Consider the following 71,163-nt stretch of genomic DNA (forward strand, 5'->3'; position numbering starts at 1 on the left):
GCCTTACTCCTGCCAAAACGCTCCTGAATGATGTTTTCTTTTTCGCAACTTTGCTCTACTATTGACTCATATTTAGTTGGTGATCCACAGCAAGCCCCAGATCCCTTTCTTATTCTCTGCTTTTCTCCTTTAGCTGATCATCTGGTGCTAAATGTAGTGTGTGGCCTGACTCTGACTAGACTGAGCCTGGAATGGAGGCACATGGGGGGGTACTTACCTGTCAGATAAAGTGATTATCTCCCCATAATGGCACTGCGACCAGAGGGAGAGCAGCCGGGTGACATGACAAGAGGCCATCCTCACAGAGATTGCTGCCTGGTGTAGCCAGACTCCTCTCTGGGCTCACTTGCTGGTGCGTGGGTGTGTGAACTGTCTGCTCACCTCTCTCCCTCAGCAACTCAACACAGTACTTGTTGCCACCAGCACTGTTTGGTTCCCCAGTTTGCCAAGCGCTATAGTTATACGTGGAGCAATCTGCCCACAGCCAGGTTCTGTCCTGCATAGACAGGAGAGAGCAGTCATGAGGTCCCAGGGAGAAGAGACCTTGGTAATAAGGCACCACAAAAACATCTAAGCCCATTACAGCTGTGCCCTACTCAGGCCACAGGAGAGTTGGGGAAGGACCGTGGGACTGTGAGTGTGGACAGGTCAGCTCAGGGGGACAGGCCCTGGAGAGGCTGATGTAATTGTAACACTTAGCATATGAACTTGCCCGTCTGCCTTCCAAGCCCTTTGTCAGAATTAACAAAACACCGTATGATGGAGCAATCACTCTGCAGAGTGGTCCAGTTTCTAAACCTCAGTGCAACAGCTGATGGGAGACACTGTTTATAATGTGGTGGTGTCATCCTGTTTAAGAAGTATAATGATGGAGACACCAGAAGGATCAGGGGGTGGGACATGGGGCTTTTCCCTCTCTCATAGGCTCAGTGCCAGTCTAGCCCCAATTTAGCAGCACCGACTAGCTCAGTAAGGTCAGAGCAGGGGACAAGGGACCTCTCATGTCGAGGAGTGCTGGCTCTGACCTGGCCTGAGCTCATGGGGGGACTGCTGGCTTTGGGGGTCAGAGAACTAACTCTCATCCTTCACCAAGTGAAGGAGCTGGATGGCCAAGCAGATAGAGGCTGCCGCACAAAGCCTGTCACCATGCCCACTCTGTGTCCAGCCCAACCTCCAGCCCAGGTCGGGAGATCCAAGGTCCGAGTCGTTAGTTACCCGGAGTAATTCAAGCTCTTCTAGCAGCTCTATATTGTATTTCTGCTCCTTTGTCTTCTCCTCAGCTTCATCGTGTTTTATCTCCAGGCCTCCTTAATGGGCTTCTCTGATGGGGTGCCTGCCCCACAGTGAACTCAGCAGGGACAACAGGGCCCTAGGGATGCTCTGCAGGAGGCAGCCAATCAGAGGAGAGGTGAAAGGAGCACCTAATCAGAGCCAGGCAGCCCCAGAATAAGAAGCGTTGCATGTTCAGTAGCTGCCTGGCGCTCAAGGAGGGAAGATCAGACTTCAAGCAGGAGCAAGGAGGGGCAGTAACCTGGACAGAGCAGTGCTGCCAGCAGGGGCTGGGGAAGCTACAGAGAGCTCTTGGCTGGCTCCCAAGACAGGCAGGCCGGATCCCTGACACAAGGGCCAAGAATGTGCTGAGGACAGCGAGGAGTTGGCCCAGGGAAATGAACTGGTGAGTCAGAGGGGAAGCAGCAAGCGGTGCCGTCTACAGGGGCCCTGGACCTCGTCCCATCAAACCTGGCAAATGAAAGCAATTCAAAGCAATTTTTCCTCACCACGTGCCTTTGCTGTCTTTACTGGCTCACTGGTTCAGTCAGGGTCCCTCGTCCTGTTCAGCGCCTTTCAGTTGTTGATGCCACAAGAAGAGAAAGGGGGGAGGAGATGAGGGTTATTCTCTGCTCATATTTCTTATAATTATTTTACTCTTGGACAACCATCTCCAGCTTAGTGGTCAGGAGAGAGAAAATATATGTTCTTGGGAACTTCCATGAACGGTCTCCCCAGTAGTGTTGCCAGCAAGTCAGAGAAGCGCGAATTGGATGAACAGACTATAAGGTGGAGAGAAGGCTGGTTAGATTGCCTGGCTCAACAGGTATTTATCAATGACACGATGTCTAGCTGGCAGCTGGTATCAAGAGGAGTGCCCCAGGGGTTGGTCCTGGGCCTGGTTTTGTTCAATATCTTCATTCATGATTTGAATGACGACATGTTTTACATCCTCAGCAAGCTGGCTGATGATGCTAAGACCTGGGGAGAGGTGGATAGGCTGGAGGGTCGGTATAGGGTCCAGATAGACCTAAATAAATTGGAGGGTTGAGCCGAAAATCTGATGCGGTTCAGAAAGGACAAGTTCAGAGTCCTGAATGTAGGATGAAAGAATCTCAGACTAAAAAAATAATTTATTATGTGGTGAGCTTTCGTGGGATAGACCCACTTCGTCAGACTGTGTGTCACTCACAGAAGGGTGGGGGGCTCCTGCTGAGGGTAACTGAGGCGACCAGGTGACACCTCTGGGCTGCAGACAAAGGGGGAGGTGGAGCCTGAGGGGTTTGAATTGGAACTGGGAGTTGGGAAGCAGTTAGTTTAGGCAGGGAGAGAGAGAGACAAAGGAGGGGGCAAGGCCCCGGCTCTGGGGGCCCCTCGGGTACTCCTCTCCCCAACATGGATTGGACTGACAGTCTTTGATTGCTGGACTGACACCTCTGTACAAGGCTGTGTCCTTGTAGGTTAAAAAACCCACTGTTCTCCCGCTGAGAGTCACTCCTGCCTGCAGATGGGGTGCAGAGCTTGGGGACACCTGAACCCCATTACAAAGGCTCATGACATATTGGGGTGCATTAGTAGCAGCACTGCAAGCAGATTGAGGGAAGTGATTGTGAGCCGATGCCCAGGTGCCAGCTAAGGGTCTGGTGGGGCAAAGCGGGTGATGCCACACCAGCAGCTACCCTAAGCAGCCAGGGCAGGCTGGGTTCTTTGGTTTGTGTTTAGTTCGGGTACAGCAGCAAGAGGAAAATTACACTTAGAGAGGCTTTAACAGTTACTTTTTGTTTATACAAAGATAGAAACAATTTAACTAAGACAAATGATTAAAGTACAAGTTAGTACTCGCAGTTTTTAAAGGGGAAACAACACAATTTAACTTAAGAAAAGTTTTAGACAAACTAGCTGGCTTAAACTAATACAAGTAATGTGTACACAAGAAAGGCAAGTTGCAGGTGTGATTTTCACCCCTGCCTCTTAGACCTGGTGGAATCAGAGTCTTTCCCTCAATTCCTATAGGAAAGAAGTGTAATACAGGTGTAATTCTTACCCCTGCCTCCTAGATCCAGTGTGACCCAGATTCTCTCAATCCCTTGGGAAGAAGTAGATACGAACCAGGTGTCCCCAGTCTCACGAGTTAATTCCAGACCTGGCCAGCAGGTGTAGGTGATTGAAACTCAAAGGGGGGGGGTGGTCTGCCAAGCCCCTTTATGCCCCTTTTGTCACGTATGCTTCTTCCTGGTTTTAAGTGGCCAATTGGGAGGAATGTTTTGAACCCCAGGTTTCCCAGGGAAGGTGCAAGGCTCAATTCGCACCTGTGAATTGTGGACAATTGGGCACCTTTGGAGGTGGTGGGCAGGGTTCCCCAATCTTCCTGGGAAGTGATCAAGGCTGGGGAAGTGATCAAGGCGTGTCAATTACTGAGATCAGCCAGAAGGGCGGCCATTAGCTAGCCCATCCACTGTCTGGTTTTTGTGTATAGTAGAGAGGCTGGGCGAGACGCACACCTGCGTTCCCAGGACATCAAAGGCCGCCTGTCTCCCCTGCTTATTTCTCTCTCTGTCTCTCCCAGTGGTGGGGAGAGGAAGACAAGGCCAAATGGGGGGTTCATGTCTGGCTACAGTGATTCTTCCCCACTGTTTGGCACTGGTGAGGCCACATCTGGAGGACTGTGTCCAGTATGGAGCTCTACTCTAGAGAAAGGAAGTAGAGAAATTTGAGCGAGTCCAGCGGAAAACAACAAAAATGATTAGCAAACTGGGGCACATGACGCGTGAGGAGAAGTTGAGGGAACCAGGTTTATTCAGTCTGCCAAAGAGAAGAGTGAGGAGGGCTTTGATAGTAGAGTTAGAATCACAGACTCATAGAACGCTAGGACTGGAAGGGACCTTGAGAGGCCATCAAGTCCAGCCCCCTGCCCCAATGGCAGGACCAAGTACTGTCTAGACCATCCCTGGTAGACATCTATCTAACCTGTTCTTAAATGTCTCCAACGATGGAGATTCCACAACCTCCCTAGGCAATTTATTTATCCCAGTGTTTGACCACCCTGACAGTCAGGACTTTTTCCTAATGTCCAACCTAAACCTCCCTTGCTGCAGTTTAAGCCCATTGCCTCTTGTTCTATCCTCAGAGGCCAAGAAGAACAAGTTTTCTCCCTCCTCCTTATGACGCCCTTTTAGACACCTGAAACCCGCTATCATGTTCCCCATCAATCTTCTTTCTTCCATTGGTTCACCTGGCTGCTGGCCAACACAGGACCTACTAGCTCTGGGTTTAACCCTTTACAGACCCCAGAGGTGCGCTTTGGTCAGAGCTCCCTCAGATCACTAGAGCCTCTTCAGGTAGGATCCGGGCATAGCTCCACAGGGGTCAACAGGGTCACACCAGCTGGGGCCTGGCCCCCCTCAGATCAGGGTAAAAGGTGTGGCTGCCCTACTGTGAGTGTGTGGCTGGTGAGGAGCTAGCAGTACTTACCAACAAAGGGCCTTGAATGCGGGCCAATCCACATCTAAAGAGCTTTGCTGTCTGCGTCCACGCCAGCAAAGAAGCAATGGCTGGCTGCTGAAAAAGGACTGGGACAGGAAATTCGCTCTTGTGACGTCCTCCACCTTGGGACTTACTTTTACCTAAAGAGCAGGATGGAATTCCCTCCACAGGGGAAGGGTATAAAGAGGGCCCCGGCGTTCCTCCCTCTTTGTCTTCAGCCTGCCTTGGAAATTGCCCGACACACCCTAAGGGGCAACAAAAGAGCTTCACAAGGAACTGGAGACCCAGGCTAGAAGAGGATCTGTTCTGACTTGAAGCTTTTACCTGATATGAGAACAGCTATTTTGGATAAGAACTCGCGTGTAACTAGATTCTTAGCTGGGGCTGGGCCACGGCAGGGCAGAAACTACGAGAGTGACAATAACAGCGATATGTATTATTAAGCAATTCTGCACTGTCATCCAGTGCAAACACTAGGCACCAACAACACGTTGTCACTGTTGTGATTATTAAAAAGCTTCAAAACGGGGTTTTTAAATCACAATTCCGGGGAAGAGAAGAAATTATTTGGATTCTTTTATAAAAACTAACTCCAGTGAGCAGTGACTGTGGTGCGCAGAGGGTGGCTTCGCTCCATTCGCTAAAGGAAGGAAGTCTCGGTGCCAAGCCACCTTCTCACAGCTGCATTCTGCCAGCAGGAATTGGATTTTCTTTCCCAGCCTCAACAGGGATCAGCCACCGAAGCCTAAACTTCTGGTGCTACTCAGGGTAACAAAGTGCCCCTCTGTGATCTGGAAGCCATGAGTAGTTGAGCTGAACTGCCACCCACATCCAGCAGGGCAAGGGCCAGTACTAGCAGGAAGGGATGTTCCTTCTAGCCCCCGCAGGCCAGCTGGAGCTGGGAGAAGCTGAGGATCACTCTCCTCTCCTGTTTCCTGCTAGGGCTGCAGAGTGGCCAAAGCTGGGGAAAGTCACCGCTCTCCCAGACTGCCATCTGCAGCCCAGCTGGGGCTGGGAGTTTCAGGATGTCCCAAACGTGGCTTCCCCTGGCCACCACCTCCTCTCCTAGTGCGATGACCCTATTTCCCAGTGATAAGTACAGGACACCTGGTAAAACTGCTCAAATTCAAGTGTGTTCAATGCCAATCCATCAGGGCTAAGTGGTACCCTCCCCTAACCCGGGACAATGGGGGGCAGTGTGGGGGGGCAAAGTGCCATTTGACCTTCACTTGAAGCTCAAAGAGGGTCTCAGATTTAGACACTTGTTAATTTTTTTGGCATTTGATAGACTGGAAAAGCATTTGTTGAACAAAAAATAAAATATATTCCAAGTCTGCCTCACATATTTTTGTTATGTATCTTCTCTATTTTTAATTAATATTAAGATGAGGGCCCTCAAAAGCTGGGAATGACCCAGGCCTCTCTGGTCCTGTGAGAGGCCCTGCTGCCAACATGCTTTAAAAGCTCCAGGGCCCATTGGTTGGAGGCGAACATGAGGGTCTGGGCTGAGGGGGGCTCAGGTACAGGTGACTTCTGGTCTGGGGCAGTGCCCAGTCGGCTCAAGCCAGCTCCATATGGCAGGAGCAGGGAGGCAGCACCACCTCCACCCCATTCATGCAGCAGCCCCGAGAGAGAATACAGGCGGGGAAAAAGCAGGGCTGCTCTGAGCTGGCAATCAGGCAGGGTGGGAGCAGGCAGGGAGGAGGCTGCCCTCAATGAATTGGGGCCAGCTGGTCCCACGTAAGGCTGCCTTTAAAATCCCTTCCCCCAGCAGGGTGGGAGGAAGTCTGAGAGGTGACTGAGGAGTGCGTAGGAGGCGAGTGGAGAGAGGCAAGGAGAGTTCGGGACCAGCAGAGGGGAGGAGGTGCTTCAGCAGGTAGGGGATCAGCTAGAAGACGAGGTCTGGCAAAGCCCTGCTTGGGTGATCCAGTTGGGGTTAGAAATTTGAAATACGGAGACATACCTGTCTCCTAGAGCTGGGAGGGACCTTAGGGGGCCATTGAGTCCAGTCCCCTGCACTCCCAGCAGGACCTGTCACCATCCCTGAGGGGTTTTTTTTAAAATATGTTTGTTGCAGGGTCCCCTCAAGGGCTGAGCTCACAGCCCTGGGTTTAGCAGGCTAATGCTAAAGCCGCCGAGCGACCCCCTCCCACCCCCAGGCTGGCCCTGCTTTGAGCAGGTGGCTGGACTAGAGGACCTCCTGAGGTCTGTTCCAACCTGACTCTTCTGTGATTCCAGATGTTCTTTTGTGAAGATACAAATTTCTCTTTCACAGGCCTCTTCCTGCCAAGGAGGAGGTGACGGCTCATCTGATTTTGATTTCACCTGGCTGAGGTATTGGATAGCCTTTCATCTCCCAGGCACTGCTCTGAGACTGTCGGAGGGTGTGAGCCGATGCCCAGGTGCCAGCTAAAGGTCTGGTGAGGCAAAGGGGGTGATGCCCCACCAGCAGCTACGCTAAGCAGCCAGGGCAGGCTGGGTTCTTTGGTTTGTGTTTAGTTCGGGCACAGCAGCAAGAGGAAAATTACACTTAGAGAGGCTTTAACAGTTACTTTTTATTTATACACAGATGGAAACAACGTAACTAAGACAAGTGATCAAAGTACCACAATTGTGAATTTTTGTTTATAACTTCGCTAACAGTTAATAGGAAACCGCTAGCAGCGATTTTACAACAGAAGCGGCTGCCACGTGTAAAAGCGGTTTTAAACTGACCGCTCAATTTATGAATGAAACCAAGATGGCCCCCGAGTGAGTGACGGGATAATGATTTTTCTCGTGGTTACTACTGTTTATGGAAGGTAATTGCTGACTGCAGCTCGCCAGGTGAGGTAAGGTGAGGTAAGGGCCCCCTGGGGTTTGATAGGCAAGATTATGATTTTCTCCAGTTCTATGTAAAAGACAGTGGAGGATCGCAGTGTTCTAATAGATCAAAGGGGTAAACGCGTTTTAAAGATAAGGTGAGGGGCTTTCCGCGGTTTGAGTGACAGGCTAATGGTTTTAGCAGTTAGTACCCGTGGTTTTTAAAGGGGAAACAACACAATTTAACTTTAGAAAAGTTCTAGACAAACTAGCTGGCTTAAACTAATACAAGTAATGTGTACACAAGAAAGGCAAGTTGCAGGTGTGATTTTCACCCCTGCCTCTTAGACCTGGTGGAATCAGAGTCTTTCCCTCAATTCCTATAGGAAAGAAGTGTAATACAGGTGTAATTCTTACGCCTGCCTCCTAGGTCCGGTGTGACCCAGAATCTTTCTCTCAATCCCTCGGGGGGGGAAGAAGATACGAAACAGGCGTCCTCAGTCGCAGGAGTTAATTCCAGACCTGGCCAGCAGGTGTAGGTGATTGAAACTCAAAAGGGGGGGGGCTGCCAAACCCCTCTTATACCCCTTTTGTCACGTAGGCTTCTTCCTGGTCTCAAGTGGCCAATCGGGAGGAATGTGTTTGAACCCCAGGTTTCCCAGGGAAGGTGCAAGGCTCAATTTGCACCTGTGAATTGTGGACAATCGGGCACCTTTGGAGGTGATGGGCGGAGATTCCCCGTTCTTCCTGGGGAAGTGATCAAGCATGTCAATCACCAAGATCAGCCAGAAGGGCAGCCATTAGCTAGCCCATTTACTGTCTGGTTTTTGTGTATAGTAGAGAGGCTGGGCGAGACAGCGCACCTGCGTTCCCAGGACATCAAAGGCTGCCTGTCTCCTTGCTTGTTTCTCTCTTTGTCTGTCCCAGTGGTGGGGGGGAGAAGAAGAAAAGGCCAAATGGGGGGCTCATGTCTGGCTACAGAGGGGTAGCCGCGTTAGTCTGGATCTGTAACAGCAAGGAAGGGTCCTGTGGCACCTTATAGACTAACAGAAAAGTGCTGCGCATGAGCTTTCGTGAGCACAGACTCACTTCATCAGATGCTGGTCTTGGAAATCTGCAGGGCCAGGTATAAATAAGCCAGAGCAAGGGTGGGAATAACAAGGTTAGCTCAGTCAGCAAGGGTGAGGCTTACTACCAGCAGTTGATCTGGAGGTGTGAACACCAAGGGAGGGGAAGCTGCTTCTGTATTTAGCCAGCCATTCGCAGTCTTTGTTTAAGCCTGAGCTGAGGGTGTCGAATTTTCAGATGAATTGTAGCTCAAATTTCTCTTTGGAGTCTGGTCCTGGAATTTCTTTGCTGTAGGATAGCTAGTTTTAAATCTGCTACTGTGTGGCCTGGGAGATTGAAGTGCTCTCCTACGGGTTTTTGTATATTGCCGTTTCTGATATCTGATTTGTGTGTGTTTATTCTTTTACGTGGACTGTCCAGTTTGTCCGATGTATATAGCAGAGGGGCATTGCTGGCACATGATGGCATAAATTATATTGGTAGATGTGCAGCTGAATGAGCCCATGTGTCCCAGACCTGCAATGTGTCTTATACAGTAGAGTTGATAACTTCACATACAGAGCTGTTGCACATGTAAGCAGTGTGCCAGCAGGAGCTGACAGAGTTGGGGAGTATGTTCTGCAGAGATCACTTGCGTGAAAATAGAAAGGTGTGGGCATGTCATGTTTTGTAAACAAAGCCTCATAGCGGCAGGCAAAACAATGAGGTTTTGTCTGTTGTAAACAAAGTGCTGTTGTAAAGTCACAATTCATACTATCACCCAGTGTAAGAATTGTCCAGTCTCAGCAGCGCTTGAAGCTTTTTGTGGAGGTAGAGGGCAATCATCATTACTGTGTCAGATGTGGATTACAGAGGGCTCCCCTCCCCCCCAAAGCACTGTGTGAGTAGAAAAAAGGGTGGGTATAAGGGCTGAACCAGCTGGCTGGAAGACTTTTGACTATATATCTGTAAGACTGGTTTAACTAGATCGCTCCACACTGTCTGCAGGCAGACCTAAAGATGGGTCTATGGTGATCTTGTGAGAATCCACGCTGGTGGATACTGAGATGCTGTGGCTAGGCCCAGAGCTGAATGCCACTGTGAGCTGGAATCAGGCAGACAGCGTGGCTGGTGGGTGGCTGGTAGGAGAAGCAGTAGCTGGCTGGCAGGCATGACTGGTGGGTGGCTGGCAGGGAGCAAGCAGAACGCTGGACCAGTGCAAAGGGGGCATTGCCTCAAGCTCAGTGAGCGAATGCATCAGGGTGAGGTGCCAGGGCTTGCATGGATGGGACTGAATTGTACGTGGGGGTGCGGAGAAAGTCTGGGTGTGCGGATTGGCTGGTTACAGTATTGCACTGGTGAGCCTGAGAGGCCAAGGACACTGCTCAATCCGTTTGAGCTGGGGCAGTTACGTGAGGGTTGGTTATGAGCTCTGGGTGTGGGGTTTTCCCAGCTTATGCCAAACGACTTTTCTGCCTCTTTCATTATAAGTTTCTTTTCTACATGCAGACTCTGTGCTTGCGAGTGGGGAAGCGTTGCCTCCCTGAGCCACCCGGGGCGTGTGAATTTCCCAGGCGTCTGTGTGAGATGGATGAAAAAGAACCCCTGGAGGTTGAACCTGCCCCTGGCTGCTACCCACTCCTTCTGGCAGAAGGGTTACACATATTCTACCAGTTCAATGATGTTCAGCAGATAAGACTTGAATAGATACCTCCCAAGGCAAACTTTGTACAAAATCAGTGAGCCTTGTAAAAAGGGTGAACACAGGGGTACACACTGCCCCAGCTCAGCACCGCCCCACACAGGTGTGAAGGAAGCGAAACTGATGGAAACAGACCTTCAGATGGAGCTGGGTAAGTTTCTGACGGGGATGGTTTGACAGAGTTGCTGGCATAGCATGGGTTGGACTCAGTGAGACTGGACTTTCTTTCTAGTCCTATATTCATAATGGCTATTTCCCTTTCTTGGGCCTTGTTCCCAGCCTGTGCTTGGTCCCTCTCCTCCTCCCTGCCCTATGGAGCTGGGACTCTCCTAAGGAGAACCAGGTGAGGGTGGGATCCCCAAGCTGAGGAAGAGACTAGCAGCGTTGGTAGCAGTGTGGAGGTCAAGGGGGAGCAGAGGCTGGAGTCTCCAGCAGGGCACTACCGCTAGAGAAGGCGGTGAGGGAGGTGTGGAGAGGGGATGTTGGATGCAGGGGTAGGCCTGGCACACCGCAGGAGCTGGGAGGGGGAAGGGAGAAGGAGCAGCAGTTGGCGAGGCAGTGGTGAGTCACAGGTCGGTTTGGTGGTGGGAGACACGAGGGTCTGGCTGTCTTTCGAGGGGAAAAGCCATAGGGGAGCTGAAAGGAGATGGAGACGGAGAGTGAAGGAGGGCAGGGGTTAAGGTGCAGGGCAGATGGGAGAAAGGTTAAGGAGGGGGACCGGAAATCCTGGCTGTGCCTCTGAATGGCTTGTGAGACATGGAGAGACCCAGGAAAGTGGCCAATGGGAGAAGCAACTGTCAGAGGCAAAGCTGGCTCCAGGCACTCACACGGGAAGGATCATGGAGTCCAACCCAGGCCTGGCCACTGAAATGGGAGAGCGAACTGTATCTGGCCACCATGTCTGCTTCTGCCTGGCTGAGGATGGAGGTGAGCTGGCTCCCCCTGCATCGAGTCTGAGACGCCGCCTGCAGCGGGACCAGCAGTGAGGCCAGTCAATTCCTCCAGGGGGGCACTGACTGGCCCTGGGGTGGGGTCCTGGTGACTCTTCCTGATCATCCAGGCCGGGCACCAGCCACATCACTTCTGCAGGGAGATACACTCGGGCCAGTGATGATGTCACCAAACCTCTTTAGCTCCTATCCAAACAAAAAAGCAGTTCCAGTAGCACTTTAAAGACTAACAAAATAATTTATTAGGTGATGAGCTTTCATGGGAGAGACCCACTTCCTCAGCCCATAGACATCCCAGAACAGACACAATATTTAAGGCACAGAGAACCAAAAATTATCATGGTAGACCAATTAGAAAAAGCATAATTAAGGTGGGCAAATCAGAAGAGCAGAGGGGTGGAGGGGGTGAAGTCAAGAGTCAGATAAAGCAAAGTATGTAAAAAGATTCCTTATGGGCCAGGTAACTGGTGTCTCGGTTCAAACCACATGTTAATATGTCAAATTTGAATATAAGAGTTCCCCACTTTCTCTTTGAAGGTGGTCGTTAAAGTTCCTTTGCAGTAAAACAGACTTTCAGGTCATTAACAGAAGGGCCCTCTCCGTTAAAGTGCTGGCTGACAGGCTTGTGAATTAAGAGTTTCCTGATGTCTGTTTTGTGTCCATTTATTCTTTGTTGAAGAGTTTGTCCTATGTACATAGTATGTGGGCATTGTTGGCACATGATGGCATATATGACATTAGTTGGGGAACATGAGAATGTGCCTGTGATTCTGTGAATAACCTGGTTAGGTCCAGTGATTAGGTCTCCAGACTAGATACATGGAGAACTAGGCAACAAGGCTTGTTGCAAGGAAAAGTTCCAGGACTGGTGTTCCTGAGGTATAGACTGTGGTTGGTGGTGAGAATCCTCATAAGGCTGGGAGGTTGGGAGGTTGTCTGTAGGAGAGAACAGCCCTGTTAGCTGGAATTACAAGTACACGGAGGAACTGCAGAGATTTGTGAGGACAGAGAAGGCAGAGGTACAGGGGAAAGAAATAGTCTCGGGGTCCCAGGGTTTTTCTTTTCACAGGAGGAGATGAGGAGGGTCTGGATTATCCCAAGCACAGAGGAAGTTTATGAAGAGGTGCATTTTGAGCCCGATGAAATCCATCTGTTTCCAGACAGCTGGGACGTTATTGTCACGTTCTGTTCCCTGGTAGTAATGGGACACCTCCAGGTCATCCCCAAGGTGCTGGCGGCGGCAGCAGCAGGAGATGGAGGAGGATTTAGGTGCCAGCCTGGCTTTCACACTCAGCCCAAGCAGGGCTCAGGGCTCTCAGAGCAGAGGCTGCAGGAGCTAAGCTATTGGCTGGGATCTCGACTGATGGGCTGGCTGGGGCAGGGGCTCTGGGCACCCTGCTGTGTTGGCTGCTCCCTCTGGTGGGGCTGTGGGGCCCCAAGTGAAATGAATTCAGTTCCCATCGATGGCAAACAGACCCTGGGCTCTCCTACTCTGAGGGGCCAGGCAGGGACTCACCTTCACCTGAGGGTGTGAAGATCAGGCAGCCGAGGAGGCAGAGGCTGAAGTAGGTGGCTTGCTCCATCTTCTCGCTTCCCCGGAGGAGAAAACACATGTGGGAGAAACAGCAGAGCAGCTTGAGGTGCCCCTTGCAGTGACCCCCACACTGCTCAGTGGGCATTTCACAGGGGAGGTGATTCAGAGCTAGGGCTGTTTGCTAAAGGGGCTGCCTGGCTGGCTGGGAAGGGCCCTCAGAGGGCTCCATTTCTCCATCCCAGGCTGTCCAATTCAGAGCCCATTTCCCTGGTTCAACAGGGCCCTTCTGCCTCCAGCCCACACTGAGCTTTACCCCAGAGACAGAAGCTGACACCTAGCAGGGAGGCAGGACCCAGCTCTGCAGTTTCTCCCCCCCAGCAGCACCAGGGATGCCCCGAACCACAGCTGCAGGTGGAGAGAACTCAGGGGGCACCAGAGAAGCTGGGCTCACTCAAAGGAGGCTGGGTCCCGGGCCATAGGGCCCCCTTGAAGAGCAAAGCAATTCTCTGAAGAGACATTTGCCATCTCCCGCTGCCCTTCCCTCCCCCAGGGCTGGGCCTGGCAGGTCCCACAGAGCCACCTGCATGGAACTTGGAGGAAGGGGACAGGTGGCTGGAGGGAAGAGCTTGGAAGAGGCACCAGCACCCCCAGTGTGGAGGCCAGTCTGTGTGCACATGGCTGGAATGTCAGTGGCAGGTACTGCACCTCCCTAGTAGCTCTCTCCCTCGACGGCAGGTTTGCTGTTAGAAACGTGGAGGCTCTTGTGTTACTACGACCCAGCCCGGGGTACGTGAAACACCCACTGACCCACCCCAGGACCTTTTCCCCAGTAGCAGGCGTGTTCCAGGGAGATCCGCTGTCTGTAATACAAAGGAGTCTTTCGAAGATGGGCTTTACTTTCAAAAGCGCAGTGCCTACACTGGCTTTCTTCTTTCGAAAGAAGCTCTTTTGAAATAAGAATAGGCAAATGACATGCCAAATGTACACCTCATTTGCATTTTGATTCCCCTCATTTGAATGCCTCTTTCAAAAGAGGACTGCAAATGTAGACGCACCCCCTGGCTGTTTCTGCACATGCCACTTTCTCTGAAATATGGGAAAAACAGGCCTCCAGAAGGACTTCCTTCCGGAAGACCCCCTGGGGGCTGTGCTTCTACATGGTGTTTTGGAGTCTGGAAGAGCATCTGCTGGACTCAAGATCATGTGACCTTATGCTAATGAGGCGTGGGGAATTTGCATCTGTGCCTTATTAGTCTATTTTGGGCCGTTTATTAGCATGCCACTTGTGGAGAAAGTGGCATGTGTAGAAATGGCCCATGTGTTTGGGGTGCGGGGGAAGAAAGGTGATAATTACTGCACCCCCTAGTATGGGCCGGGATCCCATTGCACCATGACTGGGAGAAGGGCTCCAACGGGAGAGTCACTATGCAGACGGATGGGCCAGCAGGGACTGGGCACAGGGCTGGAGGCTGGGCCCAGCTCTGGGAGGGGCAGAATGTTCAGCACATCCCTGCAGGGTGTCATGTGCCATGTCCGGTGCAGAGTGTTGTCAGAGTTGCCACCAGCGTGGTGCTCTGCTCTCTCCAATGCTGGTATCACTCGGCTGCGTGCGTGTTCCCTCTGTGTGCTGCCCCAGCTCTGCAGATAGCCGACACAGCAGACCCGAAGAGAAGCCCCAATGACCACAGTCTAGTGAGGTGCGAAGGCGCGTCGGCCAGGTTTATTGCCGTATTGGACACAATAGTAGTTCCCTGTAGACTTCTTAGTCTAAGTCAGGGCATGCTACAAATATGCACCCACGGTCAATGGACTCGGCTCAGTCAGTGGCAGGACTTTCCACTGCCCCCTCGGCCGGACCCAGACCACATCCCAGAAGTACATTCTTATACACAGGTACAAACAATTTACACATCACTCCTGACGTATTGAGGTACAACCGTTCAAGGTGCCGCCTCTCACCTTGTACATGTTGGTTCGAACAAAACAACTCCATCCATCATATTACCCTTCTGCCCGTCATTGGGATGGGTCGGCCTGTTCTTTCTTATCTGTGGGATGTTCCGGGGTAGGGTGTTCTGGTACCATGTACCTACTTCAATATGTTAGGTAGATATGTTTATGCACCAGCAACCCTCTTCTTGCCAACTTCTGTGAGCAATGCATCCCTTTAGCTCACAGCTGCACTTTGCCTTCTGTTAGCAAAGTCTTGACCATTACTTTGGTTCAGGCCTAAGGCCTTATATTGGGCCTGTACTTACTACACAGAGCTGTGCTGGGTGAGGTGGAGATGGGCCCAGGACCAGCAGGGACTTTCACAGGCCCAGCCTGGCCCCCAGCCTTGTAATCAGTCAGCTGCCACCAGCCACCCAGCGCTGGAGGAGGAAGAAGCAGGAGGGAGCCAGGGTCTCACCTGACTGTCTTTGGGTAGCTGCTCTGGTGCAGGGTCCGTTCAAGTGCAGCCTGCATGGGGCACTGGCTGGGCTGGGGACATTTATGGAGCAGTGCATGGAAGGGTGATCAGGAATCAAAACTAAATATGCAAATCTGTCCAGATACAGCCATTTAGTGCCAAGGCAAACAGGGCTAGGAGGAGCCAGACCCAGCTGGTTTGTGGCCAGGAGGAAGCCCTTGTCAGGGCTCAGCTAACAGACACAGTAAGAGCTGGTTTTCCCCCACAGCTGCCAGCGCTAAGATGGGGGTGGCTGGAGGGAGCCCTTGTACCCTGGCCTTGACTGGACCAAATTTTTACATTTGCCTTGTTCCATGAAAAGTCCCTGGTGGCTGCCCGGGATGTGTGGATGAGCTGGAGTCCCACTGCATTCAGTGGGGTCAGGTACAGTCTGGGACAGCGCTATTAGGGTCCTTGGGGGTCAGACCCCAGTGGGTGTGCATTGAGCAGAGCTCCTTAGCGTTACCGGAGCTAGAAACCCACTGGGTGTGAACCAGCCTTAGTGCCACTGGTGTCAATGGGGTCACACTGGCTGGGCCATGGCCTCCCCATTGGTGCAGGGTAAAAGTGCAACTTTTACAATTCTCAGCCTTCCAGTCCAGGGCACCAATCACACTGCTCTGTGATTAGCTTATCAATGCCCTGCATTGAGGGTCGTTGATGTAAGGACTATGCCAGCCCTAAATGCTGGGAGGAGTGCATCTCCCAGAGATCACTTGCATGAGAATGCAAAGGTGTGCATGTGTGATACCTTGTGAACAAGAAAGGGACCTCAGGAGATCATCTCATCTAGTTCTCTACCCTCTTAGGGGGGGCTGAGCACCATCCCTGACATCTATTTGCCCCAATCCCTAAATGATCTTCTCAAGGGTTGAGCTCACAACCTTGGGTTTAGCAGGCCAATGCTCAAACCACTGAGTTATCCCTACCCCTGTAAGTCTGGCTTCACTAGCTCTCCCTGCACCTCCAGGCCCCTCCCTGAGTCCCTTGTTAAGGATCTGAGCAATGCCAGGTAAATCCATATATTTAACTTTCTTCTTGTTTTTTTTCTTCTGTATTTCTAATCAAAGTTTAAAAACTGTTCCCAGTGGGCCCAGGCTTGGATCTAGGTTTAGACCTCCTGGTAAAGAAGACCCTCAGAACAAGAATTTTCATCCTTGCTACCACTGCAAAACCTGGAAACGCACCTGTAAGCAGACACGTGCACATCACTGAAAATGCAATGTGCCATACAATCAGTTATGGCTTGGTTGGCTGCTGCAAGCTCTGCTTGGAGAACTGTGATAATTGTAGAGATACTACATTGCCTTCAATGGCTTTTGGATCAAGCCCATATAAAAATTTGCTCTGAAAGAACAGCCACTCTTGTGGCAAAGTTTCTTCTTCTATTGACTGAAAATTGTGTCTGAGGGAGACTTCCTCCAGAGGAATAAAAGAGCCCCGACTCAATCAGCTGTTGGAGACTTCCCCCGGGGCAGCTGCCAGCCCCCAAAAATTGTGGCCGCTGAGGGAGGCTTCCCCTGGGCGGCTGAAAGACCCCTGAATAGCTGCCAGCCCCCAGTGTCCTAGCTGCCAAGAGAGACTTCCTCTGGCCACCTCCAGGACTCTTACTGAACGCAAGCTGCTTGGCACCTTGAGTGGTACGTCCTTTTATCGGTTTGGGGTCAAGCCATGTGATATTGCTGGGAGCAGGTAAGTTCCAGACTGCGTGGCGCCTCTGAGGGGAGGGAAGAGAGGGGAGCGGGGGGTCAGGCAAAAATGTAAACCGACGAGAAGAAGTTTCCCGTCCTATCATACAACACGACCCCCACTCACAGCCCAGCTGCCACATGGTACGGGGGGGGGGGCAGCAGCGGGCGCCAGGCAGCACAGGAGTAAATGACAGTTAGCAGAGGTAGACGCAGAACCACAAACCCCACAGCCACACTACCAGCAAAGAAAAGATTTTTTTCAGCCTCTTGTGCCAGTATGATCCCACAGGCTTCCAGGTGCTGAACTGAAATGGCCTTCTTGTTGCCTAATTTACCTGCACCTGAGAGCAGTGGAGATGGACGAGGCCAGAGTGGAGAACTGCGGGGCATACACGGGACAAGTATGGAAGCTAATGAACTTGATTTAAAGACACGGTGGTTCCTCCCTACACTTGGTTTGAAATTTTAAATTCAAACTGCACACTAGACCCACCAGGTTACCACGATATGATGATATTGACAGGAAGTCAATTTTAGTGCACCATAAATTGAGCTAATGGAATTAATACTGAAGACAGGCACTTTGTAAAATCGGGCTACATGCCTTAAAATCGATGTTATCTCGTTGTGTAGACATAGCCTTATTGTCTTGGCACAACACAAGAGGTGAACAGTGTATTCAAAAGAAACAGTTGACAGAGAGTGTGACTATGTTGTTTGCTAAGGACATTGGAAACGATGCCCAGAAGGAAGTTCAAAAAGTAAGTTGTTAAGAAAAGTCATTTCTCTGGAACTCATGTGTCTCCCAGCATGGGTATCTGGCAGGCTGCCAAACATGCTGATAAGATTCCAGTGCAGCTTTTTTCTCCACATCAAATTAGCTTTTTCCTTCCCCTTTCTCCTCCAGTCAGGCTGTAGCTCCAGAAACTTTGGCGAGGAATCCTGACTGTTCTGCTCTCTGTCAACCACTTCTGGCACAGAGAGGGCCAGACAGGGCCAGCCTCAGTGGTTATGGCACCTTCAGGGAAGTTTGCATGTTGGCACCCTTTCTTTTTGTGGGGGGCCAGCAGGAGGGGGTTGAGTCCCAGACATTCCCAGTGTGCTGCGCCCTCCTGTGGCAAAAGGGTGTTATCCTACAGTTTGCTCAGCGTTCGGGGAGGGGGTGTTTGGCCAAAGCTGGATCAGAGAAAGGCTGGAAAAAATGGGGTTGTAGGGGGTGGAAACAGGAGGTCCCAGCATCCATCTTATAGAATCATAGAACACTAGAAGTGGAAGGGACCTGGAGAGGTCAAGTCCAGTTCCCTGCCCTCTTGGCAGGACCAAGCATCCCCGATAGGTGTCTATCCAACCTGCTCTTAAAAATCTCCAGTGATGGAGATCCCACAACCTCCCTATGTAATTTATCCCAGTGTTTGACCACCCTGACAGTTGGTTTTTTCCTAACGTCTAATCTAAACCTACTTTGCTGTAGTTTGAGCCCACTGCTCCTTGTCCTATCCTCAGCAGCCAAGGAGAACAATTTTTCCTCCTCCTCCTTGTACCCTCTTTAAGATACAGTAACCCCCCTGCCCCTAGATACATGCAACTAAGTTGTGCTTGTCTCAGGTTAACGCGACTGCCTCCCCGACAGGAGCAGGGAAACCACTCCTGTCAGGGGTGGCAGCTGAGAGTCAGCAGAAGAATGACTTCATGTGTCTTGCTCACAACACTCCTGTTAATGCGTCCCAGAATTGTGTTTGCTTTTTGCAACAGCATCAAACTGACTCATATTTAGCTTGTGGTCCGCTATGACCCCTAAATCACTTTTCACAGTGCTCCTGCCTAGACAGTTGTTTCCCATTTGATGTGTCTGAAGCTGGTTGTTCCTTCCTAAGTGGACCACTTTGCATTTGTCCTTATTAAACTTCATCCTGTTTACCTCAGACCATTTCTCCACTTTATCCAGATCATTTTGAATTCTGACCCTATCCTCCAAAGCAGTTGCAACCCCTCCTAGCTTGGTATAACCTGCAAACTTGATAAGGGTACTTTCTGAGCCAATATCTAAATCGTTGATGAAGATATTGAAATATAAATATTGATATAGAACTGGTCCCAAAACAGATTCCTGGGGAACCCCACTTGTTCTGCCCTTCGGGCGTGACTGCAAACCATCAATAACTACTCTCTGAGAACACTTATCCTGCCAGTTTTGCACCCACCTTGTAATGGCTCCATTTAAGTTGTATTTGGTTAGTTTATTGATAAGAAGATCGTGCAAGACCATGTCAAATGCTTACTGAAGGCTAGGTATATCACATCCACCGCTTCTCCCTTAATCACAAGACTTGTTATCCTGTCAAAAAAAGCTATCAGAATGGTCTGGCATGACTTGTTCCTTACAAATCCATGCTGGCTGTTGCCTATTACCTTATTTTCTTCCAGATGTTTTGCAGATCAATTCCTAAATTATGTGCTCCATTATCTTTCCTGGCACAGAGGTAAACTGACTGGTCTGTAGTTTCCTGGGTTATTCTTTTTTCCCATTTTATGGATGGGCACTACATTTGTCCTTTTCCAGTCCTCTGGAATCTCTCCCGACTGCCAGGACTTTTCAAAGATGAAGAGCTCAAAAACCTCTTCTATCATCTCCTTAAGTATTCTAGAATGCATTTAATCAAGCCCTGGTGACTTGCAGACATCCAATTTTTCTAAGTAATTTTTATCTTGTTCTATTTTAATTTTACCCTCTAAACCTACCGCGTTTCCACTAGCATACAGGCATTTCTGCATTGGCCTTCTTGGTGAAAACCAAAACAAAGAAGTCATTAAGCACCTCTGCCATTTCCAAGTTTTCTGATATTGTTTCTCCCTTCTCACTGAGTAGTGCGCCCACCCTGTCCTTGGTCGTCTTCTTGCTTCTCCTATATTTCTAGAATAATTTCTTGTTACCTTTTATGTCTCTAGCTAGTTTGAGTTTGTCTTGTGCGTTGGCTTTTCTGATCTTGCCCCTGCATACATGTATTGTTTGCGTCCACGGTTACTCAAGATGATCCAGTCATTCCACGAAGACATGAGAGGAACCATCCAATATGACAGCGCATTATCGGATGCTTTCAGAATCAGGAGCGGCGTCAAACAAGGATGCGTGCTTGCTCTGACATTGTTCGGGATCTTCTTCACACTCCTCCTGAAGCATGCCTTTGGATCTTCAACAGAGGGCATCTTGCTGCACACAAGATCTGATGGGGAGACTGTTTAACCTTGCAAGGCTGAAAGCTAAGTTTAAGGTGCGGGAAGTCCTCAAAGACATGCTGTTCGTAGACGATGCTGCTGTAGTGTCTCACACAGAAGACCAGCTTCAAAAACTGCTGGATCAGTTCTCCAAAGCGTGCAAGGACTTTGGGCTTACCATCAGCCTAAAGAAGACAAACGTACTCGGTCAGGATGTTGCTGAATCCCCATCAATCAGCATTGACAACTCTACGTTAGAGGTCGTCCACGAGTTCGTTTACCTCGGGTCCACCATCACTGACACCCTGTCGTTGGACACTGAGCCAAATAGGAGGATCAGAAAAGTGGCCACAACTCTGTCCAGACTCAGCAAGAGAGTGTGGAATAACAACAAGCTGTACACTCACACCAAAATGCAAGTCTACAGAGCCTGCATCCTCAACACCCTCCTTTATGGCAGCGAGACTTGAACCCTGTATGTCCGCCAGGAAAAGAGGCTGAACGTTTTCCACTTGCGCTACCTCAGGCGCATCCTTGGAATACCATGGAAGGACAGAGTGACCAACACCGCCGTCCTCGAGCAAGCTGGAATCCCAACCATGCACACCCTCCTCAGGCAGCGTCGGCTCCACTGGCTTGGCCACGTCCACAGGATGAATGATGGAAGGATTCCAAAAAACATCCTGTATGGTGAGCTAGCCTCTGGCAAAAGACCTCCCAGACGCCCCCAGTTGCGCTACAAAGATGTCTGCAAGAGAGACCTCAGAGGTGGACATCGAGCTGGACAACTGGGAAGAACTAGCAGATGACCACAGCAGATGGAGGCAGGGGTTACACAAGGGCCTTCAGAAGGGCGAGATGAGGATCAGACAGCTAGCAGAGGAGAAGCGAGCGCACAGAAAGCACACTAAGGACTTGCCAGACACCCACCACATCTGCAAGAGATGCAGCAAGGACTGTCACTCTCATGTGGGTCTTCATAGTCACAGCACATGCTGTAAATGAAGTCCTCAATTGAAACTATAAAGGGCGCGATCCATAGTCTATGCAGACTGAAGGATGTCTGCTACTACTATTCATCTTTTGAATGTCTCCTAATTTTCCACTTTTTATATGACTCCTTTTTGATTTTGAGATCCTGCAAGATCTCCTGGCTAATCCACGGCAGTCTTTTACCATGCTTTCTAGCTTTCCTATGCAGTGGTATAGCTTGCTTTGGGGCCCTTAATAATGTCCCTTTGAAAAGCTGCCAGCTCTCTTCAGTTGTTTTTTCTTAGTCTTGCTTCCCATGGGACCTTACCCAGCTCTCTGAGTTTACCGAAATTTGCTTTCCTGAAATCCATTTCCTGAAATCTCCAGGAAGGCTCCTTTGGCATACGCCGTATGAAGGGACGTTTTCCTGAAGTCGCCATCCCCGTCATCGTAATATTCAGATGCTTCGTCCTTTTGCTCTCCTTCGATCTCACGTGCCCCTGCTAGGGATGGACCCATTCACTTATGGGGCAGGCATGCCCTGGGCTGCTGGGGATGTGTGTGTGTGTGTGGAGGGGGGGAGGCACTGGGCTGCTGGAGTGGGGGTCTTGCCTCGAGAGTAGTGGCAGTGCTGGGGTACCTGGCATCCCCTCTGACAGGTCAGCTCCCACTGTATCTGCTGCTGTATAACTGCACCGGTTTATTAGTGCGTAATGAAAAAGCTATCTCCAAAAATTAAATTCTTTAAGTTTTATTTTTCATATTTGTCATTAAGTGGAAGTTTTCCTTAAAAGTCACGTACGCGGTGTCACATAACTCTTTATGTTTTATTCTTACTTTAGTATTTATTTATTTATATATTTATTTTTGCCCCAACAGAATTTGGCAAACAGAATTGTACGTAATTCCATTCGTGAATGAGCTGTAAGTTTTTAGCTGGGTTGAGAGATTTTAAAAAAAAACCATGTATTTCAATGAGTGGTAATGGACAAAGGAGCGAGACCAGTGCTGAAAAACTAAAACGGCAATTTTTCTGATTTAAAAATGTCCGATAGTAACAGAGAGATAGCGGTGTTAGTCTATATTCTATCAAAACCAAAAAGCAGTCCAGTAGCACTTTAAAGACTAATAAAATAATTAAATAATTAAAAAATATTTTGTTAGTCTTTAAAGTACTACTGGACTGCTTTTTGGTTTTGATAAAAATGTCCTAGTTATTTAATTCTGTAGTTGATTCCGTTGCCAGACGGGAACCACAAGAGGGCGATAAGTGATCCTTCTTGATAAAATTATGAGTCCCCTTGTCTCATCAGAGAAATAACCGTGTGAGTCACTTAGCGTTACAGAAATTAGATCTGATTGGCAAGAGCTACAGCAGAGATGAGCAAATGTTTTACTCTGGGCTCCACTTTTTGTCCCTGCAATTAGCAGATCCTGTCCCGCAACCAGTATAATATAATCCAAACTGATGGAAATGTCTGTTATGTTCACATGGAAAAAAAAAAAACTTTTGGCACATGTAAAAAATAAGTACATAGAATGTAAAAGATTTTATTAATCAGTACTGTATATAAAGGTGAATACACATACATAAAACAGTAACATATTTTAACATTTTTAATGCGATGGGTTTGCCTGTTTATCGTGCTGCGCCCCCTTCACGAAATTTCCCACGCTCCCCTCAGGAGTCCGGCCCCCACTTTGCACACCCTGGGGTGACAGTGTTGTCAGAAGCAATAAAACAAGTAATTTATACATAGCTAAGATCTGGGGCATTCCAAACAAAAAGCAAAAGTGTATTTTTGTAATGGTATAAAAGAAATGGACTGCATCACACTGTAGCTTAATTAAATTAATCTGTGAGCACAATTACAGTTTCGTGAAAGAAGAGAAGAAGCTGGGATAAAATTATCCTGCTCACCCACTCAGACTTTGGTGCCAGTGCTGGGAGACACATGAGTTCTAGAAAAATGACTTTCCTTACAATTACTTTTAGTAACGTCCTTCTGGGCACCCTTTCCAAACAGTCACACTCTCTGTCAACTGTCTGTTTTCCTTGAATACACTGCTTGCCTCTCGTGTTGTACCAAGGCAATAAGTATTTTGCAATCATTGGTAACGTGTGAAGAAATACTGTATCTTTCCAAGGTACTAAGCACAACCCTGAAATATTGTGCTCCTTGTATGGCAGCTCCCTGTGGCTGGCTGTGGTGGGATCCATGCTTCTTGGGTGGTGACTCCCCATCACAGGGGCTGAGCGTCCTGGGTGGCAGTTTCCTTTGGCAGGGGCCATGCATCCTGGGCAGTGACTACCCAGGGCTGACTATGGTAGGGGACATGTTGGGCAGAAGCTGGTTCCCAAGGGCTTGCAGTGGTGAGCGGGAGAAGCTCCCCAGGGCTGTCTAGGGTGGTGTTGGGCAGAGTGTAGCTCTCTGGGGCTGGCTGTGGCAAAGACCTCACTTCTCTAGGCAGTAGGAAGAAAGCTTCCCTGCCCCCTGTTGATTGAATGGCACTATATGGGTCGTTCCCCATCTCTGGCCCCGTGCTGTCCCTTGTGGCCATGACACAGTATAACTGTGCCTCCTAGCAGCCCCCTCCCTTCCTGTGTTATGGAGAACAGTCCCATTCCAGGCACATACCATTTCCCTGACACCACCAAACCCTGACCTGGCTATATGTTAGGATAGGAGGAAGCTGCGCACCAACTTTGGTGGTCCTAGATCTCGCCATTTAGCAAAGCCCAAGAGGAACCCAGGGAGCACGGTGTCGGCTTTGCCATCAGAAGCACCCTTCTGCAAATGGTGGAACTAGTCACGGGTGGATCAGAAAGACTCCTTCAGGTCAAACTTCAAACCTGCGCTGGTCCCATCCACCTGATCAGCGCTTACGCTCCAACCCTGAACACCACACCAGAAGCAAAGGACAAGTTCTATGATGAGCTCAGTGCTGCCATAGTACAAATACCTGCTTGTGAACAATTGTACCTTTTGGGTGACGTCAATGCAAGAGTGGGAGATGATCATGACTCATGGCCCTCTTGCCTAGGTCACTTCGTTGTGGGGAAAAATGAATGTTTTCAAGATGCTCAACTTTGTTCCCATTTTAATTGATCCCTGGAAGAGGGGAGTTATCTATGGACTTATACAAACCTGAGCTGTTTAATTGCCTGCATTTCAAATGCGCTTGCTGCTGAGGTAAGACCACGAGGTAGGCGACTCCCACTCTGAGAAGTCCATTGTGAATGGACTAGTCATACAGGAAGACTTATTGAAGCAAATTAATTCTTATAATGGGCCACAGAAAAAGTCCCAGCCAGAACAATTAACGAGGAAGCACAGACTAAAGCACAAGGGGGCTTGCGCGTTTTAGAGCCAACATTTTATTACTGCTTTAAACACAGTTAATAACTGAGCAACTTACAACTGTTGTCAACACACATCTCACTAACAGTGACAGAGAGAATATGGTAACAGGCACCCGGCCTCACATCCCCGCTGTGCTTGGTGCAGCGGGGGCTCGGAGTGTAACATCCACACATTGCAGCACCCCCATTCCATAGTCTGCTTCACCAGCCCAGTTTCTCAGTTTCCCCCGAACTTGGATGGCTTCTTGCAGATGTAAACTTCCCGTTTGGCACAGCTCTGCCTGCGGAGATTCCCCTTCTCCATGTACACGCAGCCCTCCACTCCCGTGACCTGGAACCTGCCAAGCACAAGTCTTTGTCTCACGGCTGGCCACATGGGGACAGCCTCAGGCTGGGGCCTTCACCTATTCTCAGTAGCCTTGGTAGGAATTGCCTTCATCAGAACATAAGAACACCCACACCGAGTGGGTCCATCTAGCTCAGTATCCTGCCTTCTGTGGCCAGTGCCAGGTGCCCCAGAGGGAATGAACAGAACCGATGCTCATCAAATTATCCCTCCCCTGTGGCCAATTCCAAGCTTCTGACAAACAGAGGCTACGGACACCTTATACCTTTAAAAGTCCATCCCCCATAGTGCATGAGTGAGGGGCATCAGATTGGCATGAGTCTCACCTGCCCGGCACCTTCAACCCCTTATATGGCTCCCATCACCACCCGTCTCGTTCCCCAGTGAGGTAACTTTTCTTTGACCAATGTCCGTTGGTGAGAAAGACACTTCCGAGCCACACCGAGCTCTTCCTCTGGCCTGGGAAAGGTACTCAGGGCTTGTCTACAATGTGCTGAAATTTTGTCACCGAGGGGTGTGAAAAGTCACCCGTCTCCCCAAGCACAGATGACAACAGCGCAGTAACTTGCTAGTGAAAACAGGCTCCCAGCGCCGGGACCTCTACCCCCATAGAGGTGGTTTCCCTAGCGCGCAGGGAGCGCTCCCTACCACACTATCCTGCTAAAGTGCTGCAGTGTTTTAATGCTGCAAATGCAAACAAAGCCTCGGAGCCCCAGTAAATAAGAAGGGGAGCAGGTTGTTTAGCCCAGGGGTCCCCAGGCAAAATAGCAAGAAGAGCCATTTTTTCAAATTCCATTACAAAGCCAGTCCTTCGACAGCCGCAGTGCACGTGGATATGACTCTCCTTAAATAACCTCAAGCTGTACTTTTTGTCACCCCATTTTTAAGAACAGCACACAATGATTTGTACCATTCAGAAAGTTGTTACCCCCATCTCCAGGCTTTACCCTCCCCAGCCCCCAAACCCTCCCCCTATCGCCAAGCTTTACCCCGAATCCCACGCCCTCTCTCCAGGTTTAACCTGCCTCAGCTGCCCTGCCCCAGCCTCCCCACTGAATCTGGATCTTAACTGCCTATCTGCTGCTCTCCCCGGCCCATGCACTCTGGATCCCCGTGCCCCAACTCTGGTCTCCCTGCCCTGCTTCCCTCCCTCCCTTCCAGACTGCTCAGGCCAGAAAGTGCCTGCAACTTTCCCAGCCACTCCCTGCCCAGTGGTGCTGGTGCCAGACGCTGGGTCCCAGCGGGGAGTTGGGCTGGGTCCTGGAAGAGCTGACCTTGCACTGCTGCACACAGCTCCAGGCTCTGGTGGCTGCTGAGGGGTGAGGAGGAGCTGGGGGCCCTGCACTGCCCGGGAGGAGGCACTGGCCCACGGGGAGGGAAGCTGCACTTGCAGGAGGCCTTCCCCACTCCCCAGCCTCAGCACAGCTGCGTAGCTCCAGCAGGAGCAGAATCAGCTGTCCCTCCCCTTACTCACTTCCCCCATGTGCAGTGCGGGCAGCTCCCAGCTCTGTCCCTGCTGAAATAACGGAACTAAATTGAATTGGTTTAATGGCCAGATCCCTCCTACCGCCCTGCCAGCTTTGAAACCAAATTCAATTTAGTTCCTTTATTTCAGTGGGGGCAGCGCAGGGAGCCACAAGAGGAGTCAGCAGTGTCAGTGCCCAGAGCCGCAAGTGGCTCCTTAAAGAGCCACATGCGGCTCTGGAGATGCAGGTTGCTGACCCCTGATTTAACCTAAGGCTGCATCTACTCTGATGCTTTCAGTGTGAAAACATTGTAACTCAGGAGTGTAAATGACACACAACAAGTCACCAAAGATTTAGCGCTGAAAAGTGCCAAAGTTCCTGCCTCTTGGTCAGGCTGATCACTGGGATTGCTCTTTCCCAACTCTAGAGTGTGCCTACATGGTGCGCTGTAGCAGCACAGCTGCACTGCTTGAAGGTGGGCTGTGCAGACACAGCCTATGGTGTTGATGTGTATTTCAGGGGGACTAGGGGTGAGGCACTGCTTGGTTTTGGACTGACTTCTGCTGGAGAGAGGCAGGCTGTCAAGACACAGAGCCTAAGAAAAGCTTTGTCTGGGTGGCTCAACAATGTGTCTCTCACCAGCACAAGCTGGGCTGATAAAAGCTATTACCTCTCACTTGCCTAATATCCTACAGCAGGCGTGTCCATCCTGCAGCCCACGGGCCGCATGTGGCCCTGGACAGCTAGTAATGCGGCCCCACAAGATCGTAAACTTTTAACATTATTATGTGATTTATATACATTAACTATATTATATATTTTGTACACGGCCCAAGGCTATCTTCACTCAATGCGGCCCAGGCAAGCCAAAAGGTTGGACACCCATGTCCTAGAGCGATGGTGCTTCAACTATGTTCTGTGGCCCACTCACAAGCGTGCTGCGAGTGTTTGGGAAAGAGACTGATGGTATCTATTTTCTGTTAGTAAAACTAGATACGAGGCAACTTCTTCATTGCTAGGAAACCTGGTTAAATTATTGCATTTTGGTTTCGCTGCATACCTTGCTGGCTGGTTTTTTATTTTTTTTTTTGGGCCTGACAATGATTTTTTTAAAGAAAATGTTCACAGGTGTTCCACATTAAAAATATATATATATTGTTTGGTATTCTGTGATCTCCAAAAGTTTAAGAAACACTGTCCTACGGCAGCAGGGCTGGCAGGCACCCTGGGCCCTGCCGCGAGGTGCTGAGAGGGGTGGTTCCATGCCACCAGAAGGGTCAGGGCCGCAGGCAGACAGGGCTTAGCACCATCCAGACAGCAGCACGCCACCCTCAGAGCTGAATGGAGCAGCTTTCCAGCAGCGATTCAAAAAGGCCCAGGATGCCCATCACTGATGCCACTGCAGTAGCAGCAGCAATGGGAGCTCCCGCCCCCCAATGAATTGCCAAGCACCAGGGCAGTTGTCCCCTTTTTCTGTTGTGCCCCTCCTGCTCCCCCTCCACCGCCCCGTCAGCAGGCCTGTCTTGGAGCCAACACAGCTACAACTACACCGCATACGTATTCCACAGGACTATTCCAGGTGATGTGGCGTGTTAACAACCCTCCAGTGCTACAAGAGAGAGAAAGGGAGAAAGCAAAAGAAGGGCAGCTGGAGGTGGGTGGGGCAGGGTTATTAGCGAGAGCAGATTGTTGTACCAAGCTGTAAATGAGAACGTCACCCGTCAGACAATAATTTTAAGTGTCTAGCGGAGTTAGCTCACCTTTTGCAGGCCTGGTACAGGTTTGCGAGTGAGGACGGTTTTGTGAACAGTGTCTGCCCACGCATGGAAGGCTGTTCTTGCCTTTTATCTTTGCTCTGGGTGAGTTTGCTTGAGTGAGCAGCTATTGTCCGACTTCAGCCACAGCTGTCGGCGGGCAGGTAGTACAGTACATGAGGTGCACCATGAGCTGTGCTAGGCATGGGTCGGACCCAGGCATCTTGAAGGCGTGTTGTGAGGCGGGCTGCTCATTACAGTGGTGGAGCTCTGGCTGCAAGTTTTGCATCTGTTATTCTGGCAGGGTCTGGTGCCACAGCCGTGTCCTGCTCAGTGGGGCGCATGATGGGTGTGAAGGGGCCAACAGGGTTGCTTGGAGGCCAGCAGAAGTGCAAGTTTTCCCCACCTCCCTGCATGTGTGTGGTTTTCTCCCACTTCTTTCATTGCTGGTGTGCTTCCCCCAACCTTAAAGGGCCCCATGTTAAGAGGGAAGCTCTATTTATGTGGTTCCTTGAAGTCTTGGAGCTTCTGCTGTCAAAGTGTTGGAGACTGAGAGCTGGATGGGTGGTGGGTTGTGAACAGGCTGTCCAGCGTGAGGTGGGCTCTGCACACAGCTACCTTCTAAATAGCAACAGCCTAACAATTATAACCACAGAATCACAGAAGAGAGTGCAATGGTCACCTAGTCTAACCTCCCCCACTGGGCCACGCAGCAGGTTTCTTATGTTGAAACCAGGGGTCTCAAACACATGGCCCATGGGCCATCTATTGGCTGGAGCATATTTGCAATGCAGCCAGGAGATAACTGGCGACTGGGAGGGAGGGCCGTGTATGAACCTGTCCCCCAAGCCCCACCCCTTCCTGCCACTACCCCACCCTCTCCTCCTCATTGCACCCCATTCACTATGGTGAGTGGGGGGGGGGCAGAATTGCTGCTGATGACCCACACCAGGCCTCACTGGTTATCTCCAAGGCCATGTCCATTGGGGGATGGGGTGCCAGGTGGGGAGAGAGGGCATCGACATGGCAGGAAGAGGCAGGGTGTGGGGGACAGGTTCCGATATCCCACCTGGACTGCTGGGTTGAGGGCCAGCTTGCAAATGTGCTCTGACCCACAGTTGGCACATGGGCCATGAGTTGAGACCCTGGTCTAAATCATCAAGACAGATGGCTAGCCAGCTCTTTTTGAAAGCCTCCAGTGAAGGAAGTTCCATGACTTCCCTAGATCTCCATTCCATTGCCCTACTGTCCTCAAAATTAGCATGTTGTACTTATGATTTAACCTAAATTTGCTAAGCTGCAATAACCAATACCCATCGTTTTCTAGCCAAAGGCCGTATAGCACTTAGCATAGGTGGGTCATTGTAGAGAGAGCTGCTCATTAACCACCTATTTTCTACTGGGCATTGTAAAATATTCTCATTTTGGTAAAATGATGAAAAACGTTCTACTGGTTCTAGCCATTGTCTCCATTTACAGAGGAGGAACTACACCATTCAGAGCTAGCCCCGAACTGGATCAGTGCCTGTGATGGGCACAGGCAAGGAGAAACGTACAGCTGGAAGGAGAAGCGGGAGCCATCAGCCCATGTCCAGTTGCCAATGTCATTGTCGTAGGTCAACCCTGTCCAGAAATATGTGTAGAAACGTTCCCTCTGGTGTGGGTAGTAGCGCTTGGAGGTTTCGCGTTTCAAGAACTCCTGCTCCAGACAATAAAGGACAACAATCAATCAATCTCAGAACAATCCTTTTTTTAACCCTTGGAAGGCATCTGGGCAAGAAGAAATCAGGTGAATGATTGGTCTAAATGAAAGGTAGAGGTGTCAGACACTGTAAGCCCCCAGGTTGGATAACACTGACCTCAATGCCCATCCCAAGGGACTTGTAGTGAATCGGGGGAATGAACCTCAGATCTCTTGGCTTATAGGTTATGATTTAGCCACTAAACCATACTACCCCTCTGTGCTGCTCCCAAAGAAGATTTCCCCACCGATTATTCAGGAATACAAGCAGGAACCAAGGACTCAGGAATTGCTAAAGCAGAACACAGCAATGCCCCATCACAGACCACTTATTCTAGTTGACACTGCCAAACACACTTCTTGTTCAAGCATGAATTCCATCCTGTCCTAAATCTCTGTGAATTATTTGCTTGGATACCCTGAGTTCCAGGAACTCCTCATAGGTCATTGTCTTACCGTTTTCACTTGGGCTATGTCTACACTAGCCCAGATGATCGACCCAATCAGGGCTGATCTCCCAGGGTTCCATTTCACACACCTAGTAGGGATATGCAAAATCAACACTTCAGGGGTCGTAGTCAACCCCTGTACTCCTCAAAAGACGCAAGGAGTAAGGGAGGTCAACAGGAAAAACCTCTCCCATCGACTTTGTTCAGTAGGGCCAGCCTGGTAAGCTGAGCACAGATAGATGCAACTGCCCTAGCTAGAATTGCGTATCTGTGGTTGACTTACTTTGCCTAGTGTAGGCATAGCCTTGCTTGCTAGCTCACAAAGCTTTGTCATTTGTGGTGGCTCTCCCAGGCACTAGCATTAACTAATGAGGGATAAATGTTCTTTAAATGTACTTTGTGCTCCTGAAAGAACTCGTGATGACAGAAACAGAGACTGGACTCCGAGAACAAGCTCCCTCCTCCTTTTGCCCTGCATGGTGACTTCTAGCTTTTTTAGCTTCCATAGCCTGCACCATACTTAGACTCTAAAAAGGACGACAACAAGGAGGTCAGTTACCACCACCTGCCCAACTGGGAATTCAGTGGAAGGTATCACTGGTGACCTGGGTCTGGCTAGAACTGGTGTGACAGAGGTTAAAGTCCTGAAGTCCCAATTCACACCCCCCCACCAGTCAGTTCCTCCTGTCTCTCTGCCACGGAGTGCCACAGATGCTCAATGTTTACATAATTGTCTTATCAGCAACCAAAATCACTAAAGATGAGAAGCAAAGGTGGCTCCGTACCAGCTCCTTCTTCGTTTCTATCTTCACCAGGCTGGCTGACATCTGAACACAAGCATCTAAGCTTTCATGCCAGGTTTTCACGTGCACTGAAAAGAAGTAACATTTGTCTCCCCACTGGTCCCACTCCACCTCACACATGCTGCAGTTGTCCTCTTGAAGAAAAGGAAAAAGAGACAGATTTCAATCCTCATTCTCCAAGAGCATTTTCCTACCACAGCTCTCTGCTGCTGGGCATGAAGGATGATGGGAAATACCCCTCGCTTAGGATTCTAAACTGCTGACCCATCCCTGCACACGTCTTCTTCCGCTGCAAGGTCTGGCTGTCCCTGCTGCCTCTGATCACCAGCTGCTTTTGTCCAGCAACAAGTGGGATGCGCAGTAAATGGGTACCACAAATTCACATCTCAGTGGGGAGGGCAGGTCAGGGACTGAGGGACTGTTGGGGTTAAAACTGAGTTTCTGTGGTTTCCATTTTTGTTTTCAAGTGAACTCCATTTTGTTTTCTACTTTCAATATGGATTCCATGTTGGCTTCCATTTTGAAAGATGGCTGAAAAATGCAGTCGTCTCCTTCCCTCAGATGAAAGGGGGAAGGGAAGGGCAGGAAGAGTTGGGTCTCCTGACTCTAATCTGCTCAGGAACGAGAGTTTATAACAAGGGTGGAGCAACCACCTCGGGGGCTCTCTCTCTTTGGTGTCTCCTGTCAGTGCTGGCGGTAGCTAGGGCAACAGCTGCAGGCTGTCAGGCCTTGCTTCAGGCCACTCAGACAGAAGACCTACAGGAGACCACCAGTGGCTAGGGCAGCAGGTGTAGTGTTAGGCCCTGTACACCAGCGTAATCTTCTATTAATTTTAGTTGAGAGAGAGCTAGGGAACGAATCAGACGTCCACGCACACATATCCACCATTTCCTCTAGGCACTCTCCATGCCGGACGAGGTGTCAAAAAGAGAAGAACAGAAGAAGAGAAGAGAAAAGCAGGACATAACCTCCGTTTAGTTCTGAGTGCCGTGCTGTTCCTGGCTGCATTCCCTATTCCTCCCTTCTGCTGCCACTAGCCCTGCCTGTCTTTCCTCTGGCTTTAAGGCTGCGGTAGGGTGTGGGGAAGAGGGAGGGACAATGCTAATCTCAGTTTATTTTATATTTGACAACCGGAACCTTAATAATGTTGTTTACTATTCAGACCTTTGTTTAATAAATTCTTTCCTGTTTGATCATCTTCAATCTGTGACGTGGTTACCGCCTGGTGACTAGATATATAGAGGGTGTCTAAGTTGCATTTTGGGCAGGATTTATTCCTTGCCCCTACTCTGCAGGGAACAGGACAGTTACAGTCCATCTCTGAGAACAGGTGTTACAGGAAGATGAAGATAAGAATTAGTAGGCCTTGAGATGCCAGGGTGAAGAGCACAGTAAAAGGAAGAGAGTCAGATCAGAAAAAGACCTGGAAGAGAGAGAACAGTAAAGGATGAAAGGATGGAAGGAAAGGCAGAGAAGGATTGGGGAGCGGAGGGATGAACAGATAGGTAAGAATATAGTGAAGAAGAGATTTACTGAGGCTCTAAAGGGGAAGGAAGGATGGGTGGACTCTGTTTTCTTCAGAGGCTGTGGCTGTGGCTTCTTACCGTTGCCAGTTGCTAGCTGCTTCAGTGTGTCTGAGAGGACTATGTTCTCCATTTCCATGACCTCCAGCTGCTGCTTTGATTTCTCAGAGAGCTGGTAAACTTGAAAGAGACAGAAAAATCATAAAAGAATGTGGCTGCCAGAGCGTTGCTGGAGGACCAAACACGCTGGAGCTCTTTACAGCATGAGATGAACTGTGTTCATGGTGGGGCCCAGTGACATCTACTGACTGATGGAGGTAATGTACGGGCTGAGTCTCCTATTTTAGTGCTAGCCAAACTCCAGTGACATCGGGAGAGTCATTCCTTATTTACCCAACAATGAGCAAGGAAGGAACTGGCACCATTGTTTTGAAACTGGCTTCTGTGCGGGAATTATATGAGATTAACTCTCCCTATGTTTTATGGACAAACAGCAATGCTTGGAACTTGCATGGCCCACATCTTGGGAGGGACTGGCAAATCTAATGCATTACATGGACAAAGACCTATTTGACCACTGTCTCCATCCCCCTGCCCAGGAAGAGAACCATCTACATTTACACCCAAGCTATTCCAACAAGTGCAGGCAAAGCTGTATGTCTGTAGGTCGCTGGACAAATTATACTTACTTGTACCTAAGTGAGTATTTATACAGCCTGTTTCACCACAGGACCAGAGTGCCTCTGGGTACACTCTTAGGGGAGAATGTGTCTCTCCAGTACCCATCACCATGGTACCGAGGTCCCCACTGACCACTCAGAAGGCCAGGGCCATAACCATTGGGTCCTGATGGTGCAGGAGCAGTTCAGAGCCAGTCTGGCCAGCCAGAATCCCACCTGGTGGGATTTTGGGCCTTCATCTATGCAGAGGGTCAACCTTTACCCTGGTCTTTACAACACAGCAGCTAATGTACTAGCCCTGATTCCTCATGCCTGGAGTGAATCTCCACCTGCACTGCATTGTGCCTATCACAGAAATGTCTCTCCTGAGTGAAGGGTAACAATTACACATGCCCAGAAACAGAGGTCACTCTCCACCCTCTGCAGGTGGGTGGGTCAGTCTAGATGGACGTTTTCCAGAGCAGAACCTTGCAGAGCAGCTACTCGGAAGAGTCCTCACGGGTCTTATACTGGGCATTAAAATCACAGGACTGAGGTTTAATCTGATCCTCCGAGCCAGTAGTTTCACTCTACAGGTCCATCAGAGCACTGCACCAGAGGGTAACTTCCTTACCAGCCCTCCCCTCCTCCCAATCAGAACATAGAGCTAGAGCAGACTCCGGGGTTCCAGGTGCATGGACAGGGAGCATCAGAAGCTGTGGAGCTTGCCTGGGCCTGAGGGACTCACTGGCTTGAGGGGTCACAGATGAGGTCTTGCATGTTACTCCTCTGATGCCCCCATGCCTGTTACCAATTCAGTCCATTCTTCATTGTCAGCTCTAAGTATCCTCCAGGGAGGACTCTGCATTGTACAGGTGATGGGGCTGGAGCCCTGGTCCTCCTCTGAAGGCAGAGAACAGGACTTGATGATCTCAAGGACCCTTCCAGCGGTCAATAGATATTTCTGTTCTGTGTTTGACAAAAATCTGGATGATACAGTCTGATAAATACTTCGCATTCCAACGCAGTAATTCAGGTGGATGCTAAATAGAAGCAACTAATTTTAAATATGAGCCCGTCTAGATTACTTGCAACCAGGAGGTTTAGAAGAGCAGGCTGTGGAGACCTATGGACCAAGAGTGTGGATTCTCAACGAGTCTTGGAGTGGAGAAGTTTCAGAGGATTGGACGAAAGTGATAGCTGTGACAATATTTAAAAAGGATAAATGGGATGACTCAGAAAATTACACATCCCCATCAACCGGATGAAAATTTTGGTCATAATAAAAGAATGGCTGATGGAGAACTGACCAGTATCATATCAGATAAAGCTAGGGTGACCATATCTCCCCTGCCCAAATATGGGCCAAGGGGAATGATGCTGTCTTGGCCAAAACGGGACAGATGCTCACCCTATCTGGGCGTCAGGAGGTGGCTGCTCTGTAGGGGCTGTCACCCTCCCCCTCCCAGTGAAGCTCCCTGTTTCCACCATCTGGGGGAGCCACCGTGCTGCTGCTCTGGCTCCCGCTTCCCCCAGCTGAGGGAAGCTGGGGGTGGGGGAGCCACGGCGCGGGTCGAGCTCCCGGCTCCCCCAGTTGGGGAAAGTTGGGGGGTAGCCGTGATGGGGGAGCTGGGCCAAGCTGGGGGACAGCTGCACTGTCACACAGTCTGGTTCCCCGCTCCCCCAGCCAAGGGAAGCTCGGGTGGGGGCAGCCATGGCTGGGTCAGGCTCCCAGCTCCCCCAGCCGGGGAAAGCTGGGAGGCAGCTGCACTGCTGCAGGGGAGTCGGGGGAAGTTGGGGGCAGCCGTGCTGCCATGCGGTCCGGCTCCTGGCTCCCGCTGCCAAGAGAAACTGGAGGGTGGGGCAGCTGCGGCTGGGTTGGCCTCCTGGCTCCCCTAGATAGGGGAACAGCCAGCAGCCACCTGAAAATACGGGGCAATTAGCCCCTTTGACAAAATAAATCAGGGTGCCATCCTGTCATCCCAAATACATGACTGTCCCGCTGAAACCAGGATGGATGGTCACCCCCGATAAAGCACAAAGGTGAAGATGATGTCCTCATATCAGTTTGTGATGATGACACTTCTTCAGTTCCACTGGTATCTCATGAGGGTGTTAAACAGCAGCTACAAATGACAGACAATTTTAAACCAAGTGTCTGAGGAACAGACTGGACCATTAATGTTGATTTTCAATCATTCTTAGAATATTGGAGCAGTCCCTAAAGACCGTAAGAAAGCTAATGTTGTCCCAGTATTTAAAACAATAATATGAGATGGCCTGGCTAATTATATGCCTGTTAGTCTGACATCGATTCCAGGCAACATAATGGAGCAGCTGATACAGGACCCCATTAATAAAATATTTAAGCGATATAACTAATGCTAATCAATATAATTTTATGGAAAACAAATTCCATCAAATTTCTTGGTATCTTTTTGTGATGTGACTTCAAGTTTGACCGGAGAAAGATAACAATGTTGGCATAATATATTCAGTCTTTGTGTGGGATTTGACTTGATACCATGTGACATTTTGATTTAAAAACTAGAACAATGTAAAATCAACACAGGATATATTAAATGGACAAAGAAACCTGCCTAACTGATCGGCCTCAGAATGAAACTGTAAACGGGATCATCATGAAGCAGGTACTTCTCCAGTGGACTCCCACAGGGATTGGTTCTTGGCCCCTATGCTATTGAATATGTTCATCCCTGACCTGCAAGATCACATAAAATCATGACTGATAGATGGCAGACAGAGATGGGGGTGGGGAGCCGGAAATGAATAAGAAATCACTGATGCAAAGCAATCTGGGTTGCTTGATAAGCTGGGCACAAGCATACAATATGGCCGTTTCCACACATGCCGCTTTTTCTGAAAGTGGCATGCTAATAAATGGCCCGCAAAATGGTAATGAGGTGCGGATGTAAATTTCTGGCACTTCATTAGCATACAGTCACTTGATTTGGAGTCCGAAAGAAGCTCTTCCAGACTCCAAAACAGCATGTAACGGTGTGGCCCTGGGGGATCTCCTCGAAGGAAGTCCTCCTTATGGAAGCCCTTTCTTCCCGAAAATGTTCAGGAAGAAGGGGCTTCCAGAAGGAGGACTTCCTTCCGGGAGATCCCCCAAGGGCCGTGCCGCTACACGCTGTTTTGGAGTTCGGAAGAGCTTCTTCCGGACTCCAAATCATGTGACCGTATGCTAACGAGGCGCCAGAAATTCACATCCGCACCTCATTACCATTTTTTGGGCCATTTATTATCATGCCACTTTCGGAAAAAGTGGCATGTGTAGAAATGGCCTAAGTGACTTGTGATGGCCAGTGTATTACATACTGCCAGGCTGATGGACTTTATCTTCAGAAATAGTGACTGACAAAGACTTCAGGGTCAGGGTGGATAATCAACTGAGCATGAGCAGCCAGTGAGACACCGTGGCCAAAGGGAGTGACTATGATTCTAAGATGTATAAACAGGGGACACCTAAGTAGTGGGGAGGTAATTTTCTCAATTTGGCTTTGGTGTGAGTACGGGTGGAATACTGTACCCAGTTCTGGTGCCCACCATTCCGAAAAGATTTTGACAGAAATTGAGAGGGCTCAGAAAATGAGCCATGAGAATTACTCAAGGACTGGAAAACTTGCCATATACTGAGGTATATGTGCAGTGCTCTGTCTATTTAACTTACAAAAGACAAAGTTAAGAGGTGATTTGATCACAGTCTATACGAATACATGGAGTCGGTCTGTCAATAAAAACCTCATTGATGCGTCAACTCCCAGACCTTCCAGTGGGTATGAATGAAAGATTGCTGAAACTACGCTTCCCACTAAATGCCAAACGTCATGCCACCATCATCAGTGCATATGCACCCACTCTAACATGCCCTGACAACTCAAAGGAACAATTCTATGAAGATCTCGACAGACTGATCAAGGCCACACCTGCAGCAGACAAACTACTCCTACTTGGAGATTTCAATGCCTGAGTCAGGGCGGACAACAAGAACTGGAAAGGAGTAACCAGGCCACATGGTGTACGCAAAATGAACAGCAATGGACTACTCCTTTTGAGCCTTTGTTCTGAAAACGACCTGACTATTACCAACACTCTGTTCCGACAAGCAGATAAATACAAAATGACGTGGATGCACCCTAGGTCTAAACAGTGGCATCTGATAGATTATGCCATTGTCAGAAGGCGAGACATCTGAGACGTACTGATCACCAGAGTAATGCAAGGCGTAGAGTGCTGTACAGATCACAGATTAGTCAGGATGTCTCTTCAACTTTACATCGTTCCCTCTTGGCACAAATGCCTTAAGCATGTGCAGCCTGCTTTTAACATAGCCAAACTGAAGGATGCCCAATGTTTAAACAATTTTCAGAAGAGTCTCGATGACAAACTAACATCCCAAAGTCAACTGATCGGTACTGTAACCAAAAAGTGGGATCAGTTCAAGCAGATAGTGACTGACACAGCAATAACATCGCTTGGACCAAAGAAAAGAATACATCAGGATTGGTTCGATGAGAACCAAGAAGAAATATATTCAGCACTGGAAGTAAAGAGAAAAGCCTTTATTGAATGGCAGAATGACCCCTCCTCAGTCTCCAGACAGGACCATTTTAAGCACCTTCAGAGCAAAACACAGAAAGACCTCCGTCAGATACAAGACAGCTGATGGGAGAGCAAAGCCAAAGAAATTGAGCACTATGCTGAGACCCAGAACTCAAAGATGTTCTTTAGTGCTATTAAGACGGTCTATGGACCTTCTAAACCAGGACTACCCCATTGCTCTCATCAGACAACACAACGGTGGTCAAAGACAAAGAGGGCATCAACGAAAGATGGCGAGAACACTTTAGCAACCTCCTTAACAGACCATCAACCGTGAATAACAACGTCCTCAATGAAATTCCACAACAACCTGTCCCGACAGATTTTGACTTTCCGCCCACTATAGATGAGATTTAGAAAGCTGTTAGCCAAATGAGTTCAGGAAAAGCTCCTGGAAAAGATGGGATACCAGCAGAGATATATAAAGCGGCAATTCCAGCAGCACTAGCAGCGTTTCATAGCGAGATCATCTGCATCTGGGAGGATGAAAACGTACCACAGGACCTCCGCGATGCTATTACTGTCTTCCTTTTCAAGAATAAAGGCAGCAAAGCAGAATGTGGAGACTACAGAGGCATATCCCTCCTCTCTGTTGGAGGGAAGATCATCGCCCTCATCATCTTAAACCGCCTAACAGCCAGTATTTCCGAGGCAAATCTACTTGAAAGTCAATGTGGTTTTTGACCTGGTCGGAGCACAGTCAACATAGTGTTTGCTGTCAGACAAATACAAGAGAAGTGCATTGAACATGTACCTGTATGCTGTCTTCATAGATCTGACAAAGGTGTTTGATACCATCAACAGGGAAGCCCTTTGGACCATTCTAATACAACTTGGCTGCCCAAGAAAATTTGTCCAGATTATACGCCTTTTCCATGACGACATGACAGGCAAAGTACTGTCTGATGGAGCCACATCAGCCCCCTTCAACATCACCAACGGTGTGAAACAAGGATGTGTTCTCGCTCCTATCCCATTTAACCTCTTCTTTGCATGCGTCCTTAACCATGCAATGAAAGATCTGGACCGAGATATATACTTGAAATACTGGCATGATGGTTCACTTTTTGACTTCCATCGCCTGAATGCAAAGACTAAGACAGTGCAGAAACTCCTTTTCGAGGCACTCTTTGCTGACGACTGTGCCCTTATGGCTCACACTGAAAACGATCTTCAACACATTGTCAACAAGTTTGCTGAGGCCTTGAAACTTTTCAGACTAACTATCAGCCTCAGAAAGACAGAAGTTCTCCATCAACCTGCACCTGGATCAAATGCTCCTGTCCCGAGGATCTCCATTGATGGCACTCAGCTTAAAGTAGCGGAGAACTTTAAATACCTGGGTAGTGTCATATCCAGTGATGGATCACTGGATGATGAGATCAACACGCGAATATCCAAAGCGAGCCAGGCACTTGGCTGTCTGCGTGTCGAAGTCCTAAACCACCACAACATCCAGATGTCAACAAAACTGCTTGTGTACAGAGCTGTTGTTCTCTCATCTCTTTTGTACGGGTGCAAAACATGGACACTATATAGGTAACACATCAAGCAGCTTGAAGCATTCCACACGTGCTGCCTCCATAACATCATGAAGATCCGCTGGCAAGACAAAGTGCCCAATCTTGAGGTCCTCGAGACAGCCTAGATGACAAGCATCGAAATGATGATTATGAAGTCACAACTACATTGGACCGGTCATGTCAGCTGCATGGATGCCAAGCGAATCCCTCGCCAGCTTCTGTATGGTGAACTCTCCCAGGGCACCTGGCGTATAGGTCGTCCACGGAAATGCTACAAGGATACCATCAAAGCCAATCTGCAGTACAGCAGTATCAAACCTAGGAACCTTGAGGACGCCGCCAGTGACAGAACACAGTGGCATGCAACAGTCAGAAATATCTGCATTGCCTTTGATGAAGACCGTGGCTGGAGTCTACAAGAGGCACGTGAACGACATCATAGAGCATCAGCAATGCACAATCCACTGATTGTGAACTTCCCATGCACCATCTGAGGCAAAATGTGCACCTCTAGAATTGGCTTATACAGTCACCAGAGGGCACACCATGAGACCCATAACAGATGATCTGCACAGATTTGTCATCATCGGATCGATGGACTACCATTATACGGACATTTAATACTACAGGGCTCTTTAATATAGCAAAGGTATAACAACATCCAGCGTCTGGAAATGGAAGCAAGACAAAGTTGGACTAGAACATCTGTTTTCTGACAATGAAGATAATTAACCTTTGGTACAACTTACCAAGCGTTGCGGTAGATTTTCAATCACTGGCAATTTTGAACTCAAGATTGGAATTTTTTTCCCCTACACAAACTCCTCTAGTTTAAAAATAATTAATTCGGTTACTCCTGTGTCATATGGTACATCAGATCACAATGTCCCTTCTGGCTTTATCATCTATGAGTTTAGAAAACACTCACCCTGATGAGTCATTACAATTACCAGAATCAGCAAGATCAGGCAGATAGGCCCAAGGAGTACGGCAGAGAGCCGCCAACATGCACTGGGAGACTCTAACAGGAAGGAAACGGAGCACGTGAACATGTATGCCCCTCTGCTCAGCCAGGAACTCACCTCTGGTATGAAGTGCCTATGCCAATAGCCTGATGGTAGGGGCATTTCACCTGGGATATGACAGACTCAGATTTAAATCCCTGCTCTGCTTAGTTTGGAGCAGGCACTTGAAGCCAGGTGAGAGCCCAAAAGCCAGGTTGGGACACGCTCACCTGGCTGCCTTTTGTGAAGGCTCCAATCTGTAAGCATGCACTGAATGGCTCAGGACCCACTGGGAAGCCAGGTGGAGGACTATGTCATTTGAGAAGCTTGTTTCATGGTCTCTGGGGCTTTGGCTTTTGTTGGGCTCAGAGCAGCGCATTAGCTGTCATGCTGTACCAGGACCAGGGCACAAATAAAGCCACCTACCAGCAGTAATGTAGGTGCTTGGGAAACATAACTTCCTAGTGGGTTAGGCAGCAGCGGAGCAGTGTTTTTGAGAAAACAGGGGGATCTGAAAAATAGTTAGGCCCTAAGCCCCCTTGTGAAACTGGCCTTTCTTCTCTGTGCTCAGCTTCCCGTCTGTAAAATGGGGGCAATCAAACTTCCTTTCTCCCACATGGCTATTTAAGCTCTTCAGATCAGAGGCTTTCTCGCTGGCTGGGTGCACACTAGTGAGCATTTTTGGAAAAGCCAAGCCTTTTTCGAAAAACGCACGGCACGTCTACACACAAACCGCGTTCTTTCAATATTAAATTGAAAGAACCTGGCACTTTTTCCAGAGGTTCTCTTCCTCTCCCAGATAAGGAAGAGTATCCTTTTTTGAAAGATTCTTTTGGAAAATGTGTGTAGATGCCCTGGGGGCCCTTTTTCCAAAAGAGCTGCCCTCAAGGCACCGGATCTTCAGGTCCATGGCTCATAGTTTTGAAAGAGCAGGGGCTGTGTGGCCGCTCTCTTCCACAAGAGCACATTACTCTTCCAATCTGTGTTTCTGTGTGTGGAAGAGCTCTTTTGAAGGAGATTTTCTGGAAGATCCTCTTTCAAAAGAGGGCTGTAGCATAGACACAGCCACTGTGTCATACGCCAGAGCTGGGGTGGGGACTCTAAGCACTGTGTTAATAATTACTCCCTTCTCCTTCACAACTAACGTAAACACCTGGGCAGTCAAGAAGCCTTCTCTTTATGGCCTTATGGAACCTGGCTACCCGCACCTTGGATGGTGCAGGGAATCCTTGTGAACTGCATCCTAGATGTCCAGGTAAGGCAGCCTGGAGCCATGGGACCCAGCAAAATGAGGGCCATTTCCTGCCAGAAACCTTTCCTGATCTCCCCAAACAGGGACACCCCCATGGTCCAGCTCCCAGCCACCAGAAACCTTCCTTGAACATATCCCTGGGCAGCTCCATTGCCAGTTGTGGCCCTAGTCAGTAGATTAAGGATGCAGATAGGATACTGAGAGGGCAGGAGTGGGACTGGGAAAGGTTGTGGGAGCTGCTCTGCAACGAAGCCAAGATAGGTAGAGGAGTTTAGCTACAACAGATCAGGAAAGGGATCTTGGAATTATAGTGGATAGTTCTCTGAAAACATCCACGCAGTGTGCAGCGGCAGTCAGTAAAGCCAATAGGATGTTAGGAATAATTAAAAAAGGGATAGAAAATAAGATGAAGAATATCATACTTCCTCTATATAAAACTATGGTACTCCCACATCTTGAGTACTGCATGCAGATCTGGTCTCCTCACCTCAAAAAAGATATACTGGCATTAGAAAAGGGCAACTAAAATGATTAAGGGTTTGGAACAGGTCCCATATGAGGAGAGGCTAGAGAGACCGGGACTTTTCAGTGTAGAAAAGAGGAGACTGAGGGGCAATACGATAGAGGTATATAAAATCATGAATGGTGTGGAGAAAGTGAATACAGAAAAGTTATTTGCTTGTTCCCATAATATAAGAACTAGAGGACACCAAATGAAATTAATGGGTAGCAGATTCAAAACTAATACAAGAAAGTTTTTCTTCACACAGCGCACAGTCAACCTGTGGAACTCCTTGCCGGAGGACGCTGTGAAGGCCAGGACTCTAACAGAGTTTAAAAAAGAGCTTGATAAATATTTGGAGGTTAGGTCCATAGATGGCTGTTAGCCAGGGGTAAGGTATGGTGCCCCTAGCCTTTTGTCGAAGGCGGGAGATGGATGGCAGGAGACAAATCGCTTGATCATTGTCTCCAGTTCACCTCCTCTGGGGCACCTGGCATTGGCTGCTGTCAGCAGACAGGATACTGGGGTGGATAGATCTTTGGTCTGACCCAGTATGGCCGTTCTTATGTAGTTTTTTGGGATCCTTCTCTTTTCTCTTATTGCTATTGAGCTTCTTGTTTACCATGGGAAGAAAATGCCCCTTTCTGTGATTTCTCTCTGTTGCTGCGTGAGGGGAGGGAGGTGTGTGGCAGGGAGGAACTGGCAAGGCTGGGCACAGACTAGGAAGAGAATCAGAGCACATGTCTTAGTGGCGAGAGGGGAGAAGGGAGACTGAGTGGTTTGGACCCCTTCCCCCGCTTATGGAACGAGATCCTTGCACCTGCAATGCCAGCAGCCGGCCCATCTTGCGTGTTGGCTTTCTCGTCCTTGGCCTCACAGATGACATTCATGCCTGAGGGAGCAACCTTCACTTTTCTCTGCTGCGCTGGCATGGGGACCTGCAAGGTAAGAGACCCCAGTGGCAGGAGAAGCAAACATCTCAAGAGACCAAAAATCATTTGCCAGACCTGCAAAAAATCATAAACTTGAACCAAGAAATCAGGTTTTCTTTAAAAAGAAAAATCAAATAATGTTTTTAAATCTCTTTCTAGTCCTTTGCCCATGCATATGAGAATGTCAGGGTGAGAAGTCAACGTTCAATGCGCTCAGAAACGTAAACCTGTCTCTGGCTGATCAGATGGAGGCCCTAATTAGCTTCTCTCACCCCTAAGATAGGGGAACTGCCATTCATTTCCTATTACTGTCTTCCCCCTGCAGCAATGCTCCAGGATCTTGATCTATTTCACTTACCCGCAGGAAGGTTAAGAGGTGACTTTATTATCACTGCCTCTAGCCGTGTCTACACGTGCACGCTACTTCGAAGTAGCGGCACTAACTTCGAAATAGCGCCCGTCACGGCTACACGTGTTGGGCGCTATTTCGATGTTAACATCGACGTTAGGCGGTGAGACATCGAAGCCGCTAACCACATGAGGGGATGGGAATAGCGCCCTACTTCGAAGTTGAACATCGAAGTAGGGCACGTGTAGCCGATCCGTGTCCCGCAACATCAAAATAGTGGGGTCCGCCATGGCGGCCATCAGCTGAGGGGTTGAGAGACGCTCTCTCTCCAGCCCCTGCAGGGCTCTATGGTCACCGTGTTCAGCAGCCCTTAGCCCAGGGCTTCTGGCTGCTGCTGCTGCAGCTGGGGATCCATGCTGCATGCACAGGGTCTGCAACCAGTTGTCGGCTCTGTGGATCTTGTGTTGTTTAGTGCAAGTGTGTCTGGGAGGGGCCCTTTAAGGGAGCAGCTTGCTGTTGAGTCCGCCCTGTGACCCTGTCTGCAGCTGTGCCTGGCACCCTTATTTCGATGTGTGCTACTTTGGCGTGTAGACGTTCCCTCGCAGCGCCTATTTCGATGTGGTGCTGCGCAACATCGATGTTGAACGTCGACGTTGCCAGCCCTGGAGGACATGTAGACATTATTCATCGAAATAAGCTCCTTCGATATAGGCTTCAGGTGTAGATGTAGCCTCTATGTGCCTCCACAGGGAACAAGTACTGGAGAATAGGCTCTTTAATCAAGCTAACAAAGGAATAACATGATTCAAGGTTTGGAAGGTGAAACTAGACTAATTCAGGCTAGAAATAAGCTGTAACTTTTCAACCTTGACAGTAATTTTCCACGGGTCATGGTGGAGTCTCCTTAACTGATGATTTTTAAATCAAAATGAGATGTGTTTCTAAAATATCTGCTCTAAGAATTATTGCAGGGCATTCTGGTGGTCTGTGCTATACAGACAAGATGACCAGAATGGTCCCTCCTGACCTTCTGATCTATTAATTTAATCCACTGCCCCACGGCTTCTCTTCTAACCGGGCCCCATCACAACCTCCCTCTTCCCCCGTCCCATGCCTCCTGCTGGCCCCGGACCGTCTCTCTGCTACAGACCCATAATGAAGGCAGGGACTGGTGCGTATCCTCAGGCCCCTGCACAGCTCTGCCCATATACCTAGACATTTCTGAGATCCAGCATCTTGCACCATGCAGCACTTCCTGCTTCTGACACCCAAATCCTGTGAATCACAAACCATCCATGAGAACTGCCCTGCCTTGCCCTGGCTACTGAGGGGGTGGGAGGGCTCCTTAATCCACAAGCACCCCCAGGCTAGAGGGGGCTGCTACCTATCTCTCTATCTCCCACCTCATCTTTGTCCTTCACAGCTCCACAACATCCCTCCCACACCCCTTCCACCTGTTAGCCTCCCACCTACCTCCCACAGCCCCCTGCCATCCAGATCCCTCTACCCTCTCCTCCCGCAGCCTCCTTCCTGCTCCCTCCTGTACCTGAGCCACATTCCACTCCTATCTTCCCATTGCCTCGCCCCTTGAGCCTCGCCCCAACCCCCCCATACTCCTACCCTCTCAACCCCCCTCCGTCCTCACACTTCCTTGTAGGGCAGCCAGAGGCCCCGTCCCTCACTGCAGTTGGCAGTCCTGTGTCCCGCATTTACACCAAAATGTCCCCTGCCGCCTCATCCCCCTGCCCCAGCCTCCCTCCCGCCCCACAACCCCCTGCCCCCAGACTCCCTCCCACATCCCTCTGCCCCAGCCTCACTCCCGCCCCACAACCCCCTGCCCCCACATCCCCCTGCCCCAGCCTCCCTCCCACCCCACATCCCCCGCCACCTCATCCCCCTGCCCCAGCCTCCCTCCCACCCCACATCCCCCGCCACCTCATCCCCCTGCCCCAGCCTCCCTCCCGCCCCACAACCCCCTGCCCCCAGACTCCCTCACACATCCCTCTGCCCCAGCCTCACTCCCGCCCCACAACCCCCTGCCCCCAGACTCCCTCACACATCCCTCTGCCCCAGCCTCACTCCTGCCCCACAACCCCCTGCCCCCACATCCCTCTGCCCCAGCCTCCCTCCCACCCCACATCCCCTGCTCCTTCATCCCCCTGCCCCAGCCTCCCTCCTGCCCCACCACCACCTGACCCCCTCATCCCCCTGCCCCCAGCCCCTCTTCCACCCCACATCCCCCACCCCCTCATCTCATGCACCCCCCTGCCCTCAGCCTCCCCCCGCCCCTCACTCTGCCCATGCACTTCCCAGGGTGTCTCTGTGCAGCACCTCACAGACCCTGAGGCGCCCCCTGCCCTCTGACCCAGGTAGTGGCGGCCATGTTGCCTGTGGGCACAGCTTCAACCTCATTGAAAACAATGGGAGCTGTCGGCCATCTTTGCTAAGGGCAGCACCCCCACTCCCGGCAGCCAGCCATAGGGACATGGCGGCCGCCGTGCTGGCTTCAGCCCCATGGACATGCACGAAGGCGGCAGCCATTTTGAATGGGGGCAATTCCCAGCTGCAGATTAACCCCCCCCCCCAGAAGGGCAGCAAAGGGGCAATAGTCCCAGGAGAGAGGACAGCCTGGGGCTCTGCCTCCATGGCCACAGCCCTGAGCAGGGACACGCCCAGGGCCACCTCCCCGCAGCCCAGCAGCGGGGTCAGAGCTGGCGGTGGCCCACGGCTGGCAGGAGGTGGGCGGCGGTACACGGGTAGCCAGGCTGTGGTAGCACGTGCCCAGGCAGCCCCGGTGCCAGCCAGGTGCCCTGAGCTCAGCTGGGGGACCCCCAATGAGGCATGGAAAAGTACTGCAAGGCGAGTTTCCATGCCAGGGCAGAGAAAGGGGGGTGGTGAAGGCCGAGTGAGAAAAACAAGGCAGCCCTGGAAGAAAGTGTAATGCCAACAGACCAGGGATGCTGGCTCTGGGGCTAGAACCTGTGAGCATAGGGTCTGAAGCCCTGCACCTAAAGCTGGCTGGTGCTCAGGTGAGGCTGTAGAGCAGAGACTTCACTCACCCCAGATGAGAGCTCAGTGCCTGTGGGTGCTACAAAAGCTTATCAGGGAGCAGCCTGAGGAAGAGGCACTGGGCTCAGCATGAGCATGCAACTGCAAGACTGACTTAAGCCAGAAAATTCAAGTTTCCATATCTGCGTAGCCCATGATGGAACAATTGTTGTAGGGGGTATGTAAGGAAGCCTGGACTTTGTTTTTGTTGAGAACTGGTGGCCCCCTGCCTTTTCTCCCGCGGCCCTGTTAAAATAAAAATCGCTCCTGTTAGCCAAACGTGATCCTGTCTGAATTTCTACGTCATTCTGGAGGCTCGTCCGGGATGTGTCCCTGTGCAGACCACCCTGAGTAGGACCCTCGGCTTGGCTCTTCGACTTCGTCGCTCCGAGAAGGCAATCCTCGACTCGGTTCTTCGGCTCTGACGCTCCAGACCCTGATGTGCCATCTGCCTGTTTGGCTCTGGCAGTAAATCCCTGGCCAGGGTGAGTACCTGTCTGTTTCAGTGTCAATAAATCCTAGGCGTGACAATGGGTGGCAGGACCACTAAGGTCACAGAATCATAGGGCTGGAAGGGACCTCAGGAAGTCATCTACTCCAGCCCCCTGCTTCAAGCAGGATCAATCCCCACTAAGTCATCCCAGCCAGGACCTTGTCTAGCCGGGACTTAAAAACCTCAAGGGATGGAGAATCCACCACCTCTTTAGGCAACGCGTTCCAGTGCTTCACCACTCGCCTGGTGAAGTGGTTTTTCCCTAACATCTAACCTACACCTCTCCCTCTTCAAGTTCTGACCATTACTCCTTGTTCTGCCATCTGACACCACTGAGAACAGTTTCTCACCCTCCTTTATAGAGCTCCCCTTCAGGAAGTTGAAGGCTGCTATTAAATCACCTCTAAGTCTTCTCTTCTGTAAACTAAACAAGCCCAAATACCTCAGCCTATCCTCATAGGTCTTGTGCTCCATACCCTTAATCATTTTTGTTGCCCTTCGCTGAACTTGCTTCAGCAAATCCACATCCTTTTTATACTGGGGGGCCCAAAACTGGACACAATAGCTGTGTCTACACGTGCACGCTACTTCGAAGTAGCGGCACTAACTTCGAAATAGCGCCCGTCGCAGCTACACGCATCGGGCGCTATTTCGAAGTTAACTTCGACGTTAGGCGGCGAGACGTCGAAGTCGCTAACCCCATGAGGAGATAGGAATAGCGCCCTACTTCGACGTTCAACGTCGAAGTAGGGACAGTGTAGACGATCCGCGTCCCGCAACGTCGAAATTGCCGGGTCCTCCATGGCGGCCATCAGCTGGGGGGTTGAGAGACGCTCTCTCCAGCCCCTCAGCTCACTGGTGGCCGCGTGGAGCAGCCCCTTAAAGGTCCCCTCCCCCTCCCTGACTCTGCAGGAAGCTGAGGCAACGCTGCAGCCTGCACAACCCTCAGCCACCCACCCAGTGGCGATGGCTAGCCAGCAGCCCCCCCAGCGCCCCCAGGGGACCCCCCCCAAAGGGAGCCAGGGCAGCCAGCCCAGCCAGAGGGCCAGCCAGTCTGGAAAGCGGCAGCGGGGCCCCTCCTGGATGGAGGCCGAGCTGCGGGACCTGCTGGGGCTCTGGAGCGAGGAGGAGGTGCTCCAGGTAATGGGGAGCAAGAGGCGGAACGCGGATGCGTTCGCTCGGCTGGCCGATGGCCTGGCTGCCCGGGGTCACCCTGCCCGCACTCCTGATCACGTCAGGAGTAAGGTGAAGGAGCTGCGGCAGGGTTATGCCCGGGCCCGGGATGTGGCTGGCCGATCTGGGGCCGCCCCCGTCACTTGCCCCTTTTACAGGGAGCTCAGGGACATCCTGGGCTCCCGGCACACCTCCTCCCCTCCGGCCACCCTTGACACCTCGGCTGACGAGCCCCAGCAGGCCCTGCAGCCGGAGTCCGCCCCGGAGGCAAGCCCCGCACCCCGGGGGCACCCCCAGAGGCCACCCCCGGGACATCGCGGCAGGAGGAGGAGGAGGAGGAGGGGGGCTCCTCCTCCGCAGAATCCAGCCTGCAGATCCTCCTCCTGCCATCCCGGAGCAGCAGCAGGGCCTCCGACCCCCGGGGATCTCCGGACCGTGGGAGCGGACCCACAGGTAGGTACCCCTCTCTGGTGGACACCCCTGGGCTTGAGGGGCGGGGGTAACAGAGATGTGTCCAGGGCCCCCCACACGCTCACATGGCCATGGCCCCGAGGACACCAGGGGCATGGCCCTCACAGCACTGCAGCCATCAGCCCCTGCCCCCCCCCACCCTGCATGACAGTGCCATGCCCCATCCCCGGGCCAGGGGGGAGCGGAACCTCGAGGGGCCCCCGGGCGGAGTGGGTGGGACACCCCGCAGCAGCAGCATGTGATGGAGTGGGGGGAGTGCCAAAGGGAGACTCAGGCTACATATGAGCCACAAGAGCCGAAGAGCTCCCGGGGCCAAAGGAGGATCCTGGCGCTACAGCTGGCAGGTGACACCTCTGCCCTGAACAAACAGGAGGGAGGAGCTGAGCTGGCTTGGAATTGGGGGGCGAGGGCGGGGGCCACAGGTAGAGGCTAGGGGAAGGGAGAGCTGGTAGGCAGCCAGCCAGAGGAGGGGGAAAGCTGCATCCCAGAGGGGCCCCCCTTGGGGTCTTCTCCCCACGACGGGTTGGAAGGACTGTCTCTTCCGACAGCTGGTGCTGTCACTCCTGCCAGAAAGTGGCCATCTGTGGCCTAAGAAACCTCTCCTGCTCTCAGACCCTGTGGGGTGAAGTGAGAGTCGCTCCCACCAGGGGACGGGGTGCAGGGCAGGGGGACCCCTGAACCCCATCCATCACAGCAGCATCTCCCGGGGACGGGGATGGGGAACCTGCAGCACAGGGCGGTGGGGACAGAGTCCACGGCTCAGTGCCCACACTAACGCCTGTCTCCATTCTTCTTTCCCCGCTCCTCTCCTGTGTCCTGCACCTGCACCTGCACCATCAGAAGGACCGGAAGAGAGCGCCGGCGAGGCCTCAGTTGTCCTGGAGAGCCCTCCGGGACCATCGCTCCAGGGCAGCCCCTCGGCCGAGGAATGACCGGCCCCGCGGAGGGCTAGATGGCGGACCCCGCGCCTACTACCGCCAACGGCGACGGACCCCCAGCTGCTGGCCATCCTCCGCCAGCAGCTGGAGGTCTCGGAGCAGCACCTCCAGCTGCAGGAGCGGGCGCTGGCCTGGCGCCAGGAGGCATGGGGGGCCTATATGCAGACATTTAACCGGCTCGTGGACTACCTGGCCCCCCATGCCGCGCCAGCCGACCCATCGCCTGCCCTGCCCGCTCCTGCAGCCCCACCACCAGCTGCTCCGCCCATCGCCGGCCCGTCCACCGTCGCCCCACCACCCACCCGCGAGGGCCAGAGCACCGAGGGACCCCTGGAGCCACCTGAGACTCGCCGGCCCCGATACCTTCCGGTCCAGCCCGCTCCCACCCAGCCGCGGACCAGACTGCAGGCGCGGTGGGGCTCCCGGCCGGGCACGCCCAGTGCCGGGCTATAGGGGCGAGGGGCCCGGGATGTGGCCCCCCCCTTGTATATAGTTGGACCCTGTTTTTTGGTGCCCCCGTTTGCCCTGTCCCCCCCATATAAACAGTTCTCCCCTTTCTCCTCCCTGGTTTTCTTTTTATTATGTATGCCACACAGTTGTTTCTTTGGATTGTTTTATTTTTGTACATATTGCTTTGGTTGAACATTTGTACCTAGTTTTCTGTTTGTGGTTGACATATTTATTTACACCCCAAAAAAAAGGTTCGGCCAGAAAAAAAAAATTTACGTTCAGCCACAAGTTCGTGCTGTCATTTGTCCAGGACAAGTGGGGGGGGGGGCGGTGGGGTGCTCCATGGTGTGGGCGTTGGGGCAGGAGTGTGGGGAAGGAAGGGGCGGGCAGTAGGGGGCCTGGGCAGAGTTCACCCCGCGGCCTGTTGGTCGAAGTGGGCCCGCAGGGCCTCCCGGACCCGGGTCCCCTCGGGGTCCACCTGCCGACTGGGGGCAGCAGGTGGCTGCACGTGTGCCCTGCCGGCCTCCGCGGCCCAGCCTTGCAGAAAGGTCTCCCCCTTGCTCTCCATGAGGTTGTGCAGGGCGCAGCAGGCACCCACAATCTGGGGGATGTTGTTGGGGCCCGCATCCAGGCGGGTCAGGAGACATCTCCAGCGTCCCTTGAGGCGGCCAAATGAGCGCTCCACCACCTGGCGCGCACGGTTCAGGCGCTCGTTGAAGCTCTCCTGGCTAGCGGAGAGATGGCCCGTGTAGGGGTGCATGAGCCACGGCCGGAGGGGGTATGCCGCATCTGCGATGACGCAGAAGGGCATGGTGGTGTCCCCCAGAGGGATCTCCCGCTGGGGGATGTAGGTCCCCGCCTCCAGCCGGCGGCACAGGCCCGAGTTCCGAAAAACCTGGGCGTCGTGGGTGCTGCCAGGCCAGCCCATGTAAATGTCCTGGAAACGTCCCCGGCTGTCCACCAAGGCCTGCAGGACGACAGAATGGTAGCCCTTCTGATTGAGGTATCGTCCTCCACTGTGATGCGGGGCGCGGATGGGGATGTGAGTCCCATCCAGAGCCCCGAAGCAGTTGGGGAAGCCCAGGGTGGCAAAGGCGGCGACGGTGGCATGTGGGTCCCCCAGCCTCACGAGCCTGTGCAGGAGCATGGCGTTGATGGCACGCACGACCTGCAGAGAAAGCACATGGGACAACCCCAATGAGGGGTGAGCAGGGTGTGCGTGGCCCTGCCCTACTCTGGCCCCCCGGCCCTGCCCTGCCCTGCCCTGCCCTGCTCTGGCCCCCCTGCTCTGCCCTGGCCCCCCTGCCCTGCCCTGGCCTCCCCCTGTGGGTTCTCTTACCTCCATGAAGACAGCCCCGACGGTGGCCTTTCCGACACCAAACTGCTGCCCCACGGATCGGTAGCTGTCCGGAGTGGCCAGCTTCCAGACAGCGATGCTGACCCGTTTCTCCTCAGGGAGGGCACACCGCATGGCAGTGTCCCGGTGCCTGAGTGCGGGGGTGAGCCACTCGCACAGCTCCAGGAATGTCTGCCGGCTCATCCTGAAGTTCCTGAGCCAGTGGTCGTCGTCCCACTCCCCAAGCACCAGCCGCTCCCACCAGTCGGTGCTGGTGGGGTAGCTCCACAGCCGCTGGCGTGTGAGGCGGGGGGTGGAGCGGGGTGCTGCAGGGGTAGGGGTTGAGCCCTGCTGCCCTGGGGGCATCTCCTCCCCTGGGGCAAGGAGGTACTCGGCTGCCTCCCACATGGCATGGGCCAGGGCAAGCCCTGCTCCTGCCGGGAGGGCTGGGTGGACCTCTAGCTGCTGCTGCTGCTGCTGCTGCTGCTGGGGGTCCATGACTGCGGCGCCCGGGGTCTGTGTGCCTATGGCTCCTCAGACCGCGTGCTGTGCAGGCTGAGTGTATGTGGGAGGGGCCCTTTAAGGGAGCGGCTAGCTGTTGCCCCGGCAGCGCTAGTCCGCCCGTTGACCCTGTCTGCAGCTGTGCCTGGCATCCCTATTTCGATGTGTGCTACTTTGGCGTGTAGACGTTCCCTCGCTGCGCCTATTTCGATGTTGGGCTGAGCAACGTCGAAGTTGAACATCGACGTTGCCGGCCCTGGAAGACGTGTAGACGCCTATTTCGATGTCGCAACATCGAAATAAGCTACTTCGATGTAGGCTTCACGTGTAGACGTAGCCAATATTCCAGATGTGGCCTCACCAGTGCCGAATAATCCTGCTGTGGGATCCCGCTGAGTTTATGTATCTAAAATACGGGCCCCGGTCAACTCAGTATTTAACTAAATGGAACCAGTATAGCGGTAAACATCTCCGAGAAAATTTGGAAAGTAAACACCCAGTTCAAATGTAAGCCTGGTACCTATGGGAAGACAAGTCTGAAAAGCACCATAAGCACTCCCTCATGGCCTCCTAAAAGGAAAATGAAGAAAAGTTTAAGAAGCAAGTTGACCATCTTCAAAATTGAGTTAAAGATCTCCAATGCCAGGGACCAACCCTGTCTTCCCCTTGTCCACCATATCCAGCTAAATTTCACCCAGCCCTGACTCTACCACTAAACAACCCACCCTGAGATGACCTATTAGATCAGTGGGTCCCATTCCCGCCGCCGCTTGCTGGTCCCTCGGCCTCGGCTGCCACTGATAACACACCTCCTGAGGCATCAGTCCAGGAACCGCCACTGCTTCCTGACCCCGAGTCCCCTCTTACTACTCTCACCCATGATTCCCCTGCAGGGGACCAATTTGAAATTGATGCCCCTTTGCACCCTTGGGAGGGATGGATCATCCAGTCTGTCACTCTAGATCAGCAGGGCACCCCAGTCAGAATGACCCTCCGGAATCAAAAGAATGCCAGCACCGAGCTAGACTGCCAAAAGCGAAAGATCCCTGTGAGAAAAACTCATCAGAGTGAGAAAGCTGCCAAGCTGCAGTGTCCCCTCTGAGAATACCCTGTACCTGCGGGCGGGGAACCGGTAGTGGTCCATGTCCCTTTTTCACTTTCAGAAATTGCTTCCTGGTCAACAACCTTCCCCAAACTCCATGAAGACCCTACCGGGTTTGCACAAAAACTCCAAACCCTCTTTGAAGTCTATAAGCTGACTCATGGTGACATTCAGATGCTCCTTAGTGGTCTTCTTCCTGAAGACCAGAAAGACACCCTCCTTAAAGTGGCCAACTGGCCCCCTCAAGATCCTGGCAAAGACCATCTGCTGGACGGTCCTCGATGCCATCCCTAAGGTCTCCCCACAAAAGACAGACTGGTCCAAAATCTCCACTTGTAGACAAAAGCCAGAGGACACCCAGCCGATTATTATTCTCACCTGATCCAAGCCTTTAAGGCACATTCTGGCAGTCAGGACCCAGAAGCTAGCCTCCCTGCTGTGATTACTCAGGCCTTTGTTTTAGGACTGTTACCTAAAATATCCGAGCCCCTGCAAAACACCGTGATAGGTTGGGAAACTAAACCCCACGCTGAAATTCCGGCAGCTGCCACTCATTTTTATATTAAAGCCCTACAACAAAAGTTGAAGGCTCAAGAAAAACTGATGGCTTTGCAAATTAAAGATCTTCAGGGTGGTGCCAGACCACGGCGCCCTCCGGGACCGTTTCGCTTCACTTGACCACCTGGTCCCTCTGAAGTTCCTAATGCCATCTGCCACTACTGCAAGCAGAAAGGCCACTGGAAAAATGAGTGCCCAAATAGGCCCCGGGGCCCCCACTCTGAGCTAATGCTCCTACCTTTCAGCCAGGCGCCCACCAAGCTCCACCGCCCAGACTGGTCCCTCTCCAGTCCCAGGAGAATGAAAACCAGTATTAGGACAGCCGAGAAGACCCAGAGATTCTAGCTCCTTCACTTTCTACCTTCTCTGATGCTACAATACCTGTTACTTTAGAAAAACAGACAGTTCCCTTTCTCATTGACCCCGATGCTTCTTTGTCTATGCTTAGCTCTATTTTGTGCCTAAGGTGTCTGTTTCTGATAAAGTAATTACTGCTGTAGGTATTGGAGATCAACCCATTGATCACCCTGTTATGCAGAGACTCCCATTTACCTTGGGCACCCTCACTGAGCAACATGCTTTTCTGTTGAGTCCCTGTGCTTCTGTAAATCCGTTGGGGCGAGACCTCCTTTGCAAATTGTGGGCAACAGTTCCTAGTTCTCCAGATGGGGTTTTCCTCACATTACCCCAGACGCAAATTCCTACCTTGATGATGACACTAATGGAGCAGGAAGTGAAGTCCAATTCTTCCTTGTTACAACAGGAATACAGAATCACAGAATCATAGGGCTGGAAGGGACTTCAGGAGGTCATCTAGACCAGCCCCCTGCTTCAAGCAGGACCAACATGCACTAAGTCATCCCAGCCAGGACCTTGTCAAGCCAGAACTTAAAAACCTCAAGGGATGGAAAATCCACCAATTCTCTGAGCAACACATTCCAATACTTCACAACCCGCCTGGTGAAGTAGTTTTTCCTAATATCTAACCTACACCTCTCCCTCTTCAAGTTCTGACCATTACTCCTTGTTCTGCCATCTGACACCACTGAGAACAGTTTCTCACCCTCCTCTTTCGAGCTCCTCTTCAGTAAGTTGAAGGCTGCTATTAAAGCACCTCTATGTCTTCTCTTCTGTAAACTAAACAAGCCCAAATCCCTCAGCCTCTCCTCGTAGGTCTTGTGCTCCAGCCCCTTCATCATTTTTGTTGCCCTCCGCTGAACCTGCTCCAGCACATCCACATCCTTTTTATACTGGAGGGGCCCAAAACTGGACACAGTATTCCAGATGTGGCCTCGCCAGTGCTGAATAGAGGGGAATAACCACTTCTCTAGATCTGCTCGAGATGCTCCTCCTAATGCACCCTAGTTTGCCGTTAGCCTTCTTGGGTACAAGGGCCCACTGTTTACTCATATCCAGCCGTTCATCCACCATAACCCCAAGGTCCCTTTCCATCGTACTGCTGCTGAGCCAGTTGGTCCCCAGCCTATAACAATGTTGGGATTCTTCCACCCCAGGTGCAGGACTCTACACTTTTCCTTGTTGAACCGCATCAGATTTCTTTTGGCTTGTTATTCTTCACATCCCTTGCCAGCTGCAATTCCAATTGTGCTTTTGCTTTCCTGATTACTGCCCGGCATTCTCCAGCCATATGTTTATACTCCTCCTTAGTCAACTGTCCACATTTCCCTTTCTTGTTTGCATCTTTTTTGAGTTTAAGCTGACTAAGGATTTCCCTGTTAACCAAGCTGGTTGCCTACCATGTTTGGATTTCTTACTATGCAGCAGGATGGTTTGTTCCTGTGCCTTCAGTAAGACTTCTTCAAAATACTGCCAGTTCTCTTGAACTCTTTTCCCCTTCCTCTTCCTTTCCCAAGGGATCCTGCTCATCAGTTCTCTCAGGGGCTATTGGCTCATCTTCCTGAATCCTTTTGGTCCCACTCCAGAACCGATGTGGGACTACTGAAGGGTGCCATCCTGGTTTCTATCAAGGTTAAATCAGGAGTGTCTCCCTCATTGATCCCCCAATACCCGTTGTCGGTTGCTGCCTTCAAAGGCATCGCTCCTGTAACACAAGGTCTCCTAAAACAGGGTGTCCTTGTATCGATTCGCTCTTGTTGTAATAATCCGACCCTTTCAGTCCATAAGAAGGAAAAGTATACGCCTGAGGAGCTGCCTGTTTATAGATTTGTTCAAGATTTACGTGCTATTAACAATTCTGTGGTTCCTTTGACAGCTGCGGTGCCCAACCCCACTACTGTACTTTCTCAGATACCTGCTTCTGCCTTTTATTTTTCCGTGATGGATCTCTGCAAGGCCTTTTTCTCTATACCAGTTCACCCTGACTCTCAATACTTATTTGCTTTTACCTACCAGGATCAGCAATACACTTTCACCCGCCTGCCTCAAGGTTTCAGCGACTCACCCACCATATATAGCCAGCTTCTCAAGTGTGACCTCAATACAGTTTAGCTACCTCATGATTCTGTGTTCATGGTTCAGTATGTAGATGACTTGCTCCGTTGCTCTGATATCCTCCCTTGTTGTCAAGCTGACTCTGTTGCTCTTTTAGAACAACTTGCAGCACGGGTTCATAAAGCCTCCTGCTCTAAGCTGCAATTCTGTCAGACTTCTGTTACCTATTTGGGATATGCTATTTCTCACGGTACCCATCACCTGTCTCCTGATCCTCTCTCTGCTGTCCTTTCTCTGCCTCGCCCACAGACCAAACACCAGCTCCATGGGTTCCTAGGTGCTGCCAACTACTGCGAACAGTGGATTCCTAATTACTCTGAACTTCCCAAACCTCTCACCCTTCTGACCTGTGACTCTTCCCCTGACCCGCTGCCCTGGGAAGATGTCCATGAATCTGCCTTCTGTCAGCTTAAGCAACCCCTTTCCTCTTCTCCTGCTCTCGCTCTGCCTGACTATTCTAAGCCTTTTGCTCTTTTCTGCCATGAACACCAAGGTGCTGCTTCAGGCATCCTGACCCAGCCTTTGGGGCCTTCCCCACACTGTCCCATTGCTTACTATAGTGCCTCTCTCGACCCGGTCACCTCTGGGATCCCTCCTTGTCTCCGCATTGTTGCCGCTGCTGCTCTGCTGGTTTCTAAAAACCAATAAACTTGTCCTGGGGCACCCCCTTTCTGTTGCCGTCCCACATGCTGTCCTTGTCCTCCTCCAGCGCGGCAGAACTCAGCGCCTATCCCCTGGCCGTTTAACCCGCTATGAGGTGGTTCTTTTGGCTGCGGACCATGTGACCCTTGTCCGCTGCGATCCCCTCAATCCTGCCTCTTTTCTTCCTTTACCGTCAGATGGACAACCCCATGGCTGTGCTCAGCTTGTGGATTTTGTCTCTCTTCTTCATCCTGATCTTTCTGATACTCCTACGATTAACCCTGACCTCATTCTCTATGTCAATGGCTCTTGCTTTCGAGACAATCCTGGTATTCTCTGCGCCGGTTACACTGCCTGTTCTGATCACCCCGTTATCGAATCTGCACCTCTTTCTGTCACCAGTGCTCAAGCCACTGAACTCATTGCTCTCGCCCGTGCCTGTCACCTTGCTGCTGAGCAGTCTGTAATATCGATATAGACTCTCGCTGTGCCTTTGGCGTCTGCCGTTCCTTTGGACAGGTCTGGAACAACGAGGTTTTCTTACTTCTGCTGGGACTCCCATCTCTCACCGTCGCCTCATTGCTGCTCTCCTAGATGCTGTTCTCCTCCCCTCCACACTTGCTGTCCTATGGTGCAAACTGCACACTGCTGCCAGTGATCCTGCGTCTCTGGGAAATGGTAGGGCGGATGCTGCGGCCAAAACCGCTGCCCTGTCAGAGCTCTCGGCTCCGGTCCTACAGGCTGCTCTCTACCTCTCCTCCCCTATCTCCCCTGCCCTTCCCTTCCTCCAGGACGCCGCCTGGGAAACTGAAAAGAACGCCTGGATTTCCGCGGGCTGCACTCTCCACTCCGACTCCTTATGGCGGCACCCATCTGGTCGCCTTGTAGCCCCCAAGGCCCTACTGTCTCTCTTAGCCCACGTGGCTCACTAGGTAGCCCACTTGGCCAAAGGGGGGATGATAGCCAAGGCTGACCTCCATTGGTATGCCCCCGGTTTTTCTGCAGTGGCTGCTTATTTTTGTTGTCAGTGTCCACAACATCAGCGACACAATCCTGGCCGACCGCCTCGCCAGCCACATACATTCCACAGACCTTTGGGCCTTTACCCCTTCCCCACTTCCAGCTGGATTTTACTGAGTTGCCCAGGTCAGGGCCCTGGAAGTATGTGTTGGTTATTGTCTGCCTTTTCAGCGGCTGGCTTGAGGCATACCCTTGCTGACGGGCTGATGCCCTCACTGTGGCCAAGAACTTCTTTTTGACTTACTGCCCTGCTTCGGTCTGCCCCTTTCCCTGGACTCAGACTGTGGCCCCCATTTCGTTGGGCAAGTGGTCCAACACGTTTGTAAGGTCCTTTTCATCTGATACCAGCTCCACACCCCAAACCATCCTCAGAGTCGGGGTAAAGTGGAATGAAAAATCTTTGATATCAAGTTTCGCCTGGCAAAGACCTGTGAGCAAACTGGTCTAAAATTCTGTCCAGAAGTCCTTGGGTCTGTCCCCTTTTGAAATTGTTATGGGTTGACCCATGAGGGGACTTGCTGCCCCTCCACCTCAACACTTGACTCATCTCCATGATTCTCTATTAACCTACTGCCAAGGGCTCACCAAGGCCCGTAAGGTCATCTCGTTGCAGGTTAGAGCCACAACACAGGACCAGTCTTTAGACGGTGACTCAGTTGTCAGTCCGGTCCAACCAGGAGATTGGGTCCTGATTAAGGTTCACCAGAGGAAGGATTGCCTGCAGCCTCAGTGGAAGGGGCCTTTCCAAGTCCTGCTAACCACCCCAACTGCGGTAAAGGTTGCTCAAGTTGCTGCCTGGGTTCATGCCTCCCACTGCAAAAAGGCACCTGCCCCGACGAAGTGGAAGGCTTTTCTCACCAGTGATACCTTGTTGAAAATCCAGAGGGTTCCAAGAGAGTGAAGATTAGACGATGAAGTCTCGAAACCCAGAGGGTTTCTTGTGAGTGAAGATTAGACAATGAAATCTCAAAAAATAGCCTACACGGCTAGCCAAATTTCACCTAAAATCACGGACCTTGGGTATATGTGTTATAGTTCTTTTAGTAACTTAATATGAACCACACTAATCCTTGTGAAGTCGCAGACAATTATGCAGATTTAGAAACTCCCCAGGGTGTAACGCTGTTTAGCATTCTTGTAATCATTATTTTGTTAGTGGTGGTGTGCTGGAAGCCAAAGTTTTAAAGACAAACCACTATGCTGCTAATATTACTCGTGGTTATGAATGGGGGCATGGTGAGGCAAGTCAAGAATTAGTAAGCCAAGTATGCCAAAGAGCCCCTATAATGTCTCAGAAAGTTTGCATCCTGGTTCGAACCATGTGTGAATGTGTCGCATTTGACTATGAAAGAGAGTTCAGCAGCTTCTCTTTGTAAATCAGACTGGAAATTCTTCTTCAATAAAACAGACTCTTAAGTCGTTAACAGAATGGCCCACTCCATTAAAATGTAGACTAACTGGTTTGTGGATCAGGAATGTTTTGATGTCTGTTTTGTGTCCATTAACTCTTTGTCTGAGAGAGTTTGACGTCTGCCCAAGTTCTCCACAGGTGGCCTCAGAAAACACTGATTGGGTTTTTAGCCATGTCTGGGCCTGGTTAACCTCCTGGCTCCCTGAGTTAGGGTTGCTTGTGAGAAACACATTGTATGGAATCTTGTTTGCTCTGATTGTCTTATTATTGTTATACGCATTTGTCCTGCTACTGTTGCACTGCTTACGCCTTTGCCTAACTAAAACCACCCAAAGTGTCTCTAGGCTGTCTAGAACAGAACTACCAATGATGGTACTTAGGGAAGTAGCCTATGAGTGTGAGCGACAAGAGAATATTAAGGATCTGATGAACATAGAGGTGTGAGCACAAGTGCTTACAAGGGGGCAATGATGAGGAATGGAAAAATACTGCAAGATGGGTATACATGCCAGGGCAGGGAAAGGGAGGTGGGTGAAGAAGGCCTGGGATAGGGAGGTGGGTGAAGGCCAAGTGAGAAAAATAAGGTGGCCTTGGAGGAAAGCTTATCAGGAAGCAGCCTGAGGAAGATGCACTGGGCTCAGCATGAGAATGCAGCTGCAAGACTGGTTTAAGCCAGAAAATTCAAGTTTCCATATCTGCGTAGCCCATAACGGAGCAATTGTTGTAGGGGGTATATAAGGAAGCCTGTACGTTGTTTTTGTTGAGAACTGGTGGCCCCCTGCCATTTGTCCCGTGGCCATGCAAAATAAAGCACTTCTGTTAGCCAAACGGTGATCTGGTCTGAATTTCTACATCATGGGTAAGAGACAGGATCCCTCTGGTGTTCCTCGCAGCAGGCTGGCACTTTAGGGAAGGGTCCCTGCCAGTGCAGCACTCAGCAATACAGAGCCCTGTCACAGTGACAGCCACTCCCCTATCGCTGTCCTTGCTTCTAGGCAGATTTGCTATCACATGGCACTCCAGGTCCCTGCCCTGTCCCTGTTTCGGCTCCAAAAACCTGGAGGAGAAGGGGCACCAAAATGGAAACCAAGTTGTTCTTTCCCACAGCCAAGAGGGCAACCAAGATTGCAGCCATAACCAAAATAACAATAATCTGATATTCGCGAACACCTCCAGCCCCCTGCCCTGACTCATGTACCTACCACATCCCCATCCCCCAGCCCTGAGCCAGCCCCCCACCGTACTGCACAGTTAAATTTCTTACAATTACTAGCCTACCACAATCCTCCCAATTCCCCTATGACAGGATGGTACCTTAACTCCTGTTCCTCAGAAAAACCCATGAAGGGTATGACATGTCAGCACGCTCACAGATGATGAAATATGGCCAGTCCCATCTATGTGAACACTTACTGTCTTTTCAGACAATCACACCTTAAAGACATTTGGATTAAAGGAGCAAACCAACTCACCAACTGCTGAGTTAAACACAAGAGTCATCATCATCAATAACCGTGGGCTCAGCGCCCGTTGAGGTCTGATACCTCTCTCACTATTTCCTTCCATCTTTCCCTATCCAGTGCAGAGCGGCTTAGTTTCTGTAAACTAGCTCTGCACCAATCTACTACATGATCTATCCATTCCCTGTGGGGTCTGCCTCTCCTATTTGAGCCATCCATTATGCCGAATACTAGGGTCTTGATTATGCCTACATGAAAAGCCTCTGTCAACAGATGTCAGTGTTGGAAGGGATTTCCTGGCAAAATTTCTGTCAACAGATTGCATCCACACATAAAAGTGTATTGACAGAGCAATCCACTCCGTTAACAGACAGCAGCCAGACTGCCCACGCCTCTCTTAACAGAATGACCAACTGGAAGCTCTATCAACAGGGCTGCCCAGGGAACCGGAAGCCCTATCTGTTGACAAAAGAGCCCCAGTGCATCCACATGGCTTTTTCTCACCATAACACTATTGAGAGAGGTGTTATATCTGAATGGGGAGGGGTATAATGTTGCTGGCGGATGTACGACGCTTTGTTGGCAAACTGTTGACAAAGCACATTTGTGTGTAGATGGTCCTTGGGTTTTTCGGACAAAAGGCCAGTTTTGCTGGGAAAAGCTGCTCATGTAAGGTTGGCCAAGAACTAAAAGACGGAGACAGATGCTAAAAACAAATGGCTTCTGTGTCGATGCTGCAATTTTTTACTTCCAAAAATAAGATTTGATGTATCCAGGATATCCACTAAATGCTATGTTATTGCTGCTGATTTTATGTGGAAGGTGCTCAGAGAGCATGCTGATGGCTGGCAGTATAAATTATTGGGATAGACAGATAGGTAGAAAGATATCTAGATGTTGGTGTTATTTATACTGGTATAAATTTCATAGAATCATAGAACCCTATGGCTGGAAGGGACCTCAGGATGTCATTGAATCAAGTTCCCTGCCCAAAGCAGGATCAACCCCAACTAAACCATCCCAACCAGGGCTTTGTCAAGCCAGGACTTAAAAACCTCTAGGGATGGAGACTTCACCTCCTCTCTAGGTAACCCACTCCAGTGCTTCACCACTCTCCTGGTGAACTATTTTTTCCTATTATCATCCTAATCATTAATCATCATTAATATCATCAGTTAATTTATTTGAAAAGAAACACAGAAAGGAATTAAAATCCAAGAAGAAAGATGAACATTTTCTGTGCCATGAATAACCTCCATCCAACCATTTTCCTCAGGGCAGCTTTGATTTCCTTGTTTATCATGCAGTAGATGATTGTACACAAATCCATGAGTCTGGATTTAATGCACCCAAGAGTACTGAGGGAATTGGCAGATGTTATTGCTGAGCCTTTGGCCATTATCTTTGAAGACTCTTGGAGATTGGGAGAGATTCCAGATGATTGCAAAAAGGCAAATGGAGTGCTCATCTTTAAAAAATGAAAGGAGGACAACCCAGGGAACTATAGACCAGTCACGCTTCCCTCAGTACGTGGGAATATAATGGAAGGTAGCCTCAAGGAATCCATTTTGGAGCACTTGGAAGAGGGGAAAGTGATCAAAAATAGTCAACGTGGATTCAAACAAGGACAAGTCCCTCCTGACCAATCTGATTAGCTTCTATGATGAGGTAACTGGCTCTGTGGACATGGGGAAGTCAGTGGATGTGACTGACTTCAGCAAAGCTTTTGATACAATCTCCCAGAACATTCTTGCCCATAAGTAAAGGAAGTATGGACTGGATACATGGACTATAAAATGGATAGAAAGCTGGCTTGATAGCTGGGCCCAATGTGTAGTGGTCAATGGCTCAATATCTGGATGGTGGTTGGTTTCAAACGGAGTGTTGCAAGGCTAAGTTCTGGGGCCGGTGTTGTTCAACATCTTTATTAATGAGCTGGATGAGAGACTGGACTGCACCCTCAGCAAGTTTGGAGATGACACCAAGCTAGGGGGAGAGGTAGGTACATTGGAGGGTATAGACAGGATCCAGAGTGACCTGGATAAATGGGAGGATTGGGTGAAAAGAAATCTGATGAGGATCAACAAGGAGAAGCGTAGAGTCCTGCATATGGGACAGAAGAATCCCAAGCATTGTTATAGGCTAGGGACTGACTGGCTCAGCAGAAGTACAGCGGAAAGGGACCTCGGGATTATAGTGGATGGAAGGCTGGATATGAGTAAACGCTGTGCCCTTGTAGTCAAGAAGACCAATGGCATATTGGGGTGCATTAGGAGGAGCATTTCGAGCAGATCTAGAGAGGTTGCTGTTCCCCTCTATTTGGCACTGGTGAGGCCACATCTGAAGTATTGTGTTCAGTTTTGGGCCTCCAGTATAGAAAGGACATGGAAGTGCTGGAGCAGGTTCAGTGAAGGGCAAGAAAAATGATTAAGGGTCTGGAGCACATGGCCTATGAGGAGAGGCTGAGGGATTTGGACTTATTTAGTTTGCAGAAGAGAAAACTGAGGAGTGACCTCATAGCAGCCTTCAGCTTCCTGATGGGTGCTCTGAAAGGGATGGAGAGAAACTGTTCTCAGTGGTGACAGACAGCAGAACAAGGAGCAATGATCTGAAGTTACAGAAGGAGAGGAGTAGGTTGGATATTAGGAAAAACTTACTTCACTAGGGGATTGTCTACACTACCACCTTCCTTCGAAGGAAGGATGATAATTAGGGTGTTGGGAGTTTACTAATGAAATGCTGCGCTGCATATGCAGCATTTCATTACACAAATTCCCATCCACGGCAGCTTCGAAGTTGTACCAGCGTGCATCTAGCCGTGGCTCACCCGCTGGTACTTCAAAGTGCTGGGTGGGGGGCGGGGGTGAGCCACAGCTTGGGTACTTCGAAGTTTAAAACTTCAAAGTTGCCACGGCACGGGTGGGAATTTGCTTAATGAAGTGCTGCATGCTTTGAAGGCAGGTGGTAGTGTAGACAAGCCCCAGGAGGGTGGTGAAGCACTGGAATGCGTTGCCCAGAAAGGTGGTGGACTCTCCATCCCTGGAGATTTTTAAGTCCTGGCTTGACACAGTCATGGCTGGGATGACTTAGTTGGGGTTGATCCTGCTTGGGGCAGGGGCTGGACACAAGGACCTCTTGAGGTCCCTTCCAGCTGTGTGATTCTATGATTCTGTGATACATTAGCTGAGGAGCTGGCCCAGTGCCTGAGGCCACATTTTATTTTGGTTTTCCTTTTTTTTGTTTTTGGTCAGAAAGCTGACAAACAGAATAGAGGTGCCTAGCTGTGCACCCACACACTCCTTTTCCTGACACAGAGCCCCTCCAGCAACTCTTGGTGTGCCACAACACTTTCCACAAAAACTGTCAGACTTGTGCAAAAGTCTTGGGCCCATAGTGAGGGTTACTGATTTTGAAGTAACGTACCCGCTATTTTGAATTTATTTTGAAACTGAGCGTGTGTAGTTTAGATGCTAGCAAAGTTATCTTGAAATAATTGTTGTGTAGACATAGCCTGACTTCGCTGAGTCCTCTTCTGGACCTGGAAGATGTGATGGAGTCGGGGGAGTGCATGTGAAACTCAGGCTGCATGTGTGTGTGACAGGCAGAGCAGCTCCCAGCGGCTAAGGATGACCCCCTGGGGCTGTAATCTAGGCTGGCACGTAACACCTCCGACTGATCAAAGAGCAGGGAGGACCCGAGCTGGGTTTGAATGGGAGGCGGCAGTTAGAAGCTGGGGGGACAGTGGGAAGGCAGCCAGCCTGGCTAGGGGGGAAGCTACACCCCAGAGGCACACCCTCGGGCTCCTCTCAACAGGATGGGTTGGAACGACTGTCTCTGCTGGCTGTACTGACACCTCTGTACCGAGCTGTGCCCTGTCGGCTAATGAACTCCCTGTTCCACCTGCTGAGTGAGAGTTGCTCCTGCCTGCGGATGGGTGCAGTGCTTGGGGACCCTGAACCCCATCACAGATGCTAGCAAAGTTATCTCAAAACAACTGTAGTGTAGACATAGCCTGACTATGCTGGGTCCTCTTCTGGAACTGGAGGAGAATATTCTTGCCCCACTGAATTAAACTGAACCCTTTCCTCATTCTGCTTCCGCTTGCACTTTTATTCCCAGGAAATGTAATGAAGGGCTTGTAGATACAAGAAATAAAATGCAGATTTTTAAACTAAAAGGTGTATTCTTGCTTTTCTTCCCCTTCTTCTCTCAGTTCCCTAGTCCCTATTTGTCTTCCTTTCCTCTCTTTCACTCACTCCTTGGTACCATTTGTCTGGTTGTCCCTCTGCCCAGAATAGCAGTATCCCTCCTTGTGTCTCTGTGAGTCTAGATCGCCTGCTAATCCTATCTATGGCAAAACTGCATTTACAAAGGTTACGGTTGTAGAGTACCAGAGAGACAGCTGTGTTAGTCTGTAATCTACCAAAATAAAAAAAATAGTCATGTCGCACTAGAGTGTAATGCACCACAAAGGCATATCCAGGCAAGATGCAGACGCTGCTCTGAGATCACAGTAGACCTTCATCTCTTCTTTCTGCTTGATCCTGTGGGGGTCAACCACCACCAGCTTCTTATGGGAACTCTATTTGACTTGATCACCTGATGATAGACACATATAGGCTACGTCTACACGTGCAGCCAACATCGAAATAGTCTATTTCGATGAATAACGTCTACACGTCCTCCAGGGCCAGCAATGTCGATGTTCAACTTCGACGTTGCTCAGCCCAACATCGAAATAGGCGCAGCGAGGGAACGTCTACACGTCAAAGTAGCACACGTCGAAATAGGGATGCCAGGCACAGCTGCAGACAGGGTCACAGGGCGGACTCAACAGCAAGCCGCTCCCTTGAAGGGCCCCTCCCAGACACAGTTGCACTAAACAACACAAGATACACAGAGCTGACAACTGGTTGCAGACCCTGTGCCTGCAGCATAGATCCCCAGCTGCCGCAGAAGCAGCCAGAAGCCCTGGGCTAAGGGCTGCTGCCCACGGTGACCATAGAGCCCCGCAGGGGCTGGAGAGAGAGCATCTCTCAACCCCCCAGCTGATGGCCGCCATGGAGGACCCAGCAATTTCGAAGTTGCGGGACGCGGATCGTCTACACAGTCCCTACTTCGACGTTGAACGTCGAAGTAGGGCGCTATTCCTATCTCCTCATGAGGTTAGCGACTTCGACGTCTCGCCGCCTAACGTCGAAGTGAACTTCGAAATAGCACCCGACGCGTGTAGACGCGACGGGCGCTATTTCGAAGTTGGTGCCGCTACTTCGAAGTAGCGTGCACGTGTAGACGCAGCTATAGGGAACAACAGAATACACCTTTTACCCAGCTTCTCCCTGTCTCAGACAATAAAGGGAACTGATGAAAGCAAGCTTCCCCAAGCTATCTTACCTGACCAGCACATCAGGGCCACTGTCTGCTCGGAGTAAACAGCTTTCCTGAGGGCACGTCCCCTGAGGCTTTTTAGGAATCTCCTCTGGAAGCTTTACAACCACTGTCTGCTCTCTCCCACATCTGCCCGACAGCTGCTGGAAGTTGCCCTCATCCCTCTCTTCACTTGATTGATAGGGCCAGAAGGGTAGGTCCAGCTTCATCAACAGCAGCCCTTTAAAAGCTCCCTCACCAGTTTATACAGGTTTATTCATCCTGACTCATTGCCCCAAAGTTTTCCCTCATTTTCATCAATGGTCTGTCAGTAAATCTAAACTCACTGCTGTTAAAATATGCACAGGGCATCGCGACGGGTGAAACAATAAATGTTGAGGACAAGGTCATCTTACAGGGTGATCTGGGGTGCTTAATAGGCAACAAAATGAGTTTTAATGCAATTAAATGCAGTTACGAAGGAATGCCGGCCATGCCTGCAGTATTCTTTAAAAGATGTAAGGGATTGTAGCAGGCAGACAACTCACCATGAGCTCCCAGTGCAATTCTGTGGCAGAAAGGGCTAATGTGATCTTTGGATGTATGGACGGGGGGATGGCAAGTCAGAGCCGGGAGAGGACTTTACCTCTGTTCATGGCACTGGCGAGAGTGATATTGGATACTCTGTCTAGTTGTGGCGTCTTTTCATCACTCCCCACAGCTGAAGGCCAGAAGGGGCTGTGACCTGGTGCCTTTCATAAGCCTTTAAATCTCACCCAGGCACCCTTCTATCGAGCCCAAACATTTCAGATCGAGCAAGAGCTTTCGGCCCTCAGGAAACGAACCAGTGGCTGCCATGGCCTACCCCCTGGTTTCCCCTGGACCTGAGGGGAAAATCAGACCCTGGGCCTCTGCACTGCAGGACCTGGAGCAGCTGCTGGTGCATATAGCAGGGGCCACAGCAGGAGTGGTCCCTAGGTGCAAGCATTGTGACAGGTCCCAGCTGGGGCTGGCACTGCCTGCCCTCTGCAATGGGCCATAGCAGGCCAGCCCCCACTGGGCAGCTTCAGGAAAGGAGCCGCAGGTGCTGTGCAGAGCCCTGAAGGGCAGGAGCACCCCAGCCAGGAGTGAGGGCTAAGGGGAAGCTTGGCTGGGAGGACCCCGGCCCCCTGAGCCTGGGCTCCTGGCGGGGATGCAGCCTAACAGTGCTCTGGGCAGCTCCGTCTCCATGGGAACCAAGGGCAGCTCCCCCCGACCCTGCTGTCGTGGCTGGCCTCCCCAGGCCTTGATCCTCTGAGCAATGTGGGCCGTTGGGTGGAGTGGGGGCAGCACGGCCTGGTGAGGGGAAGAGGAGGTCACACAGCATCTGAGGAGCGGAGGGTTGACACCGGGAGTTCCAGGATGCGGGGTGCCCATTGGAGGTTGAGGAGACCTCATGTGGCCCCTTAGAGGGTCACAGCCTGAGCTCCCTCAGTTCCCAACCTACCCGCCTCTTGTCCCCATCTCTCCCTGAGGAGCCCCTGCGACAGGTTGTCCTGGTTTCAGCTCCTGCCATTTAAAAGGCTGAAGGGGAGAAGATGCTCTCGAAACTGGCAAAAATCCAGCCTGCCCCAGTGCCTGAGGTGGGAGCCAACCCAGGGGCTATCCTGGAGGGGGAAGCTGGGCCAGAGGCTCCCAAGAAAGGAGAAGCCAGCCAAGAGCCCCCAAAAAGTGCGGAACTCAGACAGGAGGCCTCCAAGAAGAGGAAGACCAACCCAGAGACCTCTAAGAGGGGAAAGACCAGTCCAGAGTCCCCCAAGAAGGAAAAAGCCAAACAGAAGGTTCCCAAGAAGAAAGTCAGCCCAGGGGCCACCAAGAAGGGAGAGGTCAGCCCAGATACTGCCAAGAAGGGAAAGACGAGCCCAGAGGCCACCAAGAAGGGACAGCCCAGCCAGGATATGCCCCAGAAGGGAGCAGCTAGCCATGAGGCCCCCAAGAAGGCAGCCTCCCCCTTTGGCAGTAAGTATGTGAACAGCAGGGGGACTTTCCATCACAACACAGTGCACATGGGGACTTGGGCCTGGTCTACACTAGAAAATTAAGGCAGCCCGAATACCTCCCGCAGGGATATGAAAAATCCACCGCCCTGAATGTTGTAATTAAGTCAGCCTAACCCTCAGCTTAGACAGCACTAGACTGACGGAAGAATTTTTCTGTCAGCCTCTCTGCTGCCTGTCGGGGAGGCAGGAGAAATGCAGTGATGGGAGAAGCCCTCTTCTTGTGTAAGTGGTATTTACATCAAAGTGCTACAGTGGGGCGACAAACGGACGTAACCTTTCAAGCGCAGACAAGCCCTCAGTCTGCTGGGGGGCTTGACAGTTTGTCTCAGGCGTCCACAAGCAAAAGGCACCAAATGCTACTTTTGTGTGGGGTTTGCGGGACCTGTCCAAGGCCCTCATGAAGTATGGGGGCTGCAAAGCCCAGAAAGGAAGAGGGGCTCAGGGACTGGGTGTTACTTTATTGTTCACGTGGCTTGTGGAATGGCGCCAGTGTCTCTGTGTTCTCCTGGAAACTGTCTCTCACTGAACCACAAAAGGGGCTGTGAGGAGAGGAAGAATGAAACCTGCTGTTCTAGGAGCTCCTGGCTTTTACCTCCCACAGTCACGTCCCTTTTGCCAGCCTTGCTCATTGTCCCCAGTGCTGCCGTTCGACGTAGAGATTGTGCACAGCTTGTGGCGCTCTGGCTGGCTTGAAGGAAATTGGGGAAGCTCAGTCCTGGTCTCAGTGGGGCACTTTGACCTCCTCCCAGAGACCAGCATTACAATGGGCACTAACAGGCCCCCACAATGAAGAGGTCTTGGACTAAGTGAACCATGGAGAATTAAGAGCCTTTTCCGTACAGGGTGGCTGACTCATAAATGACAGGTCAAACCTTGGGATAAACAAAGGATGCTGTCTCCTGGGTTGGCCCAGCAATGTTCAGAGCCCCGGTGAAAGCCTTGAGCAGCTTCCAGGGCCACTGGAGTGCAATCTCCTTGCCCCTGTCTGCCCCTTACTTCCCCCGATTGCAGGGGGAATTCAGTGAAGCAGCCCTTCCCTCATGCTGTACGGCACTGGAGAGTGAGCAAGAACCATGCCGCTGCAGTGGTGGGGCCCCTTTGCCCGGGAGAACCCTTGCTGAGGTTTTGGTAGGTATACTGGCCCTGATGTCCTCATGAAGTGATACCAGAGCTTGCAGAGCATCCCACCAGCCGAGTGTGTTTCTGCAGGGGAGTTTTCAGTTCTGGTTGATTCGCTCTGCTTTTGGGAGCCTGCGAATCAGGCCCAGGCTCTCAGGAGAGGGGTCTGACTCTTCTTTTCCCCTTTATTTTCTCCCTTTCCATTAGAAGTTTCTTTTCGGCCTCATCACTGGCGACTGGTGGCATTGATTCTGGGGGTCTGTAGCCTGGTCTTGCTCATTGCACTGCTGGCCTTGATTGGCAAGTGTGAGTATCTGAGCATGTTATTTCCTGGGACCCCCATGCTGGCTTTGTCATCTGACCCCCTAGCGTCTGCCCCATGACCTCTGTGGAGTGAGGGTTCCATAGCATAGCCGTGGAGCACTAATCTGGCTTTTGTACTGCTTTTATCTGGGGAACTCCACAAGGAGGTTGCTGTGCACCCTAGATCACCAGCCACCCAGTCCCCTTCCCTACATATATTCTCGGCCTATCAATAAGCCCTTCCAGGAAATCATACTGCAAATGGGGTTTCTCCCCATTCCTTATGAGTGGGGGAGACCGAGACATGAAGGGTGAGCCCCTATATCGACTTCTCCAATTCCACGGCAGTTACCCTTGCTCTGCATTGCCCTCACACAGGCTGACCAACAGCTAATATGGTTTTGAGAAGCACACGTTCCTTCCCTTCTGGCCCCTATAAGTGCCCAAAGGAATAGGAAATATTCAGAGGCAAATCTGGCTGCTTCGCTGTCCAAGAGTGAAGGACACAGATGTCACTCCAGTGACCGAGAGCACCAACGCTACCCATGCTGCACTGCTAGTTTCACCTGGGGCTTTCGGCAGTGTCCATCTCTGTGCATTTCAGATTTGCATGTTTCAGAAGCAACAAGGAGAAAGATGGCAACACTCCAAAAACAGACCCAGAAGCTCAAGGATTCAGTAAAGCAGCAGGCAGGAGACAAAGGTGAGGGATGAGTTGAGTAGGGGGCTACCTCCTTTAACAAACCACCCCAGCATGTAACCAACTCGCCTGGGGTGGGTGCTGCTGGTGAGTGACCTACACACACCACAAAAGACACACCTGAGCCCTTCAGAAAGGGGAAAAGCATCAGCTATGTTTTGTCTTCCAAGGCAGCAGATGTGACACATGTCTGGACGAGTGGGTGCAGCGTGGTGACACCTGCTACCTTTTCTCCACGGTGCAAGCAAGCTGGCCCGGCTGTGTGGAGCAATGTAAGAAGTGGGGCGCCCATCTCGTTAAGATGGACACTCAGGGAGAACTGGTAAAAATATGGTTTCTGTTCTCTCTCCTTCCTAATATTTGACCCAGTGGGTTAAGACATTGATATCAATGGGCTCAGGGTTGGCTCACCCTAGAGGCGGGTGTTTATTTTTCTCTCTGAATAACTACCAGTCTAAGGTTTTCTAGGGCAGTGGTTCCCAACCAGGGGTATGTGTACCCATAGGGGGAGCAGGTAGAGGTCTTCCAGGCGATACAACAACTCACCCAGCTATTTGCCTAGTTTTAAGACAGTCTGCATAAAAACCACTAGCAAAGTCATTACAACTGAAAATTCATACCAGCAGCGGCTTGTTTATACTGCGCTATCCACAAAAATGTAAGTGCAAAATTTATATCTGAATCAAGTATTTCATAGTAGGTAGTCTGTCACTTCTGACGATATCTTGAGCTTGCACAGGCTCATCGGTTGTAGACTCGCATGTGGCTGGGGAGTCCAAGCTTTGAACTGCATGGGTGTTCACAGCTGGGGTGAAGGAATTGTCCTGGCTCTGTTGGTGTGGCTGCTGCTGTTGCTTTTTTCCTCTCACGAGCATCAATGAGGCATACGCGTTGCTGCCCTTCAAAGCTGTCATAGGGATGTTGTATGAGAACACGCCAGCCTGTTCGGTCTTTTGCATGCTGCTCTAGCTGATCTGGTTTTAAACCAGCATGAGCAATGTTGGCCTTCATGTCATCTTTACATCCCTTGTGAAGCCTACTTTGATTCCTTTTCCCCTGGGAGAGTTCACCATAGAGGAGTTGCTTAGGGATTCTTGACTCCTCCATTCGTATGATGTGCCCTGTCCAGCGAAGCTGGGCTTTCAGAATCATGGC

At 50.9% G+C, this 71,163-nt stretch overlaps 1 protein-coding gene across 1 annotated transcript; it reads right to left on the reverse strand.

The window, feature by feature from the left end:
* Nucleotides 1-24,477: 24,477 nt before the first annotated feature.
* On the reverse strand, nt 24,478-45,788 carry LOC142020354 (natural killer cells antigen CD94-like). The gene is made up of 7 exons (XM_075008134.1): nt 45,771-45,788; nt 42,932-43,062; nt 40,295-40,377; nt 32,640-32,738; nt 31,018-31,169; nt 29,599-29,741; nt 24,478-24,814 (listed from the first exon to the last, which is right to left on the reverse strand). The coding sequence occupies exons 1-7, from the start codon at nt 45,786-45,788 to the stop codon at nt 24,694-24,696; spliced, it is 747 nt and encodes a 248-aa protein (XP_074864235.1). The 3' UTR covers nt 24,478-24,693.
* Between the last annotated feature and the right edge of the window lie 25,375 nt (nt 45,789-71,163).

Source organism: Carettochelys insculpta, chromosome 1 (assembly GCF_033958435.1).
Source record: "Carettochelys insculpta isolate YL-2023 chromosome 1, ASM3395843v1, whole genome shotgun sequence".
Classification (NCBI taxonomy): Eukaryota; Metazoa; Chordata; order Testudines; family Carettochelyidae; genus Carettochelys; species Carettochelys insculpta.

What these genes read in the sequence shown, in the direction of transcription:
- LOC142020354 (XM_075008134.1), bottom strand. An exon ending in GCAGCTAGCAACTGGCAACG is followed by an intron (nt 31,170 to 32,639) that starts GTAAGAAGCCAC and finishes CTTTTCTTCAAG; the next exon opens with AGGACAACTGCAGCATGTGT. An exon ending in TCCCGCTTCTCCTTCCAGCT is followed by an intron (nt 24,815 to 29,598) that starts GTACGTTTCTCC and finishes TGTGCTTGGCAG; the next exon opens with GTTCCAGGTCACGGGAGTGG.